The 72089-nt window shown below is 39.4% G+C and overlaps 1 protein-coding gene across 20 annotated transcripts; it reads left to right on the plus strand.

The window, feature by feature from the left end:
* The first annotated feature begins 15057 nt into the window (after positions 1-15057).
* On the plus strand, positions 15058-42187 carry CD55 (CD55 molecule (Cromer blood group)). Of its 20 annotated transcripts, none has more exons than XR_014814358.1 (12): positions 15058-15294; positions 16064-16246; positions 17593-17784; positions 18406-18505; positions 20291-20376; positions 29086-30015; positions 33965-33985; positions 36538-36558; positions 37991-38078; positions 38614-38686; positions 40083-40188; positions 41116-42187. XR_014814358.1 is itself a non-coding variant. In XM_021102172.2 (12 exons), exons 1-11 carry the CDS (start codon positions 15186-15188, stop codon positions 40180-40182), a joined length of 1029 nt encoding a protein of 342 aa, XP_020957831.2. In that variant the 5' UTR covers positions 15058-15185; the 3' UTR covers positions 40183-40188; positions 41116-42187.
* The last annotated feature ends 29902 nt before the right edge of the window (positions 42188-72089 follow it).

The following is a 72089-nucleotide window of genomic DNA, read 5'->3' on the forward strand; positions in this document are numbered from 1 at the left end:
GCAGCCCTAAAATGCAGAAAAGCCAAAAAAAAAAAAAAAAAACATCCCAGAATGTTGGTAGCCATGTTTATACCTCTCTCTTCCATCCCAGGCAAGCTTTTGTAGGATTTCTTTCTAGAGGAATAAATGGACCTAAGAAAAAATATTTTCAGGCAATAACAAATGGAGCTACTTCCTACACAGACAAGTTCCCAACTCAAAACCCTATAGTCAAGCCAACCAGGAAACCAACCAGGACTACCCACATACCCCCACCCCCAGCCCACACAGCTTTGTGACCAGTTTTTTTGAGCCTTAGTCTTAAATATTAAAGGAAATTTATCAATCATAAAAAAAGTTGAGAAAAGCTGTAAGCGTGAGAAACAGAAACCAAAACTAAAAAACAGAGACCAAAAAAAAAAAAAAAAAAAAAAAGCCTCAAAGACACACACAGACAATGCAAACAGCAGAAGAAATACCCATCACCCAAGTTTGTAATATAAAAGTAGTCTCATAAACAAAATAATCAGCAAATACTTAAATCTTATCTTATATATCGTATATACCTTTACTTATCATTCCTTTGTAAAACATTGTTTACCATAATTTGTTGAAGATGCAAAGAAATATGAAACATAATACTAAATCCTTATACTAAAATAACAGCCATGGCAGATATTATTTAATTGGCATAAAATGCTCACCAAGAATTGTTCCAAGTGTTTTAAATCATCTCACTTAATTCTATGAGATAGATACTATTATCATCTCCATTTTCTAGGTGAGGAAACTGAGACTATAAAATGAAGTAGCATTTCCAGGGCATGGAGTGTGTAAAGAGACGGAGCCAAGCAAAAAGCTTGAGAGTCAGTGCTGTGAACCACTGTGTCAAACTACTTTATAATCTAGTTAAGAAGAAGAACGAACAGAGCTAAATGACCTTAAAAGATTAAAAGAGTTCAACATGATGCTAGATGTCTTAAATGCATGCAAATATTCTTTAGGGAAAGTAAGTGTATTGCCGTAGGACTCAAAAGAGTGAAAACCCCTTGGACTGACGGTCAAGGAAGAATTTACTTGGACTGAGCTAGGCAGGGGGGGCATTCTTTGTGAGTGAGTCAGGCTGCGGAGGTGGGAAATTGTATGCCAGAGGTCAGCAAGGAGGGTGATTTGACCAGAGCACATTTAGTTTATCCACATATGAGACCAGTGAGGGCAAGGCAGGAAGGATCTAATGTCAAATTACAAAGGGCCTGGGCAGCAGGCTAAGAAGACTGGACCTGATCCTTTGCAAATGGAAGTAATTGTTGAGCATGTGGGAGCTTAATCTGGGCATAGTATATATAATCAAATGACAGAAGGGGAGGTGGGAAGAACAGGTAAGTTTAAATCACTAAATTCAAACAAGTTGCAAACTAGAACAACAAAATGCTTAGTAATGGTGATCTTGAATTAGCTGGTAGGATTACTTTCTTTCTTTCTTTTTTTGTTTTGTTTTCGAGGACTGTCATATGGAGGTTCCCAGGCCAGGGGTTGAATTAGAGCTAAAGCTGCCAGCCTACGCCACAGCCACAGCCACAGCCACAGCAACACCAGATCTGAGCCATGTCTGCAACTACACCACAGCTCAGGGCAACGCCAGATCTTTAACCCACTGAGCAAGGCCAGGGATCGAACCTCATGGTTACTAGTCGGATTCATTTCTGCTACACCACAATGGGAACTCCTGGCAAGATTTCTTTTTAAGTGAAAATAAATATTTCTAGAATTAACAGTAATATGTGTCCAATATAGGAAATAAAATAGAAAGAAGAAAAAAATCAATAAGCTGACCCCACAGATATATCCTTAGTTAACATTTTGGTTTATTATTTTTCAATTTCTTTTATGTGTAAAATATTTGTTTTACGTTGATACATAGATGAATAATTTGTAATTTTCATATTGCTTGAATAACATTATAACAAAACATTTCATATTCTGTTACATATTTATTGGTGTATGTGAGTCTTAGTCACTACATAGCATTCAGTAATGTGGGTGTACATACTAAAAGCTATTTAACCAAATATACTTGGTTTTTTAAGCACTTTCTAATTTTTTTTTTTTTTTGCATAAGTGTAGTATCTTTTTGCTTAAAGTCTTTTGTCTGGATCGTGAAGTCTGTTCTTAGGGTAATTTTCCAGGTATAAGTCTTTAGGAAAAACAAGAAAGTCTGACATGAGTAGCCATTTTAAACCTAACTTCTATTTAGGTACAGTTAAACCACAAAACCTTAATGAGACAACAAAATGACCCTTTGTTTTAACCACACTGCTACCCCTGAAGGACAACTGATAATGACACATGGGAAATAGAGTGCAAAAAACATCCAAGGAGACACAACTAGGAGTTTGATAATTAACATAAGAAGCACACTCTAGTATAGCTATATTTGTGTATTTTATATTGCACTTAAATTTACTTACATGTATTTACATTTAACTGGGAAAATGGAATAGGTATAATGATTCTCTTTAAAATTTATTTATTGACATATAGTTGATTTACAACAGCATGCTAATTTTTGCTGTACAGCAAAGTGACTCAGTTATACACATATATACATTCTTTTTTGTCATATTTGTTTTATTTTTTACATATGTATGTGTACATTATTTTTCTCCCTTTATCCTTCATCATGTTCCATTACAAGCGATTAAATATATAGTTCCCTGTGCTATACAGCAGACCTCATTGCCCGTCCACTCCAAATGCAAGAGTTTTCATCTACCAACCCCAGATTCCTAATCCATCCCACTCCCTCCCCCTTCCTCTGGAAACACGAGTCTGTCCCACATGTCCATGATTTTTTCTGTTCTGTTGATAGATCATTTGTGCCTTATTTTATTTTATTAATTTTTATTATTATTTTTCTGTGTCTTTTTAGGGCCACACCCACAGCATATGGAGGTTCCCAGGCTAGGGGTCGAATCAGAGCTGTAGCTGCTGGCTTACACCAACGCCAGATCAGAGCTGCATCTGTGACCTACACCACAGCTCATGGCAACGCCAGATCCTTAACCCACTGAGCGAGGCCAGGGATTGAACCTGCGTCCTCATGGATGCTAGTCGGGTTTGTTAACTGCTGAGCCACAACAGGAACTCCAATTTGTGCCATATTTTAGACTCCATGTATAACTGATATATGGTATCTGTCTCTTTCTGACTTCACTCAGAATGAGAGTCTCTAATTCTTTTTTTTTTTTTTTTTTTTTTTGTCTTTTTGCTATTTCTTGGGCTGCTCCCGTGGCATATGGAGGTTCCCAGGCTAGGGGTCCAATCAGAGCTGTAGCTGCCGGCCTATACCAGAGCCACAGCAACGCGGGATCCGAGCCGCATCTGCAACCTACACCCCAGCTCACAGCGACGCCGGATCGTTAACCCATTGAGCAAAGGGCAGGGACCAAACCCGCAACCTCATGGTTCCTAGTCGGATTCGTTAACCACTGCGCCACGACGGGAACTCCGAGAGTCTCTAATTCTATCTGCATTCTTTTTTTATATTCTTTTCCATCATGGTTGATCTCAGGATATTGGATACAGTTCCCTGTGCTATACAGTAGAACTTTGGTATTTATCCTGTAATTAATCTCTTAGTTCATCCTACTGTTGTTTTAAAATTCTGAATTCATGGAAATAGTAAGGATTATTGAAAAGAGATTTCTGAGCCAGAGGGACCCACTGACACAGTGAAAACTGTGCTTGGAGTAAGCAAACCAAAAACACAGCACCCTGCAAAATGTGGTGCCTGCAGAGGTCACCGTTTCATGTTGCAGGACTGTACATGGTGGTGTGATGGACTAAGTGCAAAATCTGCAGTCGGATGATTTGGGTTCATGTGGCACACTGAGTATTACCAGATGTATGACTTTAGAATCATTAGGTAATCCTTGAAATTCACTTAGAGGAGAATCGTAACACTTACCTCATGGAGTGGATGGAGCACTTGCTGACATATCTGTGAGGGACGCCCCAGAGGCAATACGATTCTGAATGCACTTAATTCATTGCTGACATCACATCTGTCCTCCACATTTTCCGGACACAAGATTTAGTGAAGCCTCACCGAACATGCGAGAGGCCATTTGGAGGAGAGCCAGAAACTCCTCACTAGCTCTGAAAATATATTACCAGCTTCTCAGATGAAACAATGAGAACAAGCTGGGGTCAAATCTGTATGGATAATGGAATCACCTTGGTTTTTGTTTGACAGGAAAATCACCCTAAATTCCTATGTATGTTCTAATAATGGTGAGCTCTCTAATTTGACCCCGTGCTTCTCAGAATATAATAAACAACCAGGGTTATAGTATTCAAACCCTATAGTTTGATCCATGGTTGACCCAATAATTATAACTGGATTTTGTCATGTCATCAATTTTCTCATATATGTCATAATTCAGTTTTTGGGAAGTCAGCAAAGCCTACTACTCTTATTCCTTATAGGCTGTTCATTCCACAGGCAAAGTTAACACTACTTAATTAAAACTGGTCTATAGGAGCAAAAAGGGAAAATGTATATTTGATTGTGCTGTCATATATAACTTATCTGGTTCTTTGCTGTAAAAGTACTAACTCCAGAACTGAAACCTCTGATCTCATTTTATGGTTTTTAATCAACTTTATTGAGATGCAATTTATGTATGTATGGATGTATTTTGTCTTTTTAGGGCCACATCTGTGGCTATGGAGGTTCCCAGGCTAGGGGTTGAATGAGAGCTACAGCTGCTGGCCTACACCACAGCCAGAGCAACACCAGATCCAAGCCATGTCTGCAGCTTACACCACAGCTCATGGCAATGTCAGATCCTTAACCCACTGAGCAAGGCCAGGGTTCGAACCTGCATCTTCATAGATACTAGTCAGATTCATTTCCGCTGAGCTATGACAGGAACTCTTGAGATTCAATTTAATAAGTCAAATTTACATAAGCTAACATTTAAAGTGCGTAGTTTGATGAGTTTTGACAAATGCGTACATGGGTAACTTGCACCCCCATCGATATATAGAGTATTTTTGTTGCCCTCAAAAGTGCCCTCTTGCTCCTTTGCAATCAGTTCTCCTACTCCTTAGCAGTAACCACACCACACAGCACTAATTTGATTTCTATCACAGTAAATTGGTTTTGTATGTTCTAGAACATCGCCGAAATTGAATCATAGTTTGTACTCTTATATGTCTATTTCTCTTGCTTGGCATGTGTTTGAGATGCATTCATGCTGTTGTTTGTATCACTAATTTGTTCCTTTTTAATGCTGAGTATTTGTATGGAAGCACTGCAGTGTGTTTCTCCCTTTAGCTGTTGGTGGACATTTGAAATGTTTCCAGTTGTGGCTCTTATGTGTAAAGCCACTATGAACATTTATGTGCAAGTCTTTTGCAGACATGTTTTTTTCTTTCCCTGGATCAATACTTAGAATTGGAACTATTGGTTATAATGTATCTTTTAACTTTAAGAAGTGACCAAAGTCACTTTGGTTTCCCACAGTGGTTGTACTATTTTACATTCTCACTAGCAATGTGTGAGAACCCTGAGTGTTCTATGTCCTCACCAAAACCTGGATTTTTAAGATCTTTTTGAACTTTAGTCATTCTATTGTGTGTTTAGTAGCATCTTATTGCTTTGGATTTTCATTTCCTTGATGAATAATGGTGTTGAGCTTTTCTTTCTTTCTTCCTCCCTCCCCCCCGTGCTTATTTTGGCCATTCGAATATCTTTTTTTTTTTTTTAAATATATCTTCAAATAATGGAAGAAATAGATAGGGAGGCACTTAGGTCCAGGTGGATAATGGTACCTGTCTTTCAGGTAAAGCCGGTTTGAAATAGAGAGAAAGGTGATTGAATATAAAAAGAAAAATGAGCTCACTTGTGTATTTCTCAGATAACCTCAAAATCATCTTATCCATTCTTTCATCCTGGAAAATTATTTCCTTTCTTTTCTGCCTATTGAAGTTCTAGTCTAATTCAGAGGTCAGGGAAAATTTACCTAAACTATGAATTATCAGAGAGAAATAACCCAGCGGTGAAACAATGTTTTCAGTCTTCATCTTAATATATCTGCAGTATTGATTAAACAAGTCCCTAATTCCAAGGTCAAAATGAAAACTGGTAAGCACAATTTAAGAAACACTTATGCAGTGCCTATGCTGTTCATGGAATTGCACTATGGAATAAAAGATACACAGTTAAAACAGACTTTATACCTACCTTCAATGAGTTCAAGCATCTCCAAGATTTAGACTTGTCCTTCAGCTAGCCCATAAGTGGCAGAACAGACTGAGTACCAGCAAGGAGAGGCAAGTACTTGGAAACTCAAGGATGAATGTGTAGTTGGGGAAAAGAAAGGCAATCGCGGAAGTCTTAGAAGAGGTGGTTATACATGGAGATCTTGGGGAAAGAGTAGCATTTTCAACAGTAATTGAAATTATTGCTTGTTTGAGGTAAACTGGCTTCTTTAGAGCAGACTATTTGGCTTTCTATGAGAAAGTGCAATTTTTCCCAGGGAAATGCTCATCATTTAGGTAATTGGTTTTCAATAGCTAAAAGAAAAGCAGTAGGAAAATATCTACCTACTAATGAATACTTCTGAGAAATATCAAGAAACAGCTTTAATTAGGTACCAAAAAATATAAAGTAATATGTAGTGGAAGAAGCATAATTTTAAGTTACTTAGATCTGGTTCAAATCTTGGCTTTGCCATCGGTATCTTTTGGTCTGACCATTTTCTCCTGCTTTATCATGTGAAAACGAATGTAATAATAGTTTACTCATGGCATCGCTGTGATGGCTAAACAGCATGGTTAATCCTCAAACTAAGAGTAGTGCAAGCTATCCAATCATTAAATACCAATTTCTTTCTTCTCTCTTCATCCTTGTGCGATTTTTTTTTTTTTTTAGGGCCACACCAGAGGCATATGGAGGTTCCCAGTTTCCCAGGCTAGGGGTCCAATTGGAGCTGTAGTTACTGGCCTTCACCACAGCCACAGCAACGAGGAATCGAAGCCATGTCTGCGACCTACACCACAGCTCATGGCAACGCCAGATCCTTAACCCACTGAGCGAGATCAGGGTTCAAGCCTGCGTCCTCATGGATGCTAGTCAGATTTGTTTCCCCTGAGCCACGATGGGAACTCCCTCCTTGTGAGATTCTAATGAGCTCAGGTTGTAATTCTGCTTTTTAATTTGCAAGATCATAAATCAAGGCAAACAAAATGCAGGGGAGGTAGGGAAAGAGGACAACATTTAAACAAATCTGGATCTTTGAAAATAACCTAATCTTTGCCAAAGAACAAGTTCTACTGGGAGGGAAAGGTAACAGAATGACCTCAACACTGTTAGCATCTCTTTTGGACATTTTCTATTTATTTTTAGATTTTTCAGTGTCTCTGTCATGACATACTCATTTTCTTTCTTTCTTTCTTTTTTTTTTTTCAGGGCTGCATGTGTGGCAAATGGAAGTTCACAGGCTGCCAGGGGTCAAATCTGAGCTGCAGCAGCTGGCCTACTCCACAGCCACAGCAACGCAGGATCCAAGCCATATCTGCAAGCTACACTACAGCTCAGGGCAATGCCAGGTACTTAACCCACTGAGCGAGGCCAGGGATTGAACCCGCATCCTCATGGATACTTGTTGGATTCGTTGCCTCCGAGCCACAACGGGAACTCCATGACATAATCTTTTTTATACATGTATGAAAAATGAGCATGTCCTGGTATATGAAGTGTTCATGTCTGTCATTGCCTTCAATTCTTGCTAATATTTCTCGAGTATTTACTGTGGGCCAGGTAATCTACCAAATGCTTTACATACATTATCTGATTTACCCTTCACAAAACCCCTAAGAGGTAGGCAACATGATCACATCTGAGTTATAAATGACCAATGTCCAGAGTGGCTGGATACCAGGCCACATAAAAATAAGGGAGCAAGAGAGTCAGTATTTGAGACTACATCAGGATGATGCTCAAACCTGCCCATTCAGTCTTTGTGCTATGTTGTCTCCCATCACACACTCACATCTACACACACTAAACACATACACGCAAACACACATGAATGCACATATCTGCACATGTATGCACACATACACACACCACACACACCCATATCCACTCAGGCACATACATACATACACATAAACGTACACCTAACACACGCACACACACACACACACACACACACACACACACACACACACCACATACACAAGTTTCCTGGCTCCTGCCTCCACCTCCACTTTGGTGAAGCTTCACTGCTGTCTTGGAAAATTAGGGCTTGGCAAAGAAACATTTGCTGGTATGAGTCCAGCATCTTGCTTCCACTTGGCTGCCGAGCCTTCCCTAACACATACGGGAAGCTGGAGGCAGGGCAAGATGCCATCCTGTCAGGTGAAAGTGTCACTTGGCCTTAGGCCACTTTTACTGGGTGCCACTAAACCTGCACCTCATGAGAGAAAAAAGAAAGCTATATCTGATGTAGTACAGTGGTAACTTGGTGATCGAATTCCTGGAGAAGAAACTCCTTTGATAAGAAATAGGAGTCTGGGAGTTCCCGTCGTGGCTCAGCGGTTAATGAATTTGACTAGAATCCACAAGGATGAAGGTTGGGGCTCAGTGGGTTAAGAACCTGGCTAGGATCCATGAGGACTCGGGTTTGATCCCTGGCCTCGATCAGTGGGTTAAGGATCCGGCACTGCCGTGGGCTGTGCTGTAGGTCACAGACCTGCCTCCCATCGGGCGTTGCTGTGGCTGTGGTGTAGGCCAGCAGCTATAGCTCTGATTTGACCCCTAGCCTGGGAACCTCCAAGCACCATGGGTGTAGCCCTAAAAAGCAAAAAAAAAAAAAAAAAAAAAAAAAAAAAAGGAGTCTGCTCATTTGTTTTCATTTACTTTTAATAAGTATTCTGCAACGCACAGCTGTTCTCGTTTGCAGCTGCATGACAAAATGTCTCAAAACAGTTTTTGTTTCCTGCTGGCCATTTTACGATGAACTGGGGATAATTCTAGGCTGAGTTATGAGTGCAAATATGAAATAAACTGATATCTGAGAATTGAGGGACTGACAGACACACGGGGTACTTTCATAGCATAGAGGAGGGTATTAGTTCTGATGGGAGGAGGTAGCTTTCCTGGAGGAGGTGATGAGGAAGCAGTGTAACAGAGGGGTTAAAACCCTAAGCCTCAGCTCCACCCCTCACAAGCCGAGAGTGATTTAAGGCTGGTTACTTAACTTCCCTAAACGCCCTGCCTCACAAGTGAGATGGTGCTGATATTTGGCTCACAGTTCTGTGCCCCCGCCCCGCTTTCAGGAAATTGCATTATTCTCTTCTCTTTCAAGTCTTCTCTCCTCCCCCTTTACTTTTCACACCCTACTGTGAGGGTGGAGGCGGGGCTGGGCATGGTTGACTCCTTGGGCATCTTTTGGTTTCTGTTTACACTCTCTCCCCTGTTTACCTCACCTTCAGCTCTGTCTCATTCACATCTCAGCTCAGTCTCTTCTATATTTTCATCTTATGCTGTACATCTCCATGTAGACACCCTGCCAAGGCATTTTAAATTCAACAAGTGTGCAGCCAAACTTATTATTTCTTTCCTCAATTACCTCTTGGACTTCAGAATAGATAATTCTTTCAAATAATCCCTCTCGTCTCACAGACACCAAACCACTGAGTCAGATTTATAAGCTTTTTTTTTCCCTTGTTCCTTATCTATCAGTCACCAAATTCTGTGGGTTTTCTTCTTCTTCTTTTCTTTTTTCTTTTTCTTTTCGCACCGATGGCCTATGGAGGTTCCCAGACTAGGGGTCCAATCGAAGCTGTAGCTGCCAGCCTACACCACAGCCACAGCAACACAGGATCCGAGCCATGTCTGTGTCCTACACCACAGCTCAACACCAGATCCTTAACTCACTGAGCAAGGCCAGGAATCGAACCTGTAGCCTCATGGATGCTACTCAGATTCATTAGCTGCTGAGCCAGGATGGAAACTCCCTGTGAGTTCTTCTATTGAAACTTGTTGGGTCAGAACACATGCAGAAACTCCAATGGCTATAATAATTGTGTCAGGTTTTTTTTTTTTTTTTTTTTTTTTTTTTAAGAGTAATATGGTGGTCTCCTTAATATAGATTTTATTTATTTATTTATTTATTTATTTATTTATTTATCTATCTATCTATTTATTTTTTTGTCTTTTTGCCATTTCTTGGGCTGCTCCCGCGGCATATGGAGGTTCCCAGGCTAGGGGTCTAATCGGAGCTGTAGCTGCCAGCCTACATCAGAGCCACAGCAACACGGGATCCGAGCTGCGTCTGTAACCTACACCACAGCTCACGGCAACGCCGGATCCTTAACCCACTGAGCAAGGCCAGGGATCAAACCCGCAACCTCATGGTTCTTAGTCAGATTCGTTAACCACTGCGCCACGATGGGAACTCCTCATTAATTTTAAAACTAAAATGAAAGACCTTTCTGTCCTCCAATCTTGAATGACTGAACTATTGCCTGGTTAGCAAAAGTGAGCCTTTGCTTAGAGAGTCACTTTCTTGCAACATCTTACACAACGCTGCCAATTGAACCTCATGCTTCTCTGCTTAAAATCTTCAGTGGCCCTCCAGTGCTTCTGAAGAATGTAAAAGGCTGAAGCCTTGTGTTTAAGGCTCTCTTGAGTTTCTTGTCAGCCCATCTTTCTGCTGCTGCTTTTATTGCTCCAATTCAGTTCCCCAGGGTCTCACTAAATGAAACTCTTTAATAATCCTGGGATCTACTGAGCTTTTCCTGGCCCCAAGCCTTTGCTCATACCATTCTTATCCCTTTTCATATTTTTCCCTATTGCATCGATATTCATTTGTCATATTTAGCTGAATCCTTAGGCTGTTAGCCTCCTCTACCCCAGTGGCCAGGTTCCTTTCTCTCTTTTCTGAACCCCCCCCACAACATTGATTGTGGCATGCTCCTAGCATTATCACCTATAATCTCCCTCCTAGGCTATAGATTCTTGGTTATTGAACTCAAAAATTGGCATTTTCTTATTACGCTTTTGAGTTCTAAGTGCCCCTCAACTTATTAAAAGCCTTTGATGTAGTCATTGGATGGTTCCTGGGACAGGGTTGAGAGCTGTGTTTCCTCACTACCAAAATCATAGACATCTATTTTGTTAAATGTTTTTCAATCTAGTTATACACACCTCATTTTGGAATTGGAAAGCTAAAGAGACTAATTTTGTCCCAGACTCTTTCTTAATTGATAGGTGAATGAGATCCTGAGAATACACAGCTGACTTTGTGATAGGTCAAGAACAAAGACACAGGGCCACTTCTGACACCAGATACATCTGGGGTCTCAAATGACCTCCTCAAAAATACCTAATTCAGGAGTTCCCGTTGTGGCTCAGCAATTAAGGAACCCGATTAGGACCTTTGAGGATGAGGGTTCCATCCCTGGCCTCGATCAGTGGGTTAAGGATCCAGTGTTGCCATGAGCTATGATAAAGGTTGCAGATGCAGCTTGGATCCCGAATTGCTGTGGCTGTGTCGTAGGCTGGCAGCTGTAGCTCCGATTTGACCCCTAGCCTGGGAATTACCATATGCTGCCGGTGTGGTCCTAAAAAGCTTAATTCATTGTCTTCCAAATAGAAGAAATCTTTGCTGACTGATTCCAAAGAATGCAGTGCATATGTGTGTGTGTGTGCGCATGCGTGCGTACACACACACACACACACACACACACACACACACACACACACAATAACACAGTGGGGTGGAATAGGATGAGTAAGTATAGGTTTGGGAAACAGACAAAACTAGATTTAGATTCTGGCCTGGTCACTTATTAGCTCCACAGATTTGGGCAAACTGCTTACCTTCTCAGCTTTTTTCCTCAACTATTACATGTGGACAGTTATCTCCACTTTATGAAGTTGTACTAGTGAAATTGTATATAATGCATATGAAGTCGAATTGTTCACACCATTTGGAGTTCACACCAATTCTCTAAGCTCAAGCAGATTGGAACACAACGAATTGAGGTCATTATTTAAAATAATCTTTAGTAAATCGTAAATTTGCATATTTAACTTTTCTTAATAATGTAATATAGATTTTTATCATATATCCTTTTTCTAAATTGGATAAATGAATATTGGATTTTTTTTTCTTTTTTCAACATTCTGAGGAAGTGTTGAAATTTTGGGTGTGGTATTACTAAAGAATTACTAAAGAGTCCACTCAGTTATTTCTCATAAAACTTCCTTTAAAAATATACCATCTGGAGTTCCTGTTGTGGTGCAGCAGAAGCGAATCTGACTAGCAACTATGAGGTTGTGGGTTTGATCCCTGGCCTCGCTCAGAGGGTTAGGGATCCCGTGTTGCTGCGAGCTGTGGTGTAGGTCACAGACATGGCTTGGATCCGGCATTGCTGTGGCTGTGGTGTAGGCTGGCAGCTGTGGTTCCAATTTGACCCCTAGCCTGGGAACCTCCATATGCTGAGGGTACTGCCCTAAAAAGCAAAAAATAACATAAAAATTAAAAAAGCCACTATATTATCAATTAAGTATTTTGGAGGATATATGCTTAGAGCATTTAGGATGGCTAAGCTGGGTGAAAGACATACTTTTTTTTAAACTTTTTTTTGTGAAAACAAGACATGCTTTTTTTTTTTTGTACATTGTTTTCTTCAGAGAAAAAGCTATTATAGTCACCTAATAAACACTTAGAGAGCTTCAGCAGGCCTCAAAATCAAGGCTTCTAACAGCTGCATAGCTCACCTTGACCTTCAACTACTTTTCATGATGCCACTTTGTGCCTCACACCAATTCTCTGAGCTCAAGCAGGAGTGTAGACAACCTGCCTATAATGGTGTGGCAGAAGGACATGGTGATTAAGATCACTGGAGGATCTTTGGAAGAAAAAATGAAGACCTGGTATTAGGAGCTCCCTTTGTAGCCCAGCAGGTAATGAACCCGACTAGGATCCATAATGATGTAGATTTGATCTCAGCCTCCATCGGTGGGTTAAGGATCTGGCGTTGCCGTGGGCTGTGGCGTAGCTCGAAGACGTGGCCCGATCCCATGTTGCTGTGGCTGTGGTCTAGGCCAGAAGCTGTAGCTCCAATTTGACCCCTAGCCTGGGAACTTCCACATGCCATGGTGCAGCCCTAAAAAGAAAAAAAAAAAAAAAAAGGATCTGCTTGTAGTTCTAAAATACTGCTGGGCCCTGACACGCTTTTGTGTTTTTCTCTCAAATATGAGAGTAAAAATAAGGTGTTTCAATATAAGGTTCAGATTAGACGATTTTTAAAATCTACTCTGCCTCTTGTGAATGCTAATGTTTGAATACTGGTAGGTTTCAATGATGTTCCTTTTCTGGAATCCCTATAGTACTGGTTCCGGCATTGGTTAACTAAAGCTTCCGTTTAGCACAGTGAGCATGAGTCAGAGAAAATGGCATTGTTGAAACTGTTCTTTTCCTTTTTTACACAGCTCATATTAGCCAGTAATGATCAGAAGGCATTTAGGAAAGACATCATGATAGGAGGCATGGCCCCACAGCTGGTCCAGGGACCATGGCATAATTCCAAGTCAGAGATTTCACTTACTCAGGTAAAGTATTTGAGGGGATAGGAAACCTAGGCTAGGACTCTGTTAACCAGACCAGGTAACCTGTTGGAGGGAAACACATTCTTGAGTCTACTCTCCATGAAGATGAGTAATTGGATCTTTCATCAATGTTCTTTAGTGTTTTTGACAGTGACAATGCTGGGATGAGTGGATCTTTACTCCAACCAGCAACCATGCAGGTCTGTGGTTCTCAGCCTGGCTATGAAGTAGAATCACCTGCAGCGCTTTAAATAATCCCAATGCTTGGTTCCATCTCCAGAGGTTCTAAGTTAACATGTCTGAGGTGTAGCTTGAACATCTGGATTTTTAAAACGCCTCCCATATGAATCTAAGGTGTGGCCAGACCTGCAAACCACTGGCATATACTTAAGATCTTCCAGCAAACCTTTCTCTTAAAATGCACCACTCTATCACTTAGCTTTCTAGAGCTGTTTGTTTGTTTGTTGTTTGTTTTTGTTTTGTTTTTGCTTTTTAGGGCCGAACCCGCAGTATATGGAGGTTTCCAGGCTAGGGGTCTAATGGGAACTACAGCTGCCGGTGGACACCACAACCACAGCAACGCCAGATCCGAGCTGCCTCTGTGACCTACACCACAGCTCACGGCAACGCCGGAGCTTTAACCCACTGACCCACTTGGCGGAGCCAGGGGTGGAACCCACAACCTCATGGTTCCTCAGCTGCGCCACAACAGGAACTCGAGCGCTGGGTTTTTGATGATGACTTTGCAGTCACATTCCTATGGTCCCTAAGTAGAATTCAAGAGGTGTCTTTGGTAAATAACTCTGACACAGAAAGCGATTCTCATGAAAACATGGTAGGCACAATATTCCCTCCCTGCTGTGTTGCTTGACCTGTTTTCCTGGGTCATTTCCCACTGGCTCATTACCAAGTGTCCTAGGAGACAACACACTCTGTCCTCCCCCCCGCAATCCTCTTGGCATTTGACGGACCCAGTTGAAGACACCGTGTCCCTGGGTGGTCAATGCTTTCTCAGCTTCTGAGAACAACCTTAAAATCCACTGCACCTACCGCTCAGCTTTGCAGCACTAAAGCGCGCTTGATTTCCACCCCAAAGAATTCAGATTCCCGGGAGCAAAGCCTGTGCCGCTTAACCATTCCTTTCTCCTTAGTTCCCCCAATTTTTGGTTGTTGTTGTTTACTTAATAAAGCAGATATTTACATTTCCACTGGGCAACGCACCGCAGGCCCCACCAAAGAGAAACAAACAGTCCCAGAGGCCCGCGCCAGAGAGTTCCTCTCCCCGCCCAGGACCCCTCTTTCCTCTTCTTGGGTCCCCCAGGAACTGGTGACGCTAGAGCCCCCGCCCTTACCCCGCCCAGTACCTGGTGTGAGCAAAACCCCTTCTCCACCCATTCCTGGCTCCATCTTTGGTGATTCAGAGCCCTGGTCCCGCCCAAGGCACTAATTTAACTCGGGCTGCGTAACTACCAGGAGCTTCTTCTCTATCGAGCCTCTTGGCCCGGTTCATTTCGTCTTAATCGCGGAGGTCGCAGAGTCCGGGAGCCGCTCGGGGTCCCCGTTCCCGCGCGCCATGAGTCCCCTGCCGCGGAGCGCCCCCGCGGTGAGGCGCCTAATGGGCGGACAGACGCCGCCGCCGCCGCTGCTGCTGCTGCTGCTGCTGTGTATCCCGGCTGCGCAGGGTGAGTGAGGGTCGGGGGCGGGGGGCATTCTGCTTTACAATCCTTTAGTCGATGTGGGAGGGGCAGAGCGCGTGTCGGTGACAACGGAAAAGTCCACCGACCTGGGGCGGTGAGGAGTGTGGGCATCCGTAATTGTTCCCGCAGTCCTCTACCTTTAGGGATCAGAGCGCCTACTGGCACACTCCCTGGAGACTAGAGTAGGCTCTCCGCTGCTAGCCAGCCCCTGGGAGCTTGCTTGTGCTGGACCCCAGCTGGCATGGCTTTAGGAGGTGGGCATGGAGAGTAGAGGGGGCAAACGTCAGGAAGCCAAAAGGCAAGGCTCCAATAGAGTGAAGCTTCAGCGTCTCGTTAAGGGTGGGAAGCCAAATGGTTGCCTACTCTCGCCTCTAAACAGGGTCCAGTAGCGCAGGGACGCCGTGCCGCAAGTTTGCGAGACATCTCCGCCAGGTGCTAACTTTTCAAGGAGGCGTCTATTTTTATTGCGTGCCTAGCAACAGCATCTATGTGAAAGTCTGAACTTTCAAATATATCAAATATGTATTTTTTTAAATAGCGAAAGGCAAAGGTTTATTTTCACATATTTTAGTCTTGAATTAGTTGGCAGCCAGGAAGCCAAGCAAGTTCTTGGTATGTCAGTTAAGCACTGGATGGAAATAGTACGGGGACATCAAAAGCCGTTGATGCTTCTTCCCCTTTTCGTCTTGGTGAAGGAATTTTGCTATGAATTGAAAAGCGAAATTTCTTCGGTTCTGTTTTTTTTTCTCCCTAGGTGACTGCAGCCTTCCACCCGATGTACCTAATGCCCAACCAGATTTGCGAGGTCTTGCAAGTTTTCCTGAACAAACCACAATAACATACAAATGTAACAAAGGCTTTGTCAAAGTTCCTGGCATGGCAGACTCAGTGCTCTGTCTTAATGATAAATGGTCAGAAGTTGCAGAATTTTGTAATCGTAAGTAAATCATTTCTTTTTAAGAAAAGTTATGGGAATGGAATGTTTCTTAAGTTTAATTTTATGCCTCTTTGGAGTGACTGGTAATTGATAGTTTTCTAGCATTATTAAACCCCAGGGTATAACTGTTGCCACTTCACCATCTAGCTAATTGATGGCATTACTTCCTGGAATAGGTCCTGCTCTTCATTAACATTTTTTTTTTTTTTTCCCTAACACTGTAGCTCCTGAACTGATTAGTAGAGAAAATAAACAATAGGTACTGTTTAGGGAGTAAATTATGTATAACTATGTTTGGCAATTATCCTGAGACACATAACATAGATCTTCTGTTTTCTTAAATTTCGTTTTGTAAGGTAGGACTTACCAAATGCAACTCTGTGGTGATATTTTTAAAAGTTCTCTATTTTTATCTCAAAATCTATCCTTGTAGTCATGGCCCTATATTAGCTTTGACATGTAGATGTAAAGATAAAGTTAAGATTTGATGCCTCCCTTCCAACACCTTGGAGCAGTGGAAGCTCCAAGAAACTGCCACAAGTGTTTTTTGAACCTAGGTGTAACATCAGCTTTCACTTTCTGTCGTCATCTCTTCATGATAGAAGGCAGTAGATTGAAGTACATAACTCTTTGCACATATAGCACTTCATCTAATCCTCCAGACAACTCCATGAGGTGACTTAGGGATTTAGCTACATTTTACAGTTGAGAAAGCAGCCTCCAGTTAAATGAGTTCCTTAAGATCAGAAGCTCCTTATGAAGGAGAGCCAGGTTGAAACTTGAGTCTTTGGGCTTTACACCCAGTGCCCCTTCCACTCTACCAGGCCACTGTAAATTCACATGTACATGGTACATACAGTTTGCCCGTCCCTTTATGTACACCATCGGCTCATCTGATCCTTGTGCCCAGGATTAAATGAGTTATATGTGCAAAACATTTAGAAGTACTCAATACGTATTAGCATTATTAACTATTTTTGTTGTCCAGGACACTAGCCAAGGGATCTGGAAATACTGGTTCTCATCTACCCCTGTGCTACCTGGGAACTGGCATTTATTGAGTCAGTGCCAGAACTCTGCCAGGCAACTTAAATGGGTTAGGTTTTCTGAACTGTGGGCATAGTGACTTCTAGGTACCAAATGTACTTCACAGGCCTCTAGTAGTTGGGAAATGAAAATTTATATGTGAATATGCTTGATGCACTCTAACTGGCATAGTGATATTATTATAGTTAACTACCAAATGTGTACAAAGAAGTAGAGAAAAAGGAGTGGTATAAGAATCAGATAATTAAACGTAGGTTATAAAATAAAGTGATACAAATTTTTTTGTGCTTTTGTTTTAGGTAGCTGTGATGTTCCAACCAGGCTACATTTTGCATCTCTTAAAAAGTCTTACAGCAAACAGAATTATTTCCCAGAGGGTTTCACCGTGGAATATGAGTGCCGTAAGGGCTATAAAAGGGATCTTACTCTATCAGAAAAACTAACTTGCCTTCAGAATTTTACGTGGTCCAAACCGGATGAATTTTGCAAAAGTGAGTATAACTTTAAAGAGTATTCTTAAATCATACGGTCTCTAAGGAAATGAAATGGTGCTTCTTCCTTCGCTCATAGTGGAAGTCTAAGTGTACATATTATTTAGAATGATTCTTAAGTGAATCATTAGAACCATTTTCTTTTAAATTAGGCAAACTAAATATTTGTGAGCTAGAAATAGTAATTTACTCACTGATTTCACACTTAATTAGTTTAAAGTTACCTAAAATGAAGTAAGTATGTACTCTAAATATGCTGATTTGGGCCACACCCGCAGCATATGGAGGTTCCCAGGCTAGGGGCTGACTTAGAGCTATAGCTGCCCGTCTATACCACAACCACAGCAACACAGGATCCGAGCGACATCTGCAGCCTCCACCACAGCTCATGGCAACACCCACTTAGCAGAGCCAGCCATTGAACCTGCGTCCTCATGGATGCTAGTCAGATTCGTTAACCACTGAGTTATGATGGGCACTCCAGATAAATATGTTGATTTTTTTGAAACTGATAAAATGAAGGTAGGATTTAAATAGTCTGAGGTTCAGATGATGGGCTTGTTCATGTAGATGTGCCTGACAATTTAATGAAAAAAAAAATCAATTTGTATCCTCTTCTAGAAAAACAATGTCCGACTCCTGGAGAACTAAAAAATGGTCATGTCAATATAACAACTGACTTGTTATTTGGCGCATCCATCTTTTTCTCATGTAACGCAGGGTAAGTTTGGGCATCCTAAACATTATATTTAACAAATGAAAAAAAAAATTAGGTTTTCAGATGGAAGCATTTAGATTTGCGGTCTGTGTTTCCAAGCTGGTAGCAATAAAACAACCCCTCTGCTCAAAAGTCCTTCCTCATGGGCTCATCACAATTACATTTAATAAAATGGGCAAGAAAGGGAGATTTCTTATACCACCAAAATTCTCTCAATTCTTAAATTTCAGTACATAGGTGATTCATTATAAAATTTTACATGTGATTAGTAAAGGAAAAGTCTTTAAGTTACCTAAATAATGAATTTGCATAATTTTTTGCTATATGTGAACCACCTATTATAAAACATCATGGATTAAAAACAATTATTCCTAGTGTGAAAATATCATTTTGACCTGCGGTCTTTTATAAATTCTCTACACATGGAAAAGGAAATTACTCATTTAGTATCATTAGTCAGATGCTGCTAAAACCTTTATATTAATTTTCTCATTTAACATCTGCATATTGAATTATGATATTTTACTCTGTGTGTGCCCCTGCTCTCTCTCTCTCTCTCTTTTTTTTTTTTTTGCCTTTTAGGGCTGCACTTGTGGCATATGGAGGTTCCTAGGCTAGAGGTTGAATCTGAGCTGCAGCTTCTGGCCTATGCCACAGCCACAGCAACGCAGGATCCAAGTTGCGTCTTCAACCTCCATCACAGCTCACGGCAATGCCAGATCCTTAACCCACTGAGCTAGGCCAGGGATCGAACCCACAACCTCATGGTTCCTAGTTGGATTTGTTTCTGCTGCACCACAATGGGAACTCCATGCCCCTGCTCTTTATAAAATAAAAATATAAGTATCACTTGTCTCCTATAGTAAACACAGATATTTGTTTTTTGTTTGCTTGTTCATTTGTTTGTTTTTTGGTCTTTTTGCCTTTTCTAGGGCTGCACTCACGGCATATGGAGGTTCCCAGACTAGGGGTCCAATCGGAGCTGTAGCCACCGACCTACACCACAGCTCACGGCAATGCCGGATCCTTAACCCACTGAGCAAGACCAGGGATCGATCCCGCACCCTCATGGTTCCTAGTCGGATTCATTAACCACTGAGCCACGACGGGAAGTCCAAACACAGATATTTGGATCATTAATATCATTGATATCAAATCTGGGAGTACTTCAAACCCTTTAAATGTAAGTATTCTGTTATTCTATGAAGTTTGTGTTGATCTCTGCAATAGAAAATATTTAAGCATCTGTAACTTTTAAAAATGTTTTAAAACACTTTAACATTTTCTAACACATGCCCTATCCAAATCAAAAATGTTTTGCATGTCCAATACTTCATGTCCTATACTTTTTTATCCTTTGATGTCACCCTTTCATTAATTTTTAAATTTTAAAAAAAATTTTTAAGGACCGCAAATACAGCATATGGAAGTTCCCAGGCTAGGGGTCGAACAGCTGCTGGCCTACACCACAGCCACAGCAAAGGCAGATATGAGCTGTGTTGCGACCTATGCCACAGCTCATGGCAACACCAGACCCTTAACCCACAGAGAGAGTCCAGGGATTGAACCTCATGGATACTAGTTGGATTCCTTTCTGCTGAGCCACAATGGGAACTCCAAAGCATAAATTTTTCTTTTCCTTTAAGCTGCCATGTGAACTATAATCAACTATTATTTTGTCTCCATCTACTGGTGTAATAAATACTTCAGGTGGTATTCCAGATATTACAAGGGAAGTCAAATATATGTGAATGGGCCTTAACTGTTTCTCTCCCCTCATTATTTTAGGTACAGACTAGTTGGTGCAACTTCTAGTTACTGTTTTGCCATAGCAAATGATGTTGAGTGGAGTGATCCATTGCCAGAATGCCAAGGTAAGTTTCAGAAATTCTAAACATTCAGGCGTGGGACTGGTAAATTAATTTCTGATCCTTAAGAATTATCCACAGTATATTTTTGTAACACACTTACCTTCCAATAGATGAATGTTTTATCTAATTTATTATTTTATTTATTTTTTTGGTCTTTTTTTTCGGGCTGTACCCGAGGCCTATGGAGGTTTCCAGGCTACGGGTCAAATCGGAGCTGAGCCACTGGCCTACACCACAGCCATATCCACACGGGATCGGAGCCATGTCTGCAACCTACACCACAGTTCATGGCAATGCTGGATCCTTAACCCATCGAGCGAGGCCTGTGCCTTCAGGGTTACTAGTCAGATTCGTTTCCATTGAGCTACGACGGGAACTCCTGTCTTATCTAATTTAAAGACTTCTGTTACTAATGTTCTTAATTTATTAACTGTGGGGATAAAGGATTAAAACCAAACTAAGGTTTATATTGTGCTTGGTCATTTATTATCTTACCATTTCTTCTACAGTCAAGTAAGATAGATATGGGTTTTTCCCCCCATAATTTTTAATTTTATGAGTTAAAATATTATTGATCTGAAAGTCAGTATGACTTGACTTTATATCCCAAAATAAGTGGCAAAAAAAGCATTTAACCTTGCTCTCTTGACTTCAAAACCATCTCTCCTCTAAGACCTGGTGCTACCTACATGTCTCTTTAAGGATCATGAACTAAGTTAATTATCTAATGTTTTAACATGTAATATCTTTTTATCATTTGAGGGATGAGTTTATATGATAAAGAAGAAATATGGTTCCTGCACTTGAAAATCTTATCTTCTCAAGGGAGCATAGGGCAAGAGATAATTTCCTCTATGGATATATCAAGTTAAATGTATGTTCATTAGAGACATGTTTCCTGAAAATTAAAGGGGGGTAGATACAAGCAACATGTAAAAATGTAGGCTTTATCTTTCTCACCCTCATTAAAACTATTGCTAAGTTCAAGTTTTCAATGTTATTAGGAGCAGGAAACTGGAATAGATGCAGTGTAATTTATCAAGCATTTATTAATTAACACTTTATTAATAATTTAATAAAATTAAATTATTAATTTTAATAATTAATTAAAATTAATTATTAATTAATTTATTAATTAACAGTGTTATTAATTAACACTGGTAGGGAATGTATGGGGTCAACTGATGATACAAAGACACATAAAATGAAGCCTTGCCAACGAAGAGTTTACTCCTGCTACACCCACTTGTGCCTTATTCTCTTATACCTACTATTTCTCCTTTTTTCTCGTTATTTACCCATCATGTCAACCTGCCATCACCTTCCCTATTTCTACCACCCAGTAAGGAATACTGTAAGGGATATAAAAGCAAATGTGGAAAGCAAGGAAGAGCTAGACCATATCTTTTTTTCTGACACAGTTAACTTGTCACAAAGTCTGGACCAACAGTCTCCTAGACTGAGAGCAATATCTTTACAAGCAACTGCTGTCATGAGTTCTACAAAAATGTGCACACCAGGCACGAATTCTAACATAGAAGAGCTTCTGCATTGCAAACGTACTTTTGTTTGGGGCTCGCCCAAGTCCTCCTCCCTGTCTGGTTTCTTCAGTTCTGCGATGGGCATTCTTATCTTCATGTTTTTGTCTTTGGCTCTTTTATCTGTCTTTCCTTTTTTTTTTTTTTTTTTTTTTGTCTTTTTGCCATTTCTTGGGCCGCTCCCACGGCATATGGAGCTTCCCAGGCTAGGGGTCGAATCAGAGCTGTAGCCGCTAGCCTATATACCACAGCCACAGCAATGCAGGATCCAAGCCGTGTCTGCAACCTACACCACAGCTCACGGCAACACGGGATCCTTAACACACCAAGGGAGGCCAGGGGTCGAACCTGTGTCCTCATGGATGCCAGTCAGATTCATTTCCATTGAGCCACGATGGGAACTCCTAAAGCCAGACATTTTTTAGTATTGATTTTCCACATGCTTTTTCTGTTTTGACATTACCAAAAAGCTCAAGTGGGAAGTATAGATTGTTTTTTTTTTTCTTTTTATGGCCACATCTGTGGCATTCGTAAGTTCCCGGGCCAGAGGTTGAATCAGAACTGCAGCTGCAACCTGTGCCACAGACATGGCAATACTGGATCCTTAACCCTCTGAGCAAGGCCAGGGATTGACTCACATCATCACAGAGACATTGGGTCCTTATCCCACTGAGCCACAATGGGAACCCCAAGTGGAAAGTATGCATTCTTTTTTTTTTTATTTTGTCTTTTTGCCTTTTTCTAGGGCCGCTCCTGCTACACATGGAGGTTCCCAGGACAGGGGTCCAATTGGAGCTGTAGCCACCGGCCTACGCCAGAGCCACAGCAATGCAGAATCCGAGCCGCGTCTGTGATCTACACCACAGCTCACGGCAACGCCGGATCCTTAACCCACTGAGCAAGGCCAGGGGTCAAACCTGCAACCTCATGGTTCCTAGTCAGACTCATTGACCACTGCGCCACGACGGGAACTCCCCGAAAGTCTGCATTCTTAAACAGTGATTTGTTTGATCTCAAGTATGCAGCCTTGGCCTTTATAACCACATAAGACAGCATTGGTGTCCATGTATGGAGTGGATATGGAGGTGTGGATATAAAGGAATGAATAATAGACATGCTCAAAAATTATCCTTGGTTATATATCAATCAGAGGTAGTAATTTTTTACCTCTGAACATAGCCTTCGTGTCAAAAGGATCTCTTTTTCTGTCTCTCTGCCAGTATTTTCTTTTTCAAAAGTAATTTTATTTGACTGCTGGTACATGTTAGCCTGGAATAAATCCCTTCTCTATAATATCTGTTATCTCAGACTCTCTTTTTATCTTAACCTCTGACTTCTAATCACTAAGTCATTTTCCTTTACCTTTTTAGTTTCTCAAATCATGTTTTATCCTCCATGTGTATTACTTCTAATGCAGTTTATTATCCCACATCTGGACTAGTGCAGTCAGGGCCACCTCTAACATTTTCAGGGTCCAGGGCAAGAGTAAGACCTGGCCTTTCTCAAGTCGGTGCCCCTTGCACTGTAAGAGGTCTCTGATGCATGTGACTGGCAAGCTTGGTCTGCACACCAGGGTCAAGTCCTGTGTGACTCTCATCCCCTCTCCATTGAACTTTGGCCCGAAGGGACGCATCTGCAGGGTAGACTCTCCTTAAGAATATGGACCAGGAGAAGGGACCTCTTCAGATACTGACAGGGATGTTGGCACAGGCAGTTCTGGGTGCCCGTTCTTGGAACACGATTTAGAAAAGAGTGGGCAGGAGCTGTCATTGAGCACACCCCCTCCTGAGCCCTGCAGAGTCCCCATCTAGTAGAGAGAAGCCCAGCCACAGGAGGGCCAGAGCATGAACTTTTAAGAGCTAGAGCAGGAATTCCACTTGCTCAAGTTCAAAAGGGATACTGATGGCAGTGGCCTCCAGCTCTATTCTTACACTCCGTTAATGTTTCATCCACACTCTACCCAGAGATCCATCTGAAACATGTATGTGACTTGTCCGTTTTCTTCTTAAAGCTCATTAGTGTCTCCTCATCATGCACAAAGTCCAAACTCCTTCAGGAAGTATGTATACAAGGCAGGGCATGGTCTACCTACTTCTCCATGCTTAGATCTTGCCCTCATCCTTTGAGAACTGCTGTAGGTTTTCCGGATACCTCAGGCTTCTTCTTGCCCCTCCATCATTCATTACAATACTGGCTCTCTAGCCTTCAGCCCCATTTTTGCTTGGCCTTGTGTTTTTCTTAGTAACCGTCTGTTCTGGTAGTTCCAGAAGCTTTTCCCTAACCACCCCCACCCACCCATTGCACCAGGCTGGTTAACTATTCTCTCTTTCCACACCACTGTCCGTGCTTCTGTGACTACCCTTAGCATTTTTGTATTGAAATTATCTCTTTGAATGTCGTTTCCCACTATTTATTTTTTTAGGGCCGTACCCACAGCATATGGAATTCCCAAGCTAGGGGTTGAATTGGAGGTACAGCTGCCGGCCTACACCACAGCCACCATAACTGGGGAATCCAAGCCACGTCTGTGACCCATACCATAGCTCATGGCAACACCAGATCCTTAACCCACTGGGCGAGGCCAGGGATTGAACCTGCATCCTCATGGATCCTAGTCGGGTTCGTTAACCACTGAGCCATGAAGGGAATTCCCCCCACTGCATTTTAAGGCATAGGAACCAGACCTTATTCTATTTATAGAACAATGCCTGTTATGTATTAGGTGCTCAAAAAATGTTGAAACTGCACTGATGGCGATATGTGTTGTCAGTGCACACCCAACCCAGTGTAAATCAGATTAGCTTGCTCTGGTGCCTTGCTTTGATCAGTGGCCTAAAAGTAATTTATAAATTGCTAGTATTCTTTGGGTGCTTAAGAGCATTTGGTGTAATATAATTTGATGTTCAACCGTGATCACATTGCTTTCTGGCTTTAAGCAAGCAAGCAAGAAAAACAACTTCATGGTTCCAGAGAATGTAGGACCTTTGAATTTTTTTTTTTTTTTTTTTTTGTCTATTTGCTATTTCTTGGGCCGCTTCCGCAGCATATGGAGGTTCCCAGGCTAGGGGTCCAGTCGGAGCTGTAGCCACCAGCCTACGCCAGAGCCACAGCAACGCGGGATCCGAGCCGAGTCTGCAACCTACACCACAGCTCACAACAATGCCGCATACTTAACCCACTGAGCAAGGGCAGGGATTGAACCGGGTGTGGCCATAAAAAGCCCACAAACAAACAAACAAACAAACAAACAAAAATTAGACATAGAAATAAGCAAGAAATTATAATCAAATTAGGAGAAATCAAAACCAAATAAAAGTATCTAGATAACTGAGTTTAGTAGACAAGGATTTTAAAATAAGTGATATTTAAGATATTAAAGGTAAAGATAAATAGAGAACTTTAGCAGTGAACCCAACTGTTTCACCTTTCTGCCCACAGTGAAATTCAACTAGACACCAAAGAAAACTATATCTAGACAAGTAACTTTCAGGAAGTTTAAGCTATAGTAGAACATAAGTTCTCTGGATCAATGGGAATCAACTTTGCACAACAAAGTACACATTTTACATACGAGGGCCTCAGATGAAAAACCCATACAATATTTCACTTACCCTAAGAATAATAGCTATCATTTTTGAGTGACTGCTAAATGCTGTTTTGCCTGCTAGGTGTTTTCCTTGTGTCATCCCTTCTAACATACCATGAGACAGATAAAGGAAGCAGAAGGTGCTGGCAGTAGTGGTACATACTGGGTGATGTAATATATTGCTTCATCGCTTCTCGACCTTTTGGTTAAGATCAAGTATAATATATTGCTTCAGGGACTGTGTGAAATAATTCAGCTAACTTATTTCCCTTATTGCCCAACAATGATGCTAAAAATCTTCTTTATTTGCACTTCTCATTTTACAGATGAGAAAACTGAAGCTTAGAACTTGATAGCACTATGTGGTCAGCTAGGCTTAGGCACTGCTCAGTATTCCTTTATTAGAGAGATTGCATAAGCGACCCAACGTCGAACGCATTGAAGACCTGGAATGTTAATGTTGTTAGATTTGTAATCTTCACTAAATAGGATCTTCACCAAATATGTACTCTAAGTATTTGTTATCTCACCTAAAATCCAAAGAAGGGTGGATTGGGGGCTTGGGACTGGCATGTGCACACTGAGGTCTGCATTGGCTGATGGGGACCTGCTGTATAACACAGAAAACTCTATCTAGTGTTCTGGGATAGTCTGTGTGGGAAAAGAACCTGAAAGAGAATGGATGTGTGTGCCTGTATAACTGAATCACTTTGTGGTACAGCAGAAATGATCACAATCTTGGAAATCAACTATACGTCAATAAAACTTAAAAAAAGAAAAAAAAATCCATAGAGGAACTAAACTAATATATGTAAAGTTGGTAACCAACACAGGAGGAGAAAAAGGGAGTTCTTTTATTCTGATTGACATTATTGCTTTAAAAGAGAAGTGAAACAAAATAAGTGCCCAAGGTCACTAACACATCTTGAAAGCTTTGGAAAAAGTAACCATGCTGTGATTATCTTTGTTGGTTCAAGGTTGCATCCTGCTGTTCTTTGGTCTTGGTATCAGGGAAAGAAGACAATTCATGAGAGAAAGTATCTTTGTTTTGGGGTGTGTCACAGAATGAGATCACTGCCAACTCTGACTTTGGTTTCCTTTTTCACGTAGAAAACAGTTTAAGAACCTCAATACTATTTTAGTATAAACCCACTTTAGTTGATTTAGGTATAATTTATACTGAAGCAAAGATAGTATAGCTATAGCCTCTCAGTTTTTTGGGAAATATGTGAGAAGACTTGATTTCCTGAAAATTATACTTAGGTGTTTGTGGGGAAAGAGAAGAGTCATAGACAAACAGTTGGTTCCTAAATCTTAACTTGGACAGCATTATTTTGCTAATTTTTTTATTTAAAAATTTTTTTAAATTTATTTTTATTTTTAAAATTATTTTTATTTTTTCCATTACATTACAGTGTTCTGTCAAATTTTTACTGCATAGCAAAGTGACCCAGTCATATATATATATATTCTTTTTCTCATATTATTCTCTATCACGCTCCATCAGAAGTGATTAGATGTAGTTCCCAGTGCTATACAGAAGGATCTCAGTGCCTATCCATTCCAAATGCAACAGTTTGCATCCATTAACCCCAGATTCCCAAGCCATCCCACTTCCTTCCCTCCCCTTTGGCAACCACAAGTCTGTTCTCCAAGTCCATGAGTTTCTTTTCTGTGGAAAGGTTCATTTGTGCCATATATTAGATTCCACATATAAGTGATGTCATATGGTATTTGTATTTCTCTTTCTTACTGACTTCACTTAGTATGAGAGTCTCTAGTTCCATCCATGTTGCTGCAAATGGCATTTATGTTGTTCTTTTTATGGCTGAGTAGTATTCCATTGTGTATACATACCACATCCTCTTAATCCATTCATCTGTTAATGGACATTTAGGTTGTTTCCAAGTCTTGGCTATTGTGAATAGTGCTGCAGTGAACATACAGGTGCATGTGTCTTTTTCAAGGAAAGTTTTTGTCTGGATACATGCCCAAGAGTGGGATTGCTGGGTCATATGGTAGTTCTATATTTAGTTTTCTGAGGTACCTCATTCTGTTTTCTATAGTGGTTGTATTAATTGACATTCCCACCAACAGTGTAGGAGGGTTCCCTTTTCTCCACTTCCTCTCCAGCATTTGTTATTTGTTGACTTATTAATGAGGGCCATTCTGACTGGTGTGAGGTGGTACCTCACAGTAGTTTTTATTTGCATTTCTCTAATAACCAGCAATGTTGAGCATTTTTTTTCATGTGCTTGTTGGCCATCTGTTTATCTTAATTGGAGAAATATATATTCAGGCCTTTTTCAATAGGGTTGATTTTTTTTGCTGTTGAGTTGTACAAATTGTTTGTATATTTTAGAGATTAAACCCTTGTCAGTTGCACCATTTGAAACTATTTTCTCCCATTCCATATGTTGTCTTTTTTTTTTTTTTTTTTTTTTTCTGGTTTCCTTTGCTGTGCAAAAGCTTGTCAATTTGATTATGTCCCATTGGTTTAGTTTTGCTTTTATTTCAGTTGCCTTGGGAGACTATGTTCTCTTCTAAGAGTTTAAGTCTTTAAGCCATTTTGAGTTTATTTTTGTGCATGGTGTGAGGGTGTGTTCCAGTTTCATTGATTTACATGTGGCTGTCCAGTTTTCCCAGCACCACTTCCTGAAAAGACTGTCTTTTTCCATTTTATATTCTTGCTTCCTTTGTCGAAGATTAATTGACTGTGGGTGTCTGAATTTATTTCTGGGTTCTCTATTCTGTTCCATTGGTCTGTAGGTCTGTTTCTGTGCCAGTACCACACTGTCTTGATTACTGTGGCTCTGTAATATTGCCTGAAGTCTGGGAGAGTTATGCCTCCTGCTTCGGTCTTTGTTCCTCAGGATTGGTATGGCAATTCTGGACCTTTTGTGGTTCCATAGAAAGTTTTGGATTGTTTATTCTATTTCTGTGAAAAATGTCATGGGTAATTTGATAGGGGTTGCATTTAACCTGTAGATTGCTTTGGGTAGTATGGCCATTTTTACGAAATTAATTTTTCCAACCCAGGAGCATGGAATATCTTTCCATTTATTTGAGTCCTCTTTAATTTTCTTGATTAATGTTTTATCATTCTCAGTATATAAGTCTTTCACCTCCTTGATCAGGTGTATTCCTGGGTATTTAATTTTTTGGGGTGTGATTTTTAAAAGGTATTGTATTTTTGTAATTCTTTTCTAATAGTTCACTGTTAGTATACAGAAATGCAATATTAACATTTCTGAATGTTAATCTTGTATCCTGCTACTTTGCTGAATTCTTTGATCAGTTGGAATAGTTTTCATGTGGAGTCCTTAGGGTTTTCTGCATATAGTATCATGTCATCTGTGTACAGTGACAGTTTTACCTCTTCTCTTCCAATTTGGATACCATTTATTTCTTTTGTTTGCCTGATTGCCGTGGCTAGAACTTCCAATAATATGTTGAATAAATGTGGTGAGAGTGGGCATCCTTGTCTTGTTCCAGATTTTAGTGGAAAGGCTTTCAGCTTTTCCCCATTGAGTATTATATTTGCTGTGAGTTTGTAGCTAATTGTTTAATAATATTTTTCCTCCACAGAAATTTCTCCAACTGTCAAAGCCATACCAGCTGTTGAGAAACCCATCACAGTAAATTTTCCAGGTACCAAAGCCCTATCATCTCCTCAGAAACCCTCCACAGCAAATACTCTAGCTACAGAGTTACTACCAACTCCTCAGGAACCCACCACAGTAAATGTTCCAGATAGTAAAGCCATATCATCTCCTCAGAAACCCTCCACAGTAAATACTCCAGCTACAGACTTACTACCAACTCCTCAGGAACCCACCACAGTAAATGTTCCAGATAGTAAAGCCATATCATCTCCTCAGAAACCCTCCACAGTAAATACTCCAGCTACAGACTTACTACCAACTCCTCAGGAACCCACCACAGTAAATGTTCCAGATAGTAAAGCCATATCATCTCCTCAGAAACCCTCCACAGTAAATACTCCAGCTACAGACTTACTACCAACTCCTCAGGAACCCACCACAGTAAATGTTCCAGATAGTAAAGCCATATCATCTCCTCAGAAACCCTCCACAGTAAATACTCCAGCTACAGACTTACTACCAACTCCTCAGGAACCCACCACAGTAAATGTTCCAGCTCCAGAAGTCCCATCAACTTCTCAGAAACCTTCCACAGCAAATGATTCTGCCACACGAGCCCCCAGTTCCCCCATATCAAACACTCTCTCTACAGCAGCCCAGAATCCCATCATGGCAAATGCTTCTGCACCACAGGCCACATCAACAACCCAAAGATTCACCACAGCAAAAGCTTCACTGACACAGACTCTTCGAGAAACAGGAAAGTCCACTCCTGTACATACCTCAAAAACTAAAGGTCTACAGCAAAGATTGACTTCTGCTCATGTTACAGCAACAAAGTATCCAGCTATTCCCAGGGCCACAACGAGTTTTCATTCAAGTACATCTAAAAATCGAGGAAACCCTTCTTCAGGTCAGTTGACTCTGTTCAGATTTCTGAGTCTGGATCTTACATAATATGGTGGAAATTTCAACTTGATCAGGATTATAACATTAAATAGTCTCTGATTTGTCACAGACAGAATTTCTTCATACTAATGTTCTGACTTTCCTCAGAGGCAGACTTGGATTGTGCTACAGCACATCTTTAAGACATATTTTGCAATAAAGTAGAAAAAGGTTGTGGCTCCATGTGCTAAATTAAGGTCGGTGAAGAAATGCTGTTTTTTGTTGTTTTTTTTTGTTTGTTTGTTTGTTTGGCTTTTCACTTTTTAGGGCTGCACTGACGGGCATGCGGAAGTTCCCAAGATAGGGGTCAAACCGGAACTAGCTACACTGCCAGCCTACCAGGCACAGCAACGCCAGATTTGAGCCAGGTCTGTGACCTACACCTCAGCTCACATCAATGACGGACACTTAACTCACTGAATAAGTCCAAGGATTGAACCTGTGTCCTGATGGATACTAGTCAGATTCATTTCTGCTGTTTGCCACAAGGGGAACTCCAAGAAATGCTGTTTTTTTATAATAGCTTTAGGGAGTCATTGAATTCTTCAAGACCCTTCTAAGAACCAAATATATGTTATCCTTAAGGTAGATTTCTGGGTCTGATTCATTGACAGAGACCCATCCCTCAAGCATGCTGAAGGAATTTTCCAGTTTCCTTAGAGTTGCTAATTTGATAAAGCACCTTAATAGTATCTTCTAAGTAATTAAAAACACAAAGTTCTTTGGAATAGTTTACATTAATGCTTTAACTGACAGTTTTTATGAAAGCAGAGGAAAATATGCTATAGATTTCATAAAAACCTGTTGTGTGAGTGAAACCCCTCTCATTAATTAATGCTGCTTCATTCCACCAGGATGTCTTTTTGTTTTACAACTTGCTTCACGTATAACCACTTTCCCCCCTTCTTTTTGTAAATTAAAGCATAGTTCATTTATAGTGTTGTGCCAATTTCTGCTACACAGCATAGTGATCTAGTCATAAATGTATATCCATTCTTTTTCTCACACGATCTTCTATCATGCCGATCCCAAGAGATTGGATATAATTCTCTTTTTTGAGCAGTAGGACCTCAGTGCGTATCCATTCTAAATGTAATTGTTTACAACTGCCAACCCTAAACTCCCGGTCCATCCCGCTCCCTCTCCCCTCTCCCTTGGCAACTACAAGTCTATTCTCTATGTCTGTGAGATTGTTTCTGTTTTGTCCATATGTTCATTTGTGCTATATTTTAGATTCCACATATAGACATTCTTGTTCTTTAAAAGAGATTTTAAGTTTTTTTGAAGATCTCAATAGGACTGAGCCAAGAGGTATAACTTTGTAAAAATTATTTTAATGTTTCATTGAAGTCAGGACATACAGAAAACTGTGTAAAATATACATGTAAGGTTTAATAACAAAATATTCACGCAACTATCACATATGTCAAAAACAGAGCATCAGCAGCCCCTCACTTTCCAGGGGCTCTGTCAATTCTGAACTCCATTCTCTGACTTCTCTAATGAGACTGTGGCTTTCTGCTCCCTGTACCACATGACCTAGGGATTTCCCCCTGCTGCATACTTGCAAATCTCATTTTCTGCAGCTTACCTACCCCAGCTCTCAGCTTTGATTAGTTTCTGCCAGAGTTAGTTTGTTCTTCCATGCCTTCAAATCATTATTATTGTTCTTTTTGAATCTTTTGTCCAGATTTCATAATTGTTATGCTCAAGTTCATTTGACCCTTACCTAGAATTTTTAAGAACTTACATTACATATGTTATCGTTGAAATTCCTTTTACATGATTTTTTATTCCTTTAGGTAAAAAGCCAAATACACACAAATACACACAATTGCCCTCCATTTAATTCCCCTCTTTAAAAGGGGGAACTTCAGTCTGGGCCTGCTTTTGATCACTCTTCAGTGGCATCAAATAATCATGCTTTTTAAAATCATATTTTATACATTGTGCCCATAATTATTTCTTCATACACTTTTTTTTTTTTTTTTTTTGGTCTTTCTGTCTTTTCTAGGGCTGCACCCACGGCATATGGAGGTTCCCAGGCTAGGGGTCCAGTCAGAGCTGTAGCCACCAGCCTACACCAGAGCCACAGCAATGCCAGATCCGAGCTGAGTCTGTGACCTACATACACCACAGCTCACAGCCAGGGATCAAACCTGCAACCTCATGGTTCCTAGTCAGATTCGTTAACCACTGAGCCATGATGGGAACTCCTTCATACACTTAATAATGGTTATTTTGAAGCCTATTTTACATTACCTGAATATTTTTAGGAATTAAAAAATTATAGCTATTTAAAAAAAATTATAGATATTATTGTTTAAATTTTACTCTAAGGCAATCAGTCCCTGAGGTTAGTTTGCCAGCTTCTACTCTGTGTTTTTATTCTTAGGCTACATGTATGTCACCATAAATAGTACATGATATTGTTTTGTATGTTTATAATTTATATAAACAGTATGTCATATGTTTCATTATCTAACTTGGCATTTTGCACTCAACATTGATACATTTAGATTCAGTTCATTAGTTTTAACACTTGTATGTGATTACTGACTTTTTAAATTTTTAAGACAGCACGGGGCCCAAAAGTTTTAGGTTGGATACATCCAATTTTTAATAGGGCAAGGCAAAGAAAAACAAGCAGTTTCATTTTATAAAAACTGAAAACAATTCTGAATATTTGCTTTTAATTACGAATGTCATGAACCAGAAAGAAAACAAATTTTGATCAAGCATACCAGAAGAATGACTGATTATCCTTCTATTCTCTCTGTGTGTCATGTCATGACCATGTGACAAGATATAACAAAATTCTTGTCATGTGATCAACAATATGCAACAAATATGGAACAAATAGAATTATAGATGTGACATCAGACAGTTAAATAATAATAAAAAACTCTAGTTTTTCTCCTAGATTTTATGATGTTTTTGGAATTTGTCAGAATTTCAAAACTGTCATTTGTTATGATATCTTTCTCTCTGAAATAAATACTCACTGTTATTCTTTAAAAAAAAATTGGTTATAGAGCTAACTTTGTTGAAATATTTCTTTCTGTGAAAATACAAGATAATTAAACAAATTTAACCTAAAACCTAGTCAATTATTATGATTAAAAATACAGCAAATATTTGGGATCCAGTTTCTTTATGTATAATAATTTATTCTTTAAATATTACATATCTTTTTGCCCTTATTGAAAAAAATAACAGTAGTTACTCTTATTGAGTGCATATCGTAGTAGCAGGTACCATGCACTTTCCATTTGTCAGTATTAGTCCTTACAACAACCTTGACCTGCCATCAAGTCATATAATCAAATTTGCATAGTGTTTCTTTTACAGTAACTGTTTATTGTATTTTTTTTTTTTCTTTTTTAGAGCCATACTTGCAGCATGTGGAAGTTCCTGGGCTCGGGGTTGAATCGGAGCTGCAGCTGCCAGCCTCCGCCACAGCCATAGATAACAACACCAGAACCGAGTGGCGTCTGCAACCTTCAGTGTGGTTTGTGGCAATGCCGGATCCTTAACCTACTGAGTGAGGCTGGGGATTGAACCCACATCCTGACAGATACTAGTGCCTCTATCTATTAAACAGAGTCAACACTAAATATAAAATACAATAAAGAGGAATTGCCATCATGCCTCAGAGGCACTGGCATGTATGTTAGTTGACTAAGTTAACAATGTATAATTGTTCTCATTAATTATTTCTAATTATTTCTTAGTTATGAAAATGAGTTACTTTTGAACTTTCAAGTACAGGTGATTGATATATAAATATATTAAATTATATCAATATAAATAAATATATATATAAGTATATCTGACATAGAAATATATTAAATTGCTAGTCAATCAATAACTTTAAAATATTTCTACTTTTGTAATTCTTTTTTCTTCTTTAGGCATGAGAATCATGTCGTCTGGTAAGTTTGGCTCTCCGGCAGTTAAAAGAAATTGTCTTCTCTGTAGGAAGTACCATCCATATTCCTGGAAAAGAATATTGCTTTTTAACTGTCTTAGGAATACTATTAAAATGCATTGTTTATGGGTGCCAAAGAGAAAATGGATAAATGCCTTGTATCGACGTGTTTTGTGGACACCATTTGGTACTCGGTATGTGGTATGTTCCTAAGTATTCCCAACCATGTTCTTCTTCCAAGGTAATTTTAGGAAACTTCACTTGGCCAATCAGTCAAGTATTATTGCATGCCTTTTGTCGCAATAGATCATTCTGGTGGCTGAAGTTTCTACTCTGAAGTATTTTATAATTAATCATAAACTACTCCTTGACCATTTCTAGATTTCTGTGCTATTCCAGGTAAAACAAAGGGCACTACTTTTGATTATATCCTCTTCCTTTAGCCTCCCCTGTCAGTGGTTTAAATTTATCTTGAAAAAATATTCCATCGCTGTCAACATACCTGTGTTGCAATTCCTTCTAGCATTTGACCCAGTCCTTTTTTGTTCGTAAATACATTATTTGATGTTATGCATTAACGAGAAGATTAATAAACCCCTAAAGTAGAATGGTAAAAGAAATGTTTGTTAAGAAGCAATACAGCTAAAGCGGCATGTTGATAAGTAATGTCTAATAGAAAATACACTTATAAAAAGTGTATATGTTCGACTTATGTATTTATAAGCGGAAGCCTCCTATCGTATGCATGTATGAATATAAAACTGAAAGCAGGTACTTGTTTTTTATTTTTATTATTTTTTTATTATAGTTTTTATATTTTAAATGAACCTCTTTTAAGTTAAAAGATTTATCTTGGAAGATTCCAATAGTTGGAGTTCACTTTGTTCATTCTACATTTTAAATAAAAATAAATGTATTCTAAATGAAAACCTCATGAGTTAATGTTTTAATGTTAACGACAGTGATGAATTTAATAGAGGAGCTTTTTCTTATCACCTCAGTGGCATTCAGTGAAGGCTTGAGGTGTTTATTATATTTTTCTGAAGTTCTTTAAGTGTATAGCATGCAGAAACCTTCCCTTAGGGTGAATTGTAATTCCAACTTGTGCTCAGAAATGAAGAGGAATTCCTTCCTTCTTAAAGCAGACATATGGCAGTATTTTTCTTTGGGATCCTATATTTGTAGAATATAAACCTGAAAATTATATTCTTCTTTTCTTAAATTTATTCTATGAATGAGGTCACTTTTCTCATTTTAAAGATAAACTTTACTGCAAGGAAATTGTTTTTACCGGTTACACTAAGTGCACATGAGTGATAAAAATGATATTAGGACTTTGCAAGTACAAAGTTTTATCCTTTTTAATTCTGCTAAGAAATAGAGTGTGATCTTCTCAGAACTTTCTTACCTGCTATGGAAGTAAAGCCTGCAGTGTGAATTTCAAAGCTAGTCTCTGCTGGCTCTGTATCAGTGTTTTTAATTTTTTTTTTTTTAATTAGTGCCCTCTCCCTCTCAAGGAGCTTTTTAGGTATGTTTTCCTAATTAGCCCTATGAAATAGGAATACTACAGCTACATTGTGAATATATTTATGTATTTGTATACACATTGGTACTTTATGCATAAAAAAGAAATATTTTTTTTTCACCCTTCTGGGATGAGAGTTTTCTCCACTGAGAATACCCATACACAACGCCATATAGTTGTGGGTTTTTGTTTTTGTGTTTGTTGACAGCATTGCATAGAAAGAAGGCTTGTGCTTTGGAGTCCGTCAGACTTTGGTTTTGAATCCTGGCTTTTTGTTTGTTTGTTTAGTAATTATTCAACCCAAGTGATTCACTTTCTCTCTCTGAGTCCCAATTTTCTCATTTATAAGATAGAGTCGTGATTCCAGGGTAAAATCTTAGAAGCTTAATGAGATAATGTGTATGAAAACTGCTAGCACAGGGCTAAAAACTGAATAAATGTTAGCTTTAAGAATTCATAGAATACAGTCACTATTATTGTCCTAACATGGATTTCTGACACTTTTTATCATTTCCTCTGTCTACACACTAAAGAAGAAGAAGAATTCTTTATTAGGGTAATATTTGTGCATTTGCTGTATGACAAGTACTGTACTGAAATTTCTCTATGTATTATTTCATTTACTTCTCACAACAGTCCTATAATGTAGCTATGCCCTACTTTTTAGCTGAGAGATCTGTGGTTTTCCAATATTCTTAACTTGCTCAAGGTCACACAGCTTCTAGGTGCTTAAACAGAAGCAGTAACAGCAGATGTTGCAGATTCTGACTTGGGTTGTTGGGAAATGAAGACCATACTCTATATATTAATTTAATGCCCACCTAATGTAAATTCTGTTTGAGTAATCATCAGTATTCTTCTTGAGAATATTATGAACAGTTAAAATCATGACCTGAACTTGGGGTTAAAAATAGCTTTTCTCTGGTAATAAACCGACTGTCCTTTTTTGGTGCCAGTTTTCTCATCTGCAGAAAGAATATCATTGAACATAACTAAATAAATTTTTACTAAACACTTCTTCCTGTTTACAGGTACCATGCTACTTATTGCAGGTAATGAAATAACAGGTGACAAACTGCTTTGCAATGCGTTAAGCACTGGGTAAATACAGTCCTACATAATGGGGAAATGCTATACTTGGAGAAAAATATTTTCTAAAATGATGTAATTTTCCTTCCTAAGAGCACTTCAGTTAATAATAAGGACATTGGAGTCATAATCGTAATTTCATTTATAACTTCATAGTTTCATTTAGCCGAAGTTGTAGAAAGTTTAAATTAATACTGATTCACCTTTGGGTGAATTCTAAGGTCATAAGCCATTGCCTTTATTTATTTATTTATTTTTCTGGATCTTTTTTTTAGGGCCGCACTCACAGCATATGGAGGTTCCTAGGTTAGGGGTCGATTGGGAGCTGTAGCCACTGGCCTGCGCCACAGCCACAGAAATGCCAGTTCCAAGCTGCATCTGCCACCTACACCACAGCTCACAGGAAGGACAGATCCTTAACCCACTGAACAAGGCCAGGGACCGAACCTGCATCCTCGTGGATACTGGTCAGATTCGTTTCTGCTGAGCCATGACAGGAACTCCAACCATTGCCTTTATACTTTGAAACTATAATAGTCTTATTCATTTACTGAGGAATCATTTCTTTAGAATTATTTTTCTCGTATTTCTGTCTTTTGTGCTGGTTTTCTTTTAAAACACCAACCTCACACCCTTTCTTCTAGAGTCATATACATGTGCCCATCCATGTTCTAAGAATAAGCTTTTACTTCTGTCATCCAGACATTCTGGGTCCCTTTAAAATTTTTGATCTTCATTTATCGCTCATATTGAAAATGGGATTTTTCTGCAACATTTGAAAATGATAGAATTAGTGGGAAATGGTGAAAGAAAATGACTAAAACATTTGGAGGACCCATGATTTATGTTATGATTATAGTCTTTCCGAACAAATTCTCTGGTGCTGAGGGATCCGTTAAAGAAATTGATTGGGTAAAATGCTGTAAAATCTCTGGTGGAAACAGCTGTTTGTAAATTACATATCCATGTGGCAGTTCAATTTGTGTTATATCTGTAGTATTTTGTTCATTTGGAAACCAGGTACACTTATTAGTCACATTAGCTTCAGTTACTTTCCTAGCATCTTCTCTAATTTTCTTTGTAATGCAGACCAAGAGTAGAGTTCAAGGACTTGCTTGGGATGGTGGAGAGAGGAGGAAAATGGAGACCCAGGGTGGTGAGGGGACAGGGGTAATGGGTAGTTTTGAGAAGAAAGACTATGTGTAAAAATCAAGCTATAAATTTTTTTTGGCTATTCATCAACTTAACCAATTATTTGCTGTTTTATTCAACTCAAAATAGTGCATTCAATCTTGAAAGTAAACATTAGCTCTTCTAAATGAAATTTTAAGTGCAACAGACTAGACATTGAAAAGCATTTCTATAGTTAAAGTTTATTTTACTCTCTGTGCTCAGATGATGATACCTTTCCTGTGATGCAGAAGTGCTTACATCTCTGTTACCTTTAATGTGAGCTAAGTATATGGCCTCGTTAACCACATATGTAAGCTTCACTTTTATTTATTTATCTTTTGTCTTTTTAGGGCTGCATCCCAGCATATGGAGTTTCCCAGGCTAGGGGTCAGCTTCACTTTTCTGAAATTCAACTTACTTATCTACAAAATGAGAGTGAACGCCACTTCTACTGCTGAAATTATATAATACAGTCATCATATTTAAATAATCAATGATCGAATCATTTAAAATTAAGCATGGTGGGATTGAAATGCTTCAGAATCCTCTCAAATCTGTCAAATTGTATTTGAACATTTTGATACATTTTAAATCTTTCATTTTTCCTTCGAAGAAATCAGGATAATTTTTATTGTTAAATTTTTATTGTTAAATTTTATTGTTAATTTTTATTGATATTTTTTATTGTTAAACTTGTGACATAGACAGGCAGAATATAATTCATGTCTCCTATTTTTTCTTTAACTTGCTTCATAGTCAGTATGTTTGTCATTGTGAAACTGTACTGTATATGCAATTGGTCATGTTTCTATATTAACTGTCTTACCAAACTTTTCCCCCTCAAGGAGGTGTTGCTGTTATTATAATAATTGTTGCCCTAATTCTAGCCAAAGGTTTCTGGCACTATGGAAAATCAGGGTGAGCAGAAATTCTGATGATTTTAAAAAATTTATTCTTAGCTTCCTTCCAGTAAAACCTGATACATGCCAGTAGATAACTTTCTTATGTTAATTGTATTTTTTGACTATCTCTTTATTCCTTTTGTCTATGATTACTATTCTGGTTGAACAGGCTTGATGTCTTTTAAAAGTTTTCAAAAAATGTCTCAATATTAAGTCATCTGAAAACCAAAGTCTCATTTGGCAATCTGCTAATCAACTCACCTCTTTTTCCTACTCAGTACGTTTTATGAGAGTGACTGTGTGTCATACAGAAGCAAAAAGAAAATCTAGGAGAAGAACCTCTAACATATTGTTAAACTGCCTGTGACTGGGCCTATTACTAAATTGCCTTTTATTTTAAGCATCCTGGTCTAGCCAAAGTCAGCCCAGTGTTGAACCACTAAATGGTTCAGGTTTTTACTAAAAATATTGGACCATTAGGTCCTGGTTTTATTTATTTATTTTTGTAGTAAATAGTTTTTACAGATTTGCTCCCGATAACATATGCTAGATGCTATAATAGCAAATGAAATATAAGGAGAAATATAACTTTCTCTTTAGATTTTTCAGAAACTTTTTAAGAATGCAATTTAGAGCCCAGTATAAACAGACAGAATTCTAAGTCATATAAAGTGAGTTAAGTTGGTGCAAATGCCTCAGCAAAATTACTCTGAAAAAAAGAGTAAACCACCAGTCTTATGCACTTCCTTATATTTGGTCTCGCTCTCCTTTGGAATTGGAGCATTATTGATTCACTCTGGGGCTCCTTGGCTGAGGTGGGTGGAGTATGAGGTGGGTGAGGAGTTTACAGGCAGCTGTGTCTTGGTTATCATCAGGTTTTTTTTAGCTACTTTGGTAGAATAATTGGCCATGATATTTTTAATAGGATCAAAAGTGCTGACATAGAGAGGAGGGAAGATTTGCTTTGTATTTTATTATGGTTTTGCAGTAAAGCCAATTCTTCTGTTTCTGAATCAGAGGAAATTCATGCAAACCCCCGAGAAAGATTTTGTCTTTTTCATGGGTACTTAAAAATATCCCACTAGCCTTAATTTTGGAAGTATAAGCTGTTGAGGGTAGGAGTTAAATTTATATATTCCTGTTATTCTCCCTACTTCTTACTGATTTTATTAAAAATTTGATCTTAATGAGATAGGGGAAAGTTAATGGGTGTGAAGGTGATAATGTATACTTTTACCCAGTGATCCTTTGTGTTTACCTATCAAAGGATTTGTTTATGCCTTTTAGAAGTGTTGGGTATACGATAAATTTTAGTTTTAAATATGAATGTGATAGTAAGCATTGCTAATATTGCTTTTTTATTGAAATTAAGCTTTTATTTTTCAATTAGTATTTTCTTCTCCACTATTCAGCTCTTACCACACTCATGAGAACAACAAAGCCGTTAATGTTGCATTTTATAATTTACCTGCGACTGGTGATGCCGCAGATGTAAGACCTTCTGGTAATTAACAAAAGGTATATGGGTTTATAAAATCGCATTTCTGTATCTTGAAAAATGTCCATCAATACAGTTGGTTCAGGATTTACCTATAACTAATAAAGGATAATAGAGGCTTAAACCTCTATGCTGACCATAATAGAGGCTTAAATCTCTATGATTTGACTAATGCTTGAATTTTTCATTAATATGACTTCATCAGTCTTCTCCTCTTCTGCAATATACTCATCATCTCATCCTGTGTTTTGCATGTAATAATTGGATGCCCGCAATGCTGCGAATATCTGGGGGAAAAAAAAAAAGAAAAGAAAAGGTTGATACTTTAGGCTTACAAATAGGAATGCCTTAATTGTGACTACTTACATCATGAGATGAATGGCCTGTGCTGTATTTGCTTCTCCTTTTTGCTTGATGGCTTTTAGAGTTTCCAGTGTTAAAGAAATGTCACATCTATTTTAACATGCTTTTTATAAGTCATGTTTATAGATCTTATCTCTTTTATGTTGTTAGGCACAATTATTACACAAAAATGACATATATATATGTGTATATATATTGGTGAAACTTTCTAGGCGTCATCTTCTTTCAATGAAATTTTCTTCTGTTCTAGTGGGTTCATTGACTTTTAATCTGAAAGTATTTAAGTTGGTTCTAACTCAAGAAATGAAAACTTTTAAGTGTCATATTTTAGTTCTTAATCTCAAAAAACTTAAAATTCAAGTGCCATATTCAAGATGTCTTAGTTGCAGTAGCCACTGAACTCGAAACTCTATGTTGGCCAAGATTGTCCGTACTCTGTAACTTACTAACTTTGCATTTTTTTTGCACTCCAAATTAACTGATTAATTCTTTTTCATCGTTTATCACATAGTAACTGAAAATCTGTGTTTATCACCAGTAAATAAAATTGTTTTGATTTCATTTTTTTTTTTTTTAACTTTCAGGACGTGCATGTGTAACACTGACAGTTTTGCTTATGGTGCTAGTAACCATTGGCTAGCTGACTTAGCCAAAGAAGAGTTAAGAAGAAAGTGCACACAAGTACACAGAATATTTTCAGTTTCTTAGAACTTTCTGGTGGAGTGGACATAGTTTGTGGATAGTGTTCTTCGTTTTGCATGTTTTCATTGTCTCTAAGGTACATAGGAATGTCACAGAACCAAAGAGAAACAAATCTATCCTGAAATTACATCCTCAACACTCCTAAGACTCTTGAAAATAGAACAGCTCATAAGATTGAGAGCAATTACTTTCCAAAAAGGGTGGGAAAATGGAGAGATTTGTTCATGGTTAGAATATAAGAAAAAAGAAAACAAAAAGGTGATTTTTCCCACCAAATGTGTAATGTTATTTTTATTAATAAAGGAAATAAAAAAATTAAAAACATTGAATATTGAAAACAGATTCCCCACCCCCCCAAAAAAAACCAACAAAACTAAAACCAGTCTCATCTAAGGAAAATTGATGAAGAGAGATGAAATACATTATAAAATGGTCTTTCTTGAAAAGCATTTTCATCTTTTCTTATTTCATTAAAATGAGTCCAAATCAGTTGGCAACATATTTTAAAAGAAAAACATGATAATGACCCAAGAATATTGAGTTTCTTGGGCTACTGGCAAAGGAGGAGTACAAAATGACGGCATAATTCTTCTTTTGTCCCACACACACAAATAGTGAATTACCCCCTTACTTATCATTTTGTTCTTAGGGTATTTTTTTGAGGGGGGTTAGGAGAAGCCCTGTGAAAGGGCAAAAGGTATCTTTATTGACTTAATATCTTTAAAAGTATCCAGAGATATTGTAATATCAATATAAGAAAAGATTCTATATTTCTGAAGTGAGATGTTCATAGCCAAATTGTAAATCTTATTCTTTTGTAATATTAAGATTAACTTATATTTATTTATGTCAGTAAATACATTAGTTGTACTTGTATACCAAAAACGTTCAAGAAGATATGTAAAGAAAAGTTTATTTTCCCTAAATAGGAATAAATAATTGATTTTTGTCTCATGTGATATTTGAAATTTATTTTCTTAAATATAAATAACTTATTTCTAAATAAAAGAGTCCCTTCCTGCCTCCCCTAAGTAGTTTAGAATGCTGCCCTTTAGTTATCCTAGTGTGAATCCTTTTCATTTAATTTTAATGTATGATTTGTTATTGATTCATCTAAAGGCAGTCACATCAATTTCTAGATTCTTAATATGTTCTTATCATCTTGCCAACTACATATTAAGTATTGAAATAGACTGGAATACACATATAACTTAGTTGAACAAATTTAATCTTTTGAATTTGAAATTTTTTTTTTTTTTTTTTTTTTGCTTTTTTAGCTTTTTAGGGCCTCACCCACAGCCTATGGAGGTTCCCAGGCTAGGGGTCTAATCCGAGCTACAGCTGCTGGCCTACGCCACAGCCACAGCAATGCCAGATCCAAACCGCATCTGCGACCTACACCACAGCTCATGGCAACGCCAGATCCTTAACCCAATGAGCAAGTCCAGGGATTGAACCTGCAACCTCATGGTTCCTAGTCGGATTTGTTTCCATTGTGCTACGATGGGAACTCCCAGAAATTTTAATATTTAATTTAACATTTTGTCATATTCCTTTATCTACTTTGTTAAAGTATTTTAAGATAAATTGCATATGCATCAGGACATTTCATTATGAATACTTAAATATGTATTTCTAACAATAAAGACATTTCCCATCTAACCAAAATCATCACAACTAATAAGATTAATGATAATGTCCTACTAGTTTCTAATATTAGGAAAATCTTGTTCTTAAAAGTTCTGTAGGCGTTCCCCTCATGGCTCAAAGGTAACAAACCTGGCTAGGATCCATGAGGATGCAGGTTCTATCCCTGGCCTCTCTCAGTGGATTAAGGATCTGGCATTGCCATGAGCTGTGGTGTAGGTCACAGTTGCGGCTCGGATCCCACGTTGCTGTGGCTCTGGCGTAGGCCGGCGGCTACAGCTCTGATTCGACCCCTAGCCTGGGAACCTCCATATGCTGCAAGTGCAGCCCTTAAAGAAAAAAAAAAAAGTTCTGCAAATAGGCTTACACCCACCTATTAATTCATTAAATTGGGGGCGCCTACTCTGTTAACTTTGTGACAATCTGGTGCTTCCTGGGGTAGTGGCAAGGATAACACTGATTCAGTTATTTAGAAAAATACCCATGAGCCTAGTATGTGCAGGTGACCATGCACTCAGTGCTGAGGTTACCAAACGATGGCCACACAGTATCTGGCTGCAAGTTGCTTATAGAAAAAACAAAACGATACACTTATTGAGAGGAAGAATACAGGTTAGGCATTAATCACTTGTACAGAATATAGTGCATACCTAAGCTGTCCTTGGTAAGTGGATGAATGGTGGGTGGGGAAGCAGTCAAGTCAGGAGGCAAATTGAAAAAAGACAGCGCATCGGAGTCACAGAGCAGGATTGGGGACAGCAAGCACGAAGTAGGAAAGGCTTGGAGGGGAACTATGGTGTGTCATACGTTTTGTGTAAAAGTAAAATTATAAATTCCAAATATTTTATTCTACTGTGGTTAAATTTAATGTTGGGATCAATGTCACAGGTCACAGGTAGCAAGAATTTTAGGTAGGGGGAAATACTGAACTTGAACAACACAATACATTGAGTTAACCTTTAATCTTATTATCCAGATAAGAGTAAAAACTGAAAAAATATATAACAACCCATTATTTATTTACTTTTGTCTTTTTTAGGGCCGCACCCTCGGCATATGGAGATTCCTAGGCTAGGGGTCCAATGGGAGCTGTAGCCTCTGGCCTACACCAGAGCCACAGCAACTCCAGATCTGAGCCGTGTCTGCGACCTACACCACAGCTCATGGCAATGCTGGATCCTTAACCCACTGAACAAGGCCAGGGATTGAAGCCATGTCCTCATGGATACTAGTCAGGTTCGTTAAACACTGAGCCACACAGGAACTCCACAACTAGTTATCTTGAAGAAAATAATAAAAATAGGCATGTAAGGAGTAATAGTGTTTTCTTGTAGGACTTCTAATTTGTGTCCTGTTGTCATGAAGTTGAATAGTGTATCGTCCCAAGGGAAGCTCTCCTATAATGTTATTACTTAACTGCAAAGATTGTATTGTCTTTACTCTTGAGACTGATGCTTATTTGTTGTAAAAAAATTATACTTGCTCAGCACTTCTATTTGTGTTTTATAATATTTAACCCACAGTTACTATCAAATTTCTTGGAACACTTGAATATGAATATGAATAGTTTTCATCTTATCACACCCTGACACTGTTTTTTTGGTTAATGCCCAAAGTGGAAATGCCTCATTTTCCACCTACCCACCTTGAGTGTTCCTTCCATCTCTTTGCTTAAATTAAGATGTCCACAATCTCAAAGTCTCCAAGCCAAACATCCTGACAGTTGGGGTGGGGAGGTAAGGACTCAGAGCTGAGTGATGGGAAGTGTAGTGTGTTATATTTTGAAGTTGGGGTAGCAGGGTTGTTAAAGAATCAGGTGTGCAGTTAAAATAAAGAGTCAAGGATGACACCAAGATTTTTAGCCTGAGTGACAGAAAGGAGGAGGCTGCCACCTACTAAGCTGGGGAAAACTTTTGTAACAGAAAGATCAGGAGTGTGTTTTTAGATACGATAAATTTGAAATGCCTTTTAGACATCAAAGTGGACGTGTATAAACAGTCAAAAGTACAAATCTGGGGAGTTCCCATCATGGTGCAGTGGTTAACGAATCCGACTAGGAACCATGAGATTGTGGGTTTGATCCCTGGCCTTGTTCAGTGGGTTAAGGATCCGGTGTTGCCGTGAGCTGTGGTGTAGGTTGCAGACGCGACTCGGATCCTGCGTTGCTGTGGCTGTGGTGTAGGTCGGTGGCTACAGCTCCGATTGGACCCCTGGCCTGGGAACCTCCATATGCCATGAAAGCGGCCCAAGAAATGGCAAAAAAGACAAAACAAACAAACAAACAAACAAACAAAATACAAATCTGGAGCTTAGAGGAGGTGTCTAGGCTTGAGATATAGATTTGGGAGTCATCAATAGGAGAAATGTGTGAAGGAACCCAAGTGAAGAAAGCAAAATGAAGACTAATATTCAACATTTGGGTTTATAATATGGACATTATTGGTGACCTCAATCAAAGCTTTTTTACTACAGTAGATGTGGTAGAAGCCTAGATTGTAAGGCTAAAACAGAGGCTGGGAGGAGAGAGACTGGAGATAGGCAACACAGGTGAATGTAGGCAAATTTTATTCATAAGCTTTGCAGAAAAGTCAGGGCAGAGAAATAGGATATTTGCTGGAAGGCAATGTGGGATCAAGAGACGTTTTATTTTAAAATTTGGGAAAAATTATATCTGTATGCTGACAAATATAATGCAGGAGAGACGAATAAGAATTTCTAAAGTCCTTGAGGAGATGAGAGGTAGCTGAGAAGCAGTGTAGCTGAGCCTTATGGTTGGTTACATTTACAAAAATTCAAATAATATTATACATAATAACTTGTCAAAGATCTGGTTCACTTAATTTAGCATTATTTTAATTTTAAAACGTCTCGGCACATGCTAAAATCGAGACCAACTAAAAATTTACAGAGCCCTGGGGAAAGTGAAAACACAGAGCTTCTAATTCAAAAGTGATTCAGAATCCAGGATGATTACAGCTGAGCATTAAGCCAAACCTGGGATATTTCTGAGCACATGTCCCTGTGCAATGTATAGGTTGCCTATCCACAAAGCCAAAATTGAGTAAAATGCTGTGTTTACATGATTTTAAACTGTGAAATATTAGAAGAAATGTAGAGTTTTTTTTCTTATTCCAAATTCACAAAATTTACCACAGTTTTACCTTTGTAAGTATGAATGAACTTGGATCATGATTCTTGCTTTAAGACATTTATTTCAGAAGTTTTCAAAGTCTTTAAATGCATAAATTTAGTTTTAAAATTGACCTTTTTTTTTTTTTTAATCTTTTTAGAGCTACACCCACAACATATGGAGGTTCCCAGGCTAGGGATCGAATTGGAGCTATAGCCTCCGGCCTATGCCACAGCCACAGCAATGCCAGATCTGAGCTGTCTGCGACCTACACCACAGCTCACAGCAACACTGGATCCTTAACCCACTGAGCAAGGCCAGGGATCGAACTTGTGTCCTCATGGTTACTAGTCAGATTCATTTCCACTGAGCCACGAAGGGAACTCCTAAAATTTACTTTGTTTGAACAGAAAAAAAGGATATTGTCTCCTTAAACTTTTTCATGGTTATTAATTTATTGGCTATTGTCCTTTTGATATGTTTAATTTTTTTATTTTGTTATTTTGCACAGATACCGAAACCTTTAAAAATTAGATTTTCCTTTTTCTCATTCAGATACTTTTTAAAAATGTAGAAAAATGTTCAATTCTAGAAAAAAAATTCATCAATGATTCATTTACATGTTTTATGCATAGACTTGTGGGTATTTTTCTATTTTCTTGTCAAAATGTGTTCTCTACCTTTAACTAGACACCATTAACCAAAAGGTTTAAAACTCAACAAAATACCATATTTTTTTAATGAATTTGGAAGACCGTACTTCCAAGGAGAAAACAACTTTGAGATAAAATTCTGATTATTAAATTCATTAACCAATTTTATGTATGAAGATTACAGTGACTAGCATTTTCCCCAGTATATGTGTTATCGAATAGAAAGAAAGAGAAAGTTTTGCTGAATTTCTTAAGTTCTTATTTTTTTTCAAGTTTGTGGAGCCATCTCATAAGTAGATCACTACTTAGTAACTTAATATCAATTAAAATAGGGGTTCTATTGTTTAAGAGACCATTTTGCCTTTACATTTCAGAATTACCTAAGAATACACAAGCCAGTGTACATAAAATGAAATCTTCCAACAAAACATGTAAACTGGAATGATTTAAAATTTCTTCCGAAGCACAGACAGTCATAGTGATTTATCTTTTATATTTATTTATTCATTTATTTATTTGCCATGCCCTCAGCATGTGGAAGTTCCTGGGCCACAGATCAAACCTGAGCCCAGCAGTGACAATGCTGAATCCTTAACCAGTAGGCCACTGGGGAACTCCATAGTGCTTCATCCTTTAAAGAAATGAATCTCTTTTGGGGATTCATCCTTTAAGGAAAGGGATCTCTTTTTTGGGGATCCATTTTCAGTGTGGATATGGATTTTGTTGGGACTAAAAATTGTACAATTGTTGGGAGGAGTGATGCTTTTTAAGAAAAAGAGTACAGTGTTGTGTCTACCAATCTCAAACTCCCATCCATCTCACTTCCTCCCCCTCTTCCCCTTGGCAACCACAGTCTGCTTTCCATGTCTGTGAGTCTGCTTCTATTTTGTAGATAGGATTATCTGTGCCATATTTTAGTTTCCACATAGAAAGGATATCATGTGGTATTTGTCTTTCTGGTGTACTTCACTTAGTATGATAATATCTTAAAAAAAATAAAAAAATCTTTGACTGGATCATTTTTAAATAAATTGTATGCTCTGCTTTCATATGCTTCTTAAATAATGCATATATATTGTCAAAGTTTAAGAAATTCTTAAGAACAAAGGGCAGAGAAAACCTACCAGAATTCTACCACTTAGAGATACTCAAAGGTAACATTTTGGAATCTGTGCTTACAGTTTACAACATTTTATTATGGAAAGATAAATTTTGTTTTGTTTTGTACTGTATGTGGTACTTGGCAATGAGTTTAATTAAACCCTCTCTATCATGAAAAAAATACAAAATTATGAGCTCAAAATTTACCTTGGAAGGAATGATCTAAGGCCTGAGCATTAGATTTGTTAATAAAAATAATCAATAAAGAATGTATAATAGGAAAAGAGTTTTATCTGAGGCAAACTGAGGACAAGAGCCTGGAAGACAACCTCTCAGATAACTCTGAGGAACTGCTCCAGAGAAGCATCTTTTTCAGCACAGTTTTATATCTTGTTAGAACAAAGAACATTAAACAAGAAACAAGTCAGAGATACATTCCTTCAAGGTTTTTAAAAAAAGAAAGATCAACATACATACAGAAAGTCAGTAGAGTCTTGGCACCTGAGAATGCTATCTTAGCATTGAGGAGGACCAGCATTTGCATCCTAATAAGGAACACATTTATTCCTTTTGCATTCATGGTGTGCAGAAGTTCCCCAGCCAGGGATCAAACCCACTGCTGTCACCACAGTAGTGACCCAAGCCACGGCACTGACAATGCCAGATCCTTAACCCGCTGTGCCACAGGAGAACCCCCAATCTTTATTTTTAACATGGACATTCTTTAGATCTGATTGATGCACCTTTTTCTTAATAATTACGGTGAATGTACACCACTAACGGGATGTTTTATTAGATTAAAATTCAAGTTAACTCATATATAAATCAGAACGACTTCCCCATACCTCAGTATGTGAAAGTATCTTTCATCGGCTTCAAGGGTAAATCCTCCTTTGGCCACTCCTTATCTTTCAGTTCAAGGTGACTCTCACAAAGGGTAGAGAGGAAATGACCCTCAAACAGTGACTACACTTTTCTTCCATGGAAAAAAAAGAACAATATATGCTCCAAACAACAAGGTTAGGCAGGTAGGTAAAAGGTCATCTTTCCATCTGTTTGCCTGACACAGTCAATAGTGAACATTCAGAAGTAAAAATATACACAGCTTTCCTTTCCCATAGCTGTCCTGAGCTTCCACTTCTGCTGAACCAGACCTTCACCAGCCTTGGACTCTTATCCTCCAGATGGTGACAGTTTCTTGGCTAAAGATGGGGGTTCACCAGAGCTTCAGCTAGTCTACCTAGAGTGCCAGAAAACTTCCTCTATGGAAGCTATAGTTCTCACACAGGAATAAACTTCTCGCCTGTAAATAGATTACAGTTCTAACTTAATCAACTCCTCAACACAGAAATATCTATTCCTAAAAGGCAGACATTAAACATTCTTTTCTCTTATCCTGCTGCTGGCAGATTTCTTTCACTTTGTCCCAGAGAAAGAAATTTTTCTCTACTCTTCTAGGTTTTTCCAGCTGATCTAATAATCTGATATGAGAAAGATTAACAGGAGGAAAATCAAACAATATATTAATAATATGTAGACAAGGGAGACACCCAGGAAAACTGAGTAACTCATCACAATGGCTGAATCTCTCACCTTAAATATGATCTTCAAGATAAGAGAGGGTGTTGGGGAGTTCCCGTTGTGGCGCAGTGGGTTAACGAATCCGACTAGGAACCATGAGGTTGAGGGTTTGATCCCTGGCCTTGCTCAGTCAGTGGGTTAGGGATCCGGCGTTGCTGTGAGCTGTGGTGTAGGTCGCAGACGTGGCTCGGATCCCGAGTTTCTGTGGCTCTGGTGTAGGCTGGCGGCTACAGCTCCGATTGGACCCCTAGCCTGGGAACCTCCATATGCCATGGGAGCGGCTCAAGAAAAGGCGAAAAGGCAAAAATACAACAAAAAAAAAAAAAAAAAAAGAAAGAAAGAAAAAGAGGGTGTTGGGAGTAGGAGGTTGGGACTTCAAATGGGAGGAAGGCAATTTAGCGGGGATGGAAAAGCACAAGTTTGGTCAACAAATGTTTGCTGGGCCAGGCAGAGATAATAGGACACAGAGGAATGTTAAAACTGACTTTGCTCGGTTCCTCCCTGTTTATCACCTCGAGGCCATACTCTAGTTGTCTACAGCGATAAGTCACTTCCTGGAACAGGTCCTCCATCTACATTACATTCTTTTAGGCAGTTGGGGGGAAGGTCAAAAGTTCTTCGTGAGACTTTGGGGCCTTAAAAATAATCAGCTTAATTTAACCCTATGCCAAAGAGGCACAACTTGGGATGGCGAATTTTGCTCCCCTAAAACTTCAGTAAGTAAATTTAAAAAATTTATGTTACTGTAGGTCCTAGGTTAATTCTAATTCTACCAAAATTATTACATTAAAAGACTTTTACATTTGAAATAATTAAAGTGCAAAAATATATTTATGTCATAAAATTTAGGAAGACAGTTCGATAAGAGATCTTAATATATGATTAAAGTATATATTATAGTATGGAAAATGTAGTTTATTAAATTACGAGTGCTACAGCAATGGTCAGTTGATTGAAACAATAATGTCCACTTTGTAAGTTTTCATAAGAGTAGAACTATTTCCCATTTTAGTGGGACATTTGCTGTGATAAATGGTCCATAAATCTGAGGAGTAGTGTAACCAAGCTTGTGGGGCTCCTAGGCACACAAGTGTTTCTCTGTCTCTCTATTTCTTGTTTTTAGGGAATAAGCCTCCTCCTCCATACCTTTCCTGAGTTCCAAAGGGCAGTTGCTAATCAGGGAAGGGAGGGGATGCAGAGACCTGGGGTGGGGGGTAGCTGTCAGGAGACAATAGTGCAGCCTTGGGACAGGGTCCTGGTTCCTCCTCAAGGAAGACACGTAACAGTATCTTTGAGCCTTTCTGTAGAACTAAAACCCCCCATCAGATGGAAGAACTACTTGATGAAGCATTCTTTATTCCAGGAAAAAAGAGGACCACCAGACCCCGTACTGGGGCCACTAAATACCAGCTTTGAGAAACAATGCAAGCTTGCCTCTACCTTGATCCTTATCTACAGCTCTGATCCTTATTCCACGCCCCAAACTGTAAAACCACCTCCTAAGCCTTTCCAAAGGGGGCACAGCCTGCTGTGGCCCTTTGGCCTGGCAAAGCAATAAAGCTATCGTTTGCTCCTTTACCCAAAACTCTGTCTCTGCGTTTCAATTCAGTACTGACAGAGGCCAAATTTGAGGTCAACAGTAATTATAAGATCATGTCAAAGAGTTCCTGCCTTGGCTCAGTGCTTAATGAATCTGACTAGGAACCATGAGGTTGGGGGTTTGATCCCTGGCCTTGCTCAGTGGGTTAAGGATCCGGCGTTGCCGTGAGCTGTGGTGTAGGTTGCAGACGCGGCTCGGATCCCACGTTGCTGTGGCTCTGGCGTAGGCCGGTGGCCTAGCCTGGGAACCTCCATATGCCGCTGGAGTGGCCCAAGAAATGGCAAAAACACAAAAAAAAAAAAAAGAAATGACAAAAAGACAAAAAAAAAAAAGTCAAGATTATTTTTTGAAGCAAATTTGAAATATTTATTTGAAAATGTTTCATTATTTTTCCTACTTAATCATTTTATTTAAATTACGATAGTTTATGCTAAACGTTTTTTTTTCAGAAATGTTATTTCAAAAATGTTATTTCAAATATTCTAAGGTAGAATTTATTTAATATGTGTTTTTAACTTTTTGATAATCAAGTTTTTTTGAGCATGAGTTTTAATGAAAAATTTTAGCCCTATTTTGATAAAATACATAATATTTCAATTTTTAAAGATAAAATTTTTGAGTGACATTTTCCTCAATTCTTTCCCTCCTAAGAGCATTCACACAAGATACTGGTTTTATTCTGTAGTTTTCTGTCTTAACAACTGTCATGTATTGGTTTGCTATGATTTCAAGCCCACTTTTATAGTTCAAGCAAAGTAGTTTTAATCTACTTTTTTTATGACAAAGACAAAAAAGTTGTTTTCATTTTTAATTTTTATTTATTTTTTTATATAATGATTTTTATTTTTATTTTTCATTATAGCTGATTTACAGTGTTCTCTCAGCTTTCTACTGTACAGCATGGTGACCCAGTTACACATACCATATGACCCAGCAATCCCACTCTTGGGCATATATCCCAACAAAACTTTCCTTGAAAAAGTTGTTTTGGGAAGTAGCGTTGTTTTGATACAAGAATGAATTCAGGATGTCATTATCTCTTCTGTTGTCCTTGATAAGTACTTGTAGCTCAGATGCTGAGGGACCCCTCTGGGGCTTATGAATAAGATTGTGTGGGGAAGCAACTGTGATGAGCGGACATTTAGACTGCACATACAGAGAGTTTGTGAGGAATATTGCAGTTCTGGTTGGGAACCGGAGTTGGGCACTTGGCGTCTGCCTTTTCATCTACATGGGTTAAATCATGAGCCACTGCAGCTGCCAACCTGCAGCACCCTGAGCTCCGCTCAGGGTGGAGACCAGGAGTGAGGCACTCTGTGCTCTGGGAAAACTAGAAGAACAGGTCTTCAGACAGTTAGATATATTTAGGAGAGAAGTTTTATGAGCCCAATTCTTGCATCTCCTCATATCTAGAAAAACACTAAAATCCTCCAATGATGACTAATATCTGTGCCTAGTAGTCACCTTCAGAGCCCAGAAGCAAACTTCTGTAAAATGTATGCATGGCTGCAGGCACCTCCCCCTTCACCTTTATGACATAATCTTGATATGGCCCTTTTCTTCTTTGGGACAGTATTTCAGAGCTATCTGAAATACTGCCTCCAGCCTAGAGTTAAGTAGACAAAATAGAGGGTGTCATGGTCATCTGTGAATGCAGTTACTCCCAAGGGTGGGCCATGAGTCCTGCAGGAACTCAGGAAAGAAACAAAGAAGACTGGCCCACAGATGCGGTCACAGCAAAGGAGCGATTCCAGTAAGCCCAGACCTTTGCGTCTTCTCATAGGAACTGGTTTTCTGTAAATCTAGTTATCTATAAATCTTTCGTTCCTACTATCTTGTCTTTGTTACAAAAACTCACATGTCCTAGCTCCCTCCCACACCCCCCACGCAGCCTCCTTGGAGCATTTTCTCAGGGCTACTTGAGATGCTGTCTCCCAGGCTGAAGTCCTAATTTCACCCCCCTAAAAATTTAACTCTCAACTATCAAGTTTTGTAACTTTGTGTGTGTGTGTGTGTGTGTGTGTGTGTGTGTGTGTGTGTCTTTTCTAGGGCTGCTCCCTTGGCCTTTTTTTGCCTTTTCTAGGGCTGCTCCCACGGCATGTGGAGGTTCCCAGGCTAGGGGTCTAATCAGAGCTGTAGCTTCCCGGACTACGACACAGCCACAGCCACAGGATATCTAAGCCTCATCTGCAACCTACACCACAGCTCACGGCAACGCCAGATCCTTAATCCACTGAGCAAGGCCAGGGACCGAACCCGCAACCTCATGGTTCCTAGTCGGATTCATTAACCACTGCGCCATGATGGGAACTCCAAGTTTTGTAATTTTTTAAATCAACAGGGTCAAGGCAAAGCTAGCCTTTGCTGATGAAGATCTTGAGATATTTGCTTCTCCTGTGGCCAGGCCACTCTTGGAGGGCAGTGGTTAAACCACACAACAGTCTCAGGGAGAAAAGGATATCTCTCCCTGCCTGGCAGTGACACAAGCCTGACACAAGGCCCCTGGAGTAATAACCCCCAGAGCAGCTTAGCTGAGGCCAACACTGGCACTTCATTCCCTAGCAACATGCTCTAGCAACAAGGGACTTTAATTTTTGCTCTTGCAGCTGGACTTCAGCTCTCAGGTGGAAACGAAGACTCTCAAACTAAATCTCCCCTTGCCTGGAACAATAGTTGAGATTAATCTATTATTGGCTTGGAGTAAGTTCTTTCTTTAATGGTCATTTCTTTAATGGCATGCTATTGGCTTGTGAAATTCCTGCCTTGCACCTGCATTAAAGTATTGGGGGAAAAAAATCTCGGCCTCTGAGCATAATTTGTGGCTCACCAAAACTAAACAGAGACCTTTTATGATGTGCCTGCCTGTCTCTCTGTTCTACCCACACCTTTCACTTCCCTTCTCTCTGTCTCAATTTATGCTGCATCAAAAGCACACTTTCACACTGCTTACACCCTGTTCTATACAACTCCCATATCTCTCATCACTCCTTGTTATTGTAATTTTATGTTTTACTTAATTGTATGTCTTATCACTCAACAGTAACTCCATGAAGGCACAAATTGTGCTTATCCTACTCAGCACTGCAATTTCCTTTTAATGTACTGGCCCATTAGAGGTGCTTAATATACGTTTATTTAAGAAAATAAGAGGGAGTTCCTGCTGAGGTGTAGTAGGTTAAAGGATCTAGGGTTGCTGCAGCTGCAGCGTAGGTTGAAGCTGTGGCTCAATTCAGGCCCTGGGCCAAGAACTTCCATATGCCATGGTGCAGCCATTAAAAAAAAAAAAGAAAGAAAGAAAGAAAAGAAAGAAAAAAGGGAGAAAAGAAGCAAATAATGACAAAACACAAAACAGACACACACACACACATATATATATGTATGGTGTGTGTGTGTGTGTGTATATATATATATATATATGATGTGATATTTATCCTGCTTTGATGTTGATTAAAAATGGTAGTTTTATGGTTGAAATTATTAGAGTATCTAAATTCTCATAGTGGTGAGCATAACAATTTTATCAGCTAGTATTGTGAGTTATAAATAGATTTTAGATAGCATCTGTATTTTTACATTAGATTCTGAATTTTGCTGGTTTCCTGGTAAATATTTCTTGCTTTATTTTTAGGCTTATCATGCTTTTTTCCCCCTCAGATTTCTTCTTTTTCTCTGCTAGTGTTAATCTAGAGGACAAGATCAAGCAATTGATGAGGATGTAAATGAAGTTCTCATAGAGTATTAAAGAAGAAATTTTTATTTCTTCCCAGCTTTTAGAAATATCACTGGGGGAGTTTCTGTTGTGGCTCAGCAGGTTAAGAACCTGACTGGTATCCATGAGGACAGTGGTTTGATCCCTGGCCTTGCTCACTGGGTTAAGAATCTGGCGTTGCCGGAAGTTCCCGTCGTGGCGCAGTGGTTAACAAATCCGACTAGGAACCATGAGGTTGCGGGTTGGATCCCTGCCCTTGCTCAGTGAGTTAATGATCCAGCGTTGCCGTGAGCTGTGGTGTAGGTTGCAGATGCGGTTCGGATCCCACGTTGCTGTGGCTCTGGCGTAGGCTGGCGGCTACAGCTCCGATTAGACCCCTAGCCTGGGAACCTCCCATATGCCGTGGGAGCGGTCCAAGAAATGGCAAAAAAAGACAAAAAAAAAAGAATCCAGCATTGCCATGAGCCGTGGTGTAGGCCAGCAGCTGCAGCTCTGATTCAGTCCCTTGCTTGGGGTTGAATTTCCATATGCCACACATTTGGCCCTAAAACGAAAAATTTTTATAAAAGTATAAAATATAAAAATTTTAAAAAGTATATATGTATATCTCACTGGGGAGTTCCTGTTGTGGTGCAGTGGGTTAATGATCCAGCTTGTCCTGCAGAGGCATGGGTTCTATCTCCAGCCCAGCACAATTGGTTAAGGGTCCAGCTTTGCCACAGCTGTGGCATAGGTCACAGCTCCCACTTGGATTTGATCCCTGGCCCAGGAACCTCCATGAGCTGTGGGAGTGGCAGAAAAAGGGGAAAAAAAATAACTGAGATGTATTTAGCCTTTATACATTATATTTAAAGGAATACAACATAATGAGACTGTCCAAAGCCCGTTTGCAACTTCTGTGGAGGTTTTATCTCAAACACTCTCTATTTATTTATTTATTTTTTATCTTATGTCATTTTAGGGTCACACCCTGAGCATATGGAGGTTCCCAGGCTAGGGGTCAAATCGGAGCTGTAGCTGGCAGCTTACACCACAGCCACAGCAATGCCAGAGCTGCAGGATCCGAGCCGCGTCTGTGACCTACACTACAGCTTACAGCAATGCCAGATCCTTAACCCACTGAGCGAAGCCAGGGATCAAACCCGTGTCCTCATGGGTACTAGTTGGGTTCATTGACCACTGAGTCGTGACAGGAACTCCAAACACTCTCTGTTTTTATCACATAGTGGCAAGTGATCCTTTGACTTCAAAGCAGCTTTCCTATATATAGATGTCCTGGGAAAAAGTCTGAGATCATACAACCATTATTTTGTATATTCAATAATAACCCAAATAGACTCAACAGCTAATATTTTCTTTTTACACACAATGCTTATATATTCAATAAAGTTATTGGACAGTGACAAAAGATTATGTATGGTACTCAATAATTTCATGAGTTGGCTATTTATGAAACTCATTTCTGTTTCAGAAATACAGATGCCTTGTTATACATCCAGAGAACCTGAATTAGATTTTCCAGTGATGAGACATAGAACCTGTAATTTGTAAATAATCACAGGGGATTCTTACAGATAGCCAAGTGTGAGAACCACTGTTTTAGACATAAGTATGTGTACAGAATGAGTAGCTAGATTTTTAGATGTCTCCTGCTAAAATCTGAAATAGTCTCGTACATATACCAGGAGTCTTTCTATCCCAATCTCTAGATATAAGATCCTGAACTAGAGTACATGAGTATTTATGAAGTTACTACAGAGTTTGAAATCTAATTAATTTATATTTTTCTAGCTCATTTCCCTTATGAGTTTAAACTATTTCTTTAGTTTTTGCAGGATTCTTTTTTGCCAAATTTTTGCAATTCTATTTTTAACATAAATGGCATAGCAGAAAATATCATCTTAAGCAAATTTATTCAATAAATGAATAAACAATCACAATTTGCTTTTTTTTTACAATCACAATTTAAATAAAATGTCATTTTAACTGAAACAGGCTATTTTATTTATTTATTTATTTTTGTCTTTTGCCATTTTCTTGGGCCGCTCCCACAGCATATGGAGGTCCCCAGGCTAGGGGTCCAATCGGAGCTGTAGCCGCAGGCCTACACCAGAGCCACAGCAACGCGGGATCCGAGCCGCATCTGCAGCCTACACCACAGCTCACGGCAACGCCGGATCATTAACCCACTGAGCAAGGCCAGGGATCCAACCCGCAACCACATGGTTCCTAGTCGGGTTCGTTAATCACTGCGCCATGACGGGAACTCCGAAACAGGCTATTTTATAAAATTTTGCATTTATTAGTTTGCTTAGAATCTTAATTAAATCATAAGTAGTATTTTCAGTCATATATTTTTAGTATTTAAAAATCCAAGAAGTGGAGTTCCCGTCGTGGTGCAGTGGTTAACGAATCCAACTAGGAACCATGAGGTTGGGAGTTTGATCCCTGCCCTTGCTCAGTGGGTTAAGGATCTGGCGTAGCCCTGAGCTGTGGTGTAGGTTGCAGATCCAGCGGCTCAGATCCAGTGTTGCTGTGGCTCTGGTGTAGGCTGGTGGCTACAGCTCCGATCAGACCCCTAGCCTGGGAACCTCCATATGCCATGGAAGCGGCCCAAGAAATGGCAAAAAGACAAAAAAAAAAAAAAAAAAAAAAAAATCCAAGAAGCAATTCTGTCAGAAATTTACATATAACAACAATGCTTTACAATTATTGGGTTTTCTTTTTCCTGACTTCTTATAATAACAGAAGCTTTAAAGGTGATTTTCATTGTTACAGTTGTGGATTTGTTAAGATTCACTTTTAGTAGGTTATAGAAATCAACTTACTGGGAGTTCCCTTCATGGCTTAGCGGTTAACTAACCTGACTATGATCCATGAGGATGTGGGTTCAATCCCTGGCTTCGCTCAGTGTGTTAAGGATCTGGTGCTGCAGTAACCTGTGGTGTATGTTGCAGACGCAGCTTGGATCTTGATGTGGCTGTAGCACAGGGCAGTAGCTGCAGCTCCAATTCAAGCCCTCGCCTGGGAACTTCCATATGCCTCAGGTGTGGCTCTAAAAAGCAAAAAAAGAAAGGAATATTATCTTGATTTCTTTCTTTTAAATTTTAGAGGCTCTTCACAGATTTATATATGCACTTAGAGGTCTTTTTAATACTATGAAATACTACTGCATTTGAGAGATATTATTATCTTTGAATTAGGCATATAAACTTAGCTTGATCAACTTTCCTTCCACAGAAACTGGGTAATATTCAGAATGTATCAGGTTTATCTTCAATATGCCTATTTCACCTCTCAGGAGATAGGCAGATCATGAAACCAAACTGTTTCTAAAATAATGACGCCTCTATTTAGAAAGTGTGGATTTCACGTGGATACCCCATTCCCCATCTTTTAATTCAGGGAAGAAAAAACAATCATCTTCCGAAGTAGAATTTCCTCAGGTGCTTGTGCGAGGTGGAGGTTATGGTCATCTTCTTTGCCCAGAGAAAAGAAGGGAAAGAGAGAGCTTACTCTAAACTTGGGCAGGTGGAGGCTGGCCTCCTCCTAGGCTGTTCTACCCAAAGCTTCCTAATCACTGCCAGGAGTGAGCTTCAGGGAACCAGAGCATCATACTGGCAATTTATCCACCAGGGGGTGGCGGTGCCCTGTTACTAAGCAAAGCATCTAGAAGGCAGAGGTTTGTGTACAGAGCCCCAGAACAGCACTGCTCTCCATCCATACTGCAAAAACAAAATCTCCCTTGCTGAACCCCCCGAAAGAAACCTGCTACTTTCTTTTAATCAAACTAGGGTTCTTATCAGGTGAAACAGCAAACCAAAAATGTGGAATTTAGGAATTTAATCATGTCACCGGCCCTCATGTGTGAAGGCTTGTAGACTTCCTCATGTCTGTCATCAAAAAAAAAAAAAAAAAAAAAAAAGTCTGAGGAGTTCCCGTTGTGGCTCAGTGGGTTAAGATCCCAACTAGTATCCATGACATGAGGATGCAGGTTCAATCCCTGGCCTCGCTCAGTGGGTTAAGGATCCAGTGTTGCTATGAGCTGTGATGTAAGTCACAGATTCAACATGCATCCCGTGCTGTGGTGGCTTCGGTGTAGGCCAGCAGCTGCAGCTCCTACTTGACCCCTAGTCTGGGAACTTCCATATGCCACACATACAAAAAAAGTCAGGATTCTATATATCCAACCTCAGTACAACCAGTAGCAGTGACAGATGGCCGCCAACAGCCTTCCCTCTGAGCCTGGGATGGAGGTTCATCGTACCTCTGTCAGCATACACCTCACCTCAGTGACTAAATCACTCAGTCCTTAAGCAGCTATTAATTTAAAAGAGACATAGACTCTTCATTCTCTTCTTGAGTAAGGAACTCAACAAAATTATGCATTTTACTTTATCTGTGCATAGTGGGAATAAACAAAATTTCAAAGTTCTTCCTTAAAAATAAGATTCACAGGTATCTATAACTTTGGCAAACAGTTACATGAATTTAAACATTATAATCCCAGCTGACATTAAAATAACCAAACAGAAGCCCATACTTTCAGGGAATATGTTACAAACCATTTGATGACTTTTATGTAATATGGTTCTGAGCATGCTTGTAGGAGAGATGGTGGGAAATACATTTTAACCAGGTTGGCTTACAGCTAATCAACCAGTATAGGCTTTCCCCTCCTGAAAGTCCCACTCAGAGAAAAAGGCCTTTCACTAAGTTTAGGTCATTTATGATTACACAGTATGCCACACTGCTCCCAAGAAAAGAGAATTATTTACTGTAGGGGGAAAAAAAAGCAAATCAAGACAAAAGAACTATTCATTGTAGAAAAGTTATTGAAACAAAAAGCACTGTGTTGTCTTTAGGTTTCAGGAAAATTAAGAATCATCTAGATTTGTAATTTCTGATAAATTTACAGTTTATCTTCTCTAGTGCCTCAGAAAGAGGAACAAGTGAAATGGTTTATCTTCGTCATCAGAAGTGCAGAAATTACACTGAATTTGACAATTACTGTAAATTTTCACAATAGTCATTGTTTTATATGTTTATATAATTATTTAAAACAGTTTTTTTATCATATTGTGTAGCCAATGTATATATTTGTTTTCATATGCAATTATTTTAGAAGGTGAAATGCTTTTTTCCGTCACAGGCAGGTGAAGTGGGTCAGTTACAGTTATGTCTCCATCTAGTGGTAGAAATATATATATATATATATTTTTTTTTTGTCTTTTTTGCCATTTCTGGGGCCGCTCCCACGGCACATGGAGGTTCCCAGGCTAGGGGTCCAATCAGAGCTGTAGCCCCCGGCCTACGCCAGAGCCACAGCAACTCAGGATCTGAGCCAAGTCTGCTACCTACACCACAGCTCACGGCAACGCTGGATCCTTAACCCATTGAGCAAGGCCAGGGATCAAACCCGCAACCTCATGGTTCCTAGTCGGATTCGTTAACCACTTCGCCACCATGGGAACTCCCAGGAATATATTTCATGTTCCTGTACAATAAGGAAGCATTTCCAGTATTTCCACACTATGAAACATTTGCAGTGCTGAATAAATAGGAATTACAGTGGTTTTTATTGGGTACATAGCATTAGAGTCTCCACAATTTATCTTGCTGTTTAGAGGGAGGAAATAATTCTGCTAAGTGATAATTTTATTTAAATTTTACTTTCATTCAAATAATAGCATAGTGTTTTTGATTTTTTTTTCTTTTCTTTTTAGGGCCACACATGAGGCATATGGAAATTTCCAGCCTAGGGGTCAAATCAGAGCTGCAACTGCCAGCCTACACCACAGCTACAGCAACTCAGGATTTAAGCGGTGTCTTCGACCTACACAACGGCTCACAGCAACCCTGGATACTTAACCCACTGAGTGAAGCCAGGGATCAACCCATGTCCTCATGGATACCAGGTGGGTTCTTAACTCACTGAGCCACACTGGGAACTCCAAGTTTTTGAAATAGTAACAAAATATTTTTCTTGTTAATATTTAAAATATAAAATTCTAATTTAAAAACCTATATTAAAGATGGTAGTGCTTCTTATTTATGGTGTTGGCGGTGGTGGCCATTTTCTCAGCGTTGTCTCATCCTAAACTTTAGAGCTGAGATTTGTCGTGAATACTTTTCTTAAAAATAAGTTTCCTGGAATAAAATTTAAACACTTTTGTAATGACTCCCCCTCATTCACCAGCTGAATCTTTCTGAGCCTTCATTTCTTTATCTGTAACAATGTCGATAAACATCTGACAGACCTACAATACTTCCTGCATTCAGACAGGTGGTCTCACTTTAACCCTTCCCACACCTTTGCCAGGAGGACAGGGAAGGTGTTTGTGACTTTGTCTTGTGATGAAGAAAACGTAGTACAAAGAGATCTTATATCTTATCTAACCCCAATAAACAGGAAGACTGGCAGAGGTAGAAATGTATGGTATGGATTTCCTGCTTCAAAATTCAGTGCTTTTTATAAGATTTTTCCCCACTTGCGGTTATCATGATTAAGTGAGGTAATATTCAAACAAATGCTGAAGCCCAATAAGAATATTTGTTATTGTAAAATTACATAATAACGAGAACAATGAGATCCCTGAATGCAAGAAGGTTATGGGCAGAGAGGAGAGAAGAATACTTCTAAAATTATATTTATCAGATTGAGTTGAATTGACCATTAAAACTAAAAGTCTCCAGAAATTTGAAAGGCTTTAAATACAATTTATACAAAGGTAGATTTTTTTTCTACCTCCCCACTCTTTTCCTATAATCATCTTCTTAAAACACCATTGGTGGATTATTGGTAAGTCAAGATTTCTGCCATAGATTAGAAGAGTGACTTGGAGCAGAGGCTACATAGTTCAACAAACATCTGTTTATAATAGAAAAAAGAATGGAAGAAAGAAAAAAAGAAAAGAAAAAGAAACAAGCTAAGTGTCTCTATTTGTTGTTGGTATATAGAAGGCATTATAGGTAAGAAGTGTGCCTGTGGGATTGGAGACTAGCTGTAGAGAAGAGTAAGGTCAGGCTTTTTTCTCTTTATTTATTTATTTATTTTTTGCATTTTAGGGCCTCACCTGGGCATGTGGAGGTTCCCAGGCTAGGGGTCCAACTGGAGCTGTAGCCGCCGGTCTACACCACAGCCGCAGCAACTTGGGATCCAAGCCACATCGGTGACCTACACCACAGCTCAAGGCAGTGCTGGATCCTTAACCCACTGAGCGAGGCCAGGGATCGAACCTGCAACCTCATGGTTCCTAGCCGGTCTACACCACAGCCGCAGCAACTTGGGATCCAAGCCACATCGGTGACCTACACCACAGCTCAAGGCAGTGCTGGATCCTTAACCCACTGAGCGAGGCCAGGGATCGAACCTGCAACCTCATGGTTCCTAGTCGGATTCAATAACCACTGAGCCAAAATGGGAGCTCCCCAGATTTTTTTCTCTTTAAAAAGTTCTTGTTTCCCCTTCCCCCTAGACTTCCCCTCCCCATTTCATTCTATTCCCATCAAAGGACATATAAAATTATGACACAAAAGGAATGGAGGAGAAAGACATTAGTTGAGTCACATCTTCTGCTCTGTCAAGTTTCTGTAATATCTGAACAGCTAGTCTCCACACCCACTTGGAGGTCCCTCTACTTAGTGGTCCCTTAGGGGCTGTGTATGTGGTTGTAGAAAAGTAGATTCTAAGTATATGTTCTACATAGAAAGGTAACTGAATTGCAACCTCAATTCCTCTTAATTTCTGCCTCCTGCCCCCTCCTTCTCACCCCATGCACTCCTTTTAAAAGTATTGAGGAGTTCTCATAGTGGCTCAGTGGTTAACGAATCTGACTAGGAACCATGAGGTGGTGGGTTTGATCCCTGGCCTTGCTCAGTGGGTTAAGGATCCAGCATTGTCGTGAGCTGTGGTGTAGGTCAAAGACACGACTCAGATCCTACATTGCTGTGGCTCTGGCGTAGGCCGATGGCTACAGCTCCGATTAGACCCCTAGCATGGGAATGCTAGGGGTCTAATCGGAGGTTTGGCCATAGAAAAGATTAAAAAAAAAAAAAAAAAAAAAAAAAAGACTAAAAGTATTGAGATGCAAAGTGGAAAGATCTAATCTCAATCTCATTCTTCCTTGTCAGGCATAACCAAAACCAGAGGGGACTGGAATTCATTGTGGTCCTAGTAATTCAATCAGGCACACTCAAAATGAATCAGATTTTTTTTTTTTTAATTTTAGGCCTAAAATTGTGTTTGGAAACCTAGATTTTCTTTCTTCCTATCACAGGTAATAAATAATTACTAGCTAGTTCACATCTTTTCCCTGTCCTTGGAAAGATTCTATTATGTCTGGACAAGTGACTCTCCCAACCTGAGGTCAATGTTATCTTATTTTTCTTTTCTTTTCTTGTCTTTTCTTTTCTTGTCTTGTCTTTTCTTTTCTTTTCTTTTCTTTTCTTTTCTTTTCTTTTCTTGTCTTTTCTTTTCTTTTTTTTTTTTGCATTTTAGGGCCGAACCCTTGACATATGGAGGTTCCCAGGCTAGGAGTCTAATCGAAGCTACAGCTGCCAGCCTATACCAACACACAGCAATGCTAGATCCGAGTCACATCTTCGACCTACACCACAGCTCACGGCAACCCCGGATCCTTAACCCACTGAGCGAGGCCAGGTATCAAACCCACAACCTCATGGTTCCTAGTTGGATTCATTTCTGCTGTGCCACGCTGGGAACTCTTAGGTCAATATTATCTTAATTGTCTTTCACACACAGGCAGACTTGGAGCATGCCCTCCAGCCCAAAGAGCATTTGAATAGTATCTGGAAAGGACACTAGCTGGATGTCAGGAAATCAGATTCCAGCCCCAGCTGTCCCTGACCTGTGCTCATCTACCTTTCAGGACCTTAATACCCTCTCTTGCAAACTGAGCAAGTTAAAGTGAAGCCTCAAAAGTTTCTTCTAGCATTAGTAAGCAGATGCTACAGTTTAATCAAGAGCTGGAAATGAATTCCTGACTTTGGCCCTCAAAAGTCCCTGGTAATGAAGTGAGTCAACTCTCTGAGCCATCCTTACAGAGTCTGCTGTCAAAATAACTGAAGCAAGGCTTGGTATGAGTTCTTCCAAGACATTTGTTGGTCAACAAAGTTCATCTGTTTTGTTTGTTCATTTGCTTGTTTGTTTGTTTTTACATATGGCAAAAGGAGAGACTCGAGTTCAGGGATGTCTTTATCTGCCTGCCTCTGGAGATTCACTGTTATGTTTTCCTCTTTTTTTTAGTAAACTCTAATTTAAATTTTTAAAAATACATGTTAACCATAGATACTTGTTTGCATTTAGCTCTTTTTCCCCAATAGCAGCTTGAGGTTTTTTGTTGGTTTGTTTGTTTGTTTTAAGGGCTCTTCTGGATCCCCTCCCTGAAGGTTCTCAGTTTGGCAACAGGCCCATCAAATCTGTTATGCTCAGTGCAGAGGCCACCTCACTCCTAAAACCTACCTTTACCCCTTACTAGTTGCCCCTTCAGGGATCCTGGATCCTTCTAGAGAGAGGTTCCCTAAAATCCAAAAAGAGGAATCAGGCACCCAAATCAATGTTATCCCCCTGCTGTGTTCCTCAAGAATCTCAAATTCATGTTAAGCCCCTCCCCCACCACCCCACTCCAATTCTCTCTGTGTCTTCCTTAGAAAAATGTTCTAAATGATTATACAGAGTCCCAAGTTTTCCAATGATTCATTCCTTTGCAGAAAGCAACAAGAAGTTCTTTCTCCTTCAGGAAAGTCTGGGGCAACCCAGCCACATAAATTTCCAGCTGAGTGTTCTGAAAGCAAGGAGGAATGGGGTGCCTCCATCTGCTGAAGTCTAGAAGGTCAACTGGAAGTCCTGTCAGTCCTGCACTGCACAAGTGCTCTGGGAGGGCCTCCTTGGTGGAGCTACAAGCAACAGATGTGAGATTTCAAAGCTCCTGTGGCTCTCACCTCCTCTTCACAGAGTGGGTCCCCTGCCCTGACTACCCATTCTACCCTGGCTCCAGATCCTGAGGCTATCCATGAGTGGCCCAATGACAGACTCCCAAGGGTGCCACCATCCGCCCCTTCCTGATCCCCTACCCCCATTTGTAAGGTTTTGTTTCTTACACTGTTTGCTAGATGTTTATCATTCTCTATGCATCTTTGTATATCTGAATTAAGCAAATAATAAACCAAAAAATTTCAAAGGATTGGATCTATTTTATTACTTCCCACATTAGCTAATTGAAATACTTCTTCTTTGAGGAGGTATTACTTTTTAATTGAGTTTTCCCCTTTTTTTTTTTTTGTCTTTTTAGGGCAGCACTTGTGGGATATGGAAGTTCCCAGGCTACAGGTTGAATCAGAGCTGTAGCTGCAGGCCTACACCATAGTCATAGCAATGTGGGATCCCAGCCACATCCCAGCCTACACCACAACTCAAGGCAGTGCTGGATCCTTAACCCACTGAGCGAGGCCAGGGATTGAACCTGCATCCTCATGGATACTAGTTGGGTTTGTTACCACTGAGCCATGATGGGAACTCCTTGAGTTTTTTTCCTAATGCTGTATTTTCTCATCAGATTAATAGAGAACATTTAAAAAATGGCTGCTAGCTTAGGAATCTTTTACATACTTAAATAATTGATAGGTATAATGAGCCAAATAATAAAAGTTGTGAAATCTTGTCTTAAATTTAAAGAAATTGAACTAAATACATATATGTTTTTTATATGTTTTTAATGAACTTTTTAGAAAGTTCTCTTGTGTTTTCTTCAACAGATACTTAATTCCACAGTGTATTTGGCTGATGTTATGTTAGGAATTTTAGAGTGTATGAATTAAAACAACATGCTCCGTGACATTTAAGTGTCTTCTAATTAAATAAGGAGATAAATTTATACACCAACATCTAATATTATTTTTGGAAAAAACTTGGGATAAATAATACATTCATCAAAGTTGCAGGCTATGATTCTAGAAAATATATGACTTGAGATGGAGTATGATGTACTTAATAAATCAAGGAAATACGGTATGTGGGACTGGTTTTTGAAGCCCCCCATCACACACAAAATGATTAGAAAAATTTGATAAACCCAAGTCAATTTTGAAAATACACAGCTGAGCTTGAAATTAAGACGGGGAGATCCCAAGGAAGAAGAAATGAATCAAATATTCAAAATCAATGTGGTGAGCAAGAGCTAAGCCCAGTGATCTGTGGAGGAGACAGAAAGGAGGAAATCCCTACGGGGATCATGGTTTTAACACATACCAGGATTCGAGACGTGAACTCAAAGTCCCAGACAGCACTGGCACCTAGAAATGGGCCCTTTTATACATCTGCGAGCTAGTCTATTAAATGGAAAGAAGAATAGACTGCTCACTAAGCCACTGAGACAGTAAAGAAGCAAGAGAGAAGAAATAAGAAATAGAAAGCCAGCCTCTAAACGTTGGTCAGTGTGTCATATGAATTTGCATTGTCTTGTCTATATGGAAAACCCCAACTGATAAATTTTCATAAGCACGGGGGCCTTGGCAAGGTCAAATGTGCTCCTTTCCCACAGGGAAACCACAAACTAGTACACTTCATTCTTGTGGAAACAATTTCCACTGAGGAAGAATTCCTACTAAAAGTATATAACCCCCAAGAGGAGAAAAAGAACTAAGAGAGGGAGAGCGAGAGTGAGCAAGAGAGAACAATTATATCTAGAAATTGCATCCAAAGAAATACAGATAATGAATGTGAAATGCCTTAAATTAAGAATATTTACTCTGTTCAACGAGGGAAGTAAGAAGTAGAAATCATATTGCAAGAACAAGGCCTGATGGGGCGTTCCCGTCGTGGCTCAGTGGTTAACAAACTTGACCAGTATCCATGAGGACGCAGGTTCGATCCCCGGCCTTGATCAGTGGGTTAAGGATCTGGCGTTGCTGTGAGCTGTGGTGTAGGTTGCACATTGCTATGACTGTGATGTAAGCTGGCCACTGCAGTGGCCATTTGACCCCTAGCCTGGGAATTTCCATATGCTGCGAGTGTGGCCCTAAAAAGACAAAAGAAAAAAACAAAAACAACAGCAAAAAAAACCAAGACCTGATGAAAAGGATGCTTAAAAAAGAGCAAAACAGAAATCCTAATATTAAAACTATAGTAATTCATACTTTGATTTCTGGCCCAACATACCAGACTTGCCCCACTACATAAAAAAGTAAATTGAATAAAATGTAGAGAACAATTATTTTCAGACATTAAGTAACAGCCTTAGAAAAAGGAAACAGATTAGCTGATCTCTACAATTGCTATGGCTTCTATTTGGTAACATAGCTTAAATCAGAGCAGAGAGGGAACACCCAAGCAGAGCCCAGTCAGTTCAAAGCTCAGGGTAAAGGGAGTTTTACTGGCAGGAGTTTCCTGGGGACAGTGGAGAGAAACACACAGAAAGGGTTTCAGGGAGTTTCCGTCGTGGCTCAGTGGTTAACGAATCCGACTAGGAACCATGAGGTGGCAGGTTCCATCCCTGGTCTTGCTCAGTGGGTTAAGGATCCGCCGTTGCCGTGAGCTGGGGTGTAGGTCGCAGACGTGGCTCGGATCCTGTGTTGCTGTGGCTCTGGCATAGGCCAGGGGCTACAGCTCCAATTGGACTCCTAGCCTGGGAAGCTCCATATGCCATGGGAGTGGCCCAAGAAATGGCAAAAAGACAAGAAACAAAAACAAAAGCAAAATAAACCACCTAAGGGTCACTGCATCAGACATCGTAGAAGAAACAGCACGGGGCTATAATCCTTGAGAGAAGGGATACAGAAAAAGTGAGCTTCGGGATTGGAACAGTTTGGTAACTGGACACAGTTACTGGGCTACGACCTTGGGAGCCAGCAGTCTCACTAGGTTGACAGGCACAGATTGGAGCTGGCTGTGGGGAAGGTGGCTATAATTTGCAGAACTGAGCATCAGAGAAGAAAAGCTGCAGAGAAATCCACAGAGGGCTACTCTCAAGTATTTGGCTGAATACTAGCAGCACATGATGAGCAATTACCTGAGGCCAGAGAGACAACATCAGAAAGACAATGGCAGTGCATTCTTGAAGTTCAAAAGGCTGAGAATAATGTGAGTTCTCACTGGAAAGACCTCAATACATGGGCCAACAGACAGAAACCTAAAAGGGTATTATTGCCTTAACACTGAGGCCAATTAACTAAAGTCTGCTCTGAACCCACTTAATGAAACTTTTAAGAACAGAAAACAAACAAACCAAAAAACCAAACAAATTTAATGCTTCTTTTTAGGATTTTTCATTGTGGTAAAATATACATAACACACAATTCCCCATTTTAACTACTTTTAAGTGTACAGTTCAGTGGCATTGCACACATATACTGGTGTATAACTATCACCACTATCCATTTTTAGGATCTGTTCATCATCCCACACTGAAACTCTACTATTAAACAATAACTCCCCATTCTCTCTTCCCTTCAGCCCTTGGTAACCTGTATTCTGCTTTTTGTCTCTATGAAATTGCTTATTCTAGGTATATATCATTTAAGTGGAATCCCATAGTATTTGCCCTTTTGTGCCTGGCTTATTTCATTGAGCGTATGTCTTCAAGGTTCATCCACTGTGGCATATATCAGAATTCCATTCCTTTTTAAGGCTGAATAATATTTTATTGTAAGTATATACTGCTTTAAAAAATTGGAGTATTATTTTTAAATTTTTTTTTATTTTTTGCTGTTTAGGGCCGCACCTATGGCACATGGAGGTTCTCAGGCTAGGGTCGAATGAGAGCTACAGCTGCTGGCCTACGCCACAGCCATAGCAATGCAGGATCCAATCTGCACCTTGGCCCTACACCACAGCTCATGGCAACCCTGGATCCTTAACCCACTGAGTGAGGCCAGGGATCGAACCCTCATCCTTGTGGATACTAGTTGGATTCGTTTCCACTGCACTGCAACAGGAACTCCAATTGGAGTATTGTTGGCTTACAATGTTGCATTTGTTTCAGATGTACAAAAGAGTGAATCAGTTATACATATACTGCTTTTTAAAAAATCCATTTCCTGGGAGTTCCCACTATGGGGCAGTACATTAACGATCTGGTGTTGTGATAGCTGTGGCATAGGTCACAGCTGTGGTCAGATTTGATTCCTGGCTCAGGAACTTCCATACGCTGTGGGTGTAGCCTCAAAAGAAAAGAAAATCCATTTTCTGTTAATGGACATTTGGGTCTTTTCCACATTTTGGCTATTGTGAAAAATGCTGCAGTAGATGCTATTATACAAGTTTATGTTGAAATTCCTGCTCTCAATTTTTTTGGGTGTGTCCCTAGAAATAGGACGTCTGGATCATATGATAATTCTATGTTTAACTTTTTTAGGAACTGCCAAAGGGTTTCCATAGGGGTTGCATCATTTTTCATTCTCATCAGCAATGAATAGGGGTTCCTGTTTTTAAAACTGCTTATTGAATTTTAATTTTTAAATCCTTCCTGCCCAGCTGGTTGAAAATTCCTCTTCATTCCTTCTTGTACCCTCCACACTGACCCCAAGGCCTACACTGAAGGGCAAGGGGCAGGGTGTTGGGAGTTGGCCCTTATTATCACTGAAATAGTCTTTGCTGTCTGACACTTTCAGGTTGGCAGCTTTCAGGGGTTATTTTTGTTTTTATTTTTAAAATTTTTATTGGAGTAGGTTGACTTACATTGTTGTATTTGTTTCAAGTGTTCAGCAAAGTGAATCAGATATATCTATGTATCCATTCTTTTTTCCCATATAGGTTATTTACAGAATATTGAGTAGATTTTCCTGTGTTATACAGCAGGTCCTTGCCAGTTATGTATTCCATGCACAGTAGCCAATCCCCTCTCCCCAATTTATTTCCCTCCTCCCCCTCCCAGTTTCCCCTTTGGAAATCATGTTCAATTTCAAAATCTGTGTTTATTTCCGTTTTGTAAATAAGTTATTTTGCATGATTTTTAATTAGATTCCACATATAAGTCATATATATTTGTCTGTCTCTGACTTACTTCACTTACTATGATAATCTCCAGGCCCATCCATGTTGCTGCAAATGCCAATATTTCTTTTTTTAAGTATTCCATTGTATATACGTACCACATCTTCTTCTTTTTTTTTTTTTTTTTTTTTTTTTTTTTTTTGTCTTTTGTCTTTTTAGGGCCACACCTGCAGCATATGGAAATTCCCAGGTTAGGGGTCAAATTGGAGCTGTAGCTGCCAGCCTACGCCACAGCCACAGCAACATGGGATCTGAGCTGTGTCTGTGACCTACACCACAGCTCACAGCACAGCCAGATCCTTAACCCACTGATCAAGGCCAGGGATTGAACCTGCATCCTCATGGATCCTAATCAGGTTCATTAACCACTAAGCCACAATGGGAACTCCTACCACATCTTCTTTATCCGTTCCTCTGTCAGTGGACATTTACGTTGCTTTCATGTCTTGGCTATTGTAAATTGTGCTGCAATGAACATTGTGGTACATGTATCTTTTCAAACTAGATTTTTCTTCAGATATATGCCCAGGGATGGGATTGCTGCATCATATGTTCATTCTATAGTTTTTTAAGGAACCTCCATATTGTGCTCCATAGAGGTTGTGTCTATTTCCATTCCCATCAACAGTGTAGGAGGGTTCCCTTTCCAGCATATATTGTTTGTAGACTTTTTGATGATGGCCATTATGACTGGTGTGAAGTGATAGCTCATTATAGTTTTGCTTTGCATTTCTCTAATAATTTGTGATGCTGAACATCTTTTCATGTACTTTTTGGCCATCAGCTTTCTGTTTTTTCCATCACCCTGGAGACACGGGGCATTCATGGAAAGCAGGGAATCCCAGGGTCTGTAAGTTCTGCTTCCTACATGTAGCATGCAGCTATTTCCCTCTGGGTCATGCAAGACCTTCAGCATTATCAGAAAGCCCATCTTGGTCCCTGGTACTCTGAAAGGCACAGCCCCCCCCCACCTCAATCTCTGAAATCTTTTTGCTCTCCTGGTGCAAGTTTCAGCCCTTCCTTTTGTTTCTTCCAAAATCTCAGTTTCTTTTAAAAATTTTGCAAATCTTCATACCTTCAAAGACCAGAAATATTGCATCAAACTTCTGCTTTCCTGTCAACCGCATATTTCCCAGAAGCAGTGAAGACCTGGGTCATAGTCAGTTACCTGATCAATTGAATGGGGGAAGAAATAGGGAGATTTGGGGGGGAAGGCATCAATAATATTTCAAAGAATTATCCAGACAAATGGACATTTAGATTTAAAACAAAAATGCAAATTTAAACATGCTCAGGGAAAAATTTTTAGAAATGAAATAAACAGGAGTTCCCGGCATTGCTGTGGCTGTGGCTGTGGCTGGCAGCTGTAGCTCTGATTTGACCCCTGGCCTGGAACCTCCATATACAGCCCTAAAAAGCGGAAAAAAAAAAAAATGAAATAAACAGAAAAAAAAAGGAAATTATTTATAATCACAGAACCCCAATCTTTTCTCTGAATGCATAAATGTACTTTACAACTTTAAGTTCATTCAATACATATGTTAACCTTTCATCATTTTAGTCACTCTTTCTTTTCTTTTTTTTTTTTTTTTTTTCTTTTTTTTTTTTTTGCTTTTCAGGGCCACACCCACAGTATATGGAGGCAGGCTAGGGGTCAAATCAGAGCCGCTGCTGTCAGCCTACACCAGAGCTCACAGCAACACTGGGTCCTTAACCCACTGAGTGAGGCCAGGGATTGAACCCAAATTCTCATGGATACCAGTCAGGTTTGTTACTGCTGAGCCACAATGGGAACTCCTGTTTCTTGTTTTATCTAAACTCGATGTATTGTCTGATATCATAGCCACTAACTACAAGTGGCTACTTACATTTAAACCAATGAATTTTGGAGTTCCTGTCCTGGCTCAGTGGTTAACAAATCTGACTAGGAACCATGAGGTTGTGGTTCGATCTCTGGCCTCTCTCAGTGGGTTAAGGATCTGGCATTGCTGTGAGCTGTGGTGTAGGTCGCAGACGCATCTTGGATCCTGTGTTGCTGTGGCTCTGGCTTAGGCTGGCAGCTGTAGCTCCGATTCAACCACTAGCCTAGGAACCTCCATATGCCACAGGTGCAGCCCTAGAAAAAGACAAAAAGACCAAAATAAATAAATAAATTAGTGAAGTTTAAATAAACTGAAAATTCAGTTCCCCAGCTATACTAGCCACATTGTAAATATTCAATAAGCACATGCAGCTGGTGGCTATTAGCACAGACCTAGAACATGTCATACTGTAGAAAGTTTTATTGGCCTGCAATGCTTGGGATCACCTAAACTCATCTGACTCCTCCCCTACCACTGCTGTCATTTCCTCTTATCACCTAAACTCCCACTCTCACATTCCCACCAAAAACACATTGCTGTTGGATTTAAAAAAAGTACGTTAT

The sequence above is a fragment of the Sus scrofa genome, chromosome 9, assembly GCF_054392235.1.
Source record: "Sus scrofa isolate SSC_HxYL_T2T_F1_AM1 chromosome 9, Sscrofa_HxYL_maternal_Yorkshire_Landrace_v2.0, whole genome shotgun sequence".
NCBI classification, from domain to species: Eukaryota; Metazoa; Chordata; class Mammalia; order Artiodactyla; family Suidae; genus Sus; species Sus scrofa.

Coding starts and splice junctions, on each gene's coding strand:
- CD55 (XM_021102161.2), top strand. CDS start 15,186: ATGAGTCCCCTGCCGCGGAGCGCCCCCGCGGTGAGGCGCCTAATGGGC. Junction 15,295..16,063: donor GTGTATCCCGGCTGCGCAGG/GTGAGTGAGGGT, acceptor TTTTCTCCCTAG/GTGACTGCAGCCTTCCACCC. Junction 17,785..18,405: donor ACCGGATGAATTTTGCAAAA/GTGAGTATAACT, acceptor ATCCTCTTCTAG/AAAAACAATGTCCGACTCCT.